Source organism: Tenrec ecaudatus (assembly GCF_050624435.1).
Source record: "Tenrec ecaudatus isolate mTenEca1 chromosome 1 unlocalized genomic scaffold, mTenEca1.hap1 SUPER_1_unloc_13, whole genome shotgun sequence".
Taxonomy (NCBI): Eukaryota; Metazoa; Chordata; class Mammalia; order Afrosoricida; family Tenrecidae; genus Tenrec; species Tenrec ecaudatus.
The window spans coordinates 2,432,089-2,504,177 of record NW_027457553.1 but is presented as its reverse complement, the minus strand read 5'-3'; the positions used below and the strand labels follow the sequence as shown (position 1 = coordinate 2,504,177).

The window sequence follows — 72,089 nt, the reverse complement described above, 5'->3', positions numbered from 1 at the left end:
TCTCCAAATCTGATGTTCACATGCAGCTCACCCTACAACTAACCTTGCTCCTCATCGTCACCCTTCTCCAAAACCTAACAACTCTATCCCTCACAAACCGTAAGCCTAATGCTAACTCGCAACCTCACACACTTTCAAACCCTCACACAACTATTAACCCTACCCATACCTAAACGGTCAAGTTTATCGTAAGACTAAATGAGAAAACAGGTTCGTTCACCCTTAAGCACTAAACCCTACCGTTACCTTCAACCTCACACTCACCCTACATTGCAACCTTAACATAACGTGAATCCTAACCACAGCCGTAACTCTCTCCTGAACGCTAACCCTATCCCTAAACGTGTCCCAATGCCTACAGCTATGTGCCCGTCTAAAGTTAACCCTAAAACTAAATCTTCTGTTTCGCAGTTTGGCAGCAGTTTCAAGAATTACACGGGAAAAGTTTTTTGTGCAAGAAAGAAAGTGCAGGCGGCATGCGTGAACTGAATATCATGCGGCACGATCTCTTTGCCATCAGATGCTAAAAGGGCCACGAGTGGGCGTTATAAAGAAACAGAAGTTTATTTCCCCCGTGCTCATCAACCTCTGTGGGGTCTCCGTTGCAGACGCCTGACATTAAGACGATTGTCCGGAGACACATCAACCTACACTAGGTGGTCTTAGTGAGCCACGGGGACATGCCGCAAACACAGAATTCCAAAGAAGGCTGAACGTCCAGTATTGAATGGTAATTGTCCAGAAACGAAGCGGCACCCAAATCAGACAGGGAAACTTAAGCTGCCATTAGACAATGAGAATGTGAGACTCTCGTACGGCCACAATTCACGGTTTCCTTAGATCCATGAAATTCGGTGTTGAATGTGAAGTCAGAATTGTGAAACCTCTGGAGGCTCTGTTCCGCAGACCCGGGTGTAGCTCCCAGAGGCACAATGGTGCTCCTCTGGAATTTGACGTAAAACGGTTTCATTGGAATAAGGACCCTGGATCAAGCCCGGTAGAAGTTGGGAAAACGAAATTGCTGCATACGCCCGGCGTGCTGACAAGCACACACCTGTGCCAGTCCATGGCGTATTCAGCACAGGAATCTGCATCGATGGAGCCCAGACAAATGAAAGCTCAGGGAGGCAGCACCCGTGTAGGAAAGTATTTGTAATTCGAAGGGAAGGCCAATAATGAGAAAATACCTACCTGTGACAAATAGTTTTCATCATCCGCAGAATTTCACGGAGCAATGTTGTTGGTGAGAGAAAAGGAAGCAGCTGAGGGAGGCACGCTCCACAGAATTATCTAGGCCTGGAGCACGGGTGCCCTCAGGCACAAGGCGTTTCAGGCCTCGACATTGTAAGGAAAGTTCATTGAAGTACCTGAGTGAAGTTTTCTCCGGAGTCCCACATCTAGGTTCCTGAAGTTGACTCGGGTTTCTGATCTTCCTGGGTTATGAAGGGCCACCATTCACCGTTATCCTTACACTCATGCGTCTCCTCCATCGACGTAAAAGGAACTGGGAGACACGCACCTGCTGGCAGCATCATTCAGCAGAGTTTTCTCCACACAAAAGAGAGCTTTGTGGTGAAATGTCTTCCATGGAAAAACGTTTTCTAGCGAATTAGGATCTTCCCATCGCAATGACAATCTGAGAGAATTGACACCGAGGTTCTTGCTGCTGTACTTACAAGCATCTTCATGAGGCCCCACAGTGGTAAAGCACGGGATCACAGGCGCTTGGCCCCTTTCCCCAGACCTGTGAAAATCAAACAGGCGCTATTGACCTTCGAGAAATGACGTTGCTGGAAGCGTCAGTGTACAGAGGCATGAGAACCTCTAAGGAGCCACTTGCGTGTGAAAACAGAATGCAGGCTTAACTTCATGGCCGGGTTCCTGATTTTCCGGAATTCTCAGACACAAAGCACACTGCTGCGTGGGGCACACTGGACTTGAGAAAGTCGCGGGACTCACGGTTTTCCCAGAGACCCAGGATTCTCAAAGAGCGAGCATAAGTTTGACGGAAAACCACACTGCAGGAGGCGCCGTTGTGCTTGGAAACCTGCACCTAGCAAGATTTCCCCAAAACCATGACTCTCAGAAACATTGTGATCGTGAAGGACAGCCAGGGAGAGCAGATGTACTTCCAATAGTCCAAACGTAAATGAAACCTCAAATCTAATTCCTAACCTAAAATCAACCCGAATCCTAAGCCTAAAACTAACCCTAGGTCTAACTAAACCTAAGCAGAGGTCTACCCCTAAGCCGAGGTCTAACTCTGTATACTCCGAACGCTAAACTAAGGCTCACCCTAAACCAAGCCCTAACCTTAACCGTATGTCTAACCTAAGCCCACCCCTTATCCTATCTCCAAATCTGATGTTCACATGCAGCTCACCCTACAACTAACCTTGCTCCTCACTGTCACCCTTCTCCAAAACCTAACAACTCTATCCCTCACAAACCGTAAGGCTAATGCTAACTCGTAACCTCGCACACTTTCAAACCCTCGCACAAATATTAACCCTACCCATACCTAAACAGTCAAGTTTATCATAAGACTAAATGAGAAAACAGGTTCGTTCACCCTTAAGCACTAAACCCTACCGTTACCTTCAACCTCACACTCACCCTACATTGCAACCTTAACATAACGTGAATCCTAACCCCAGCCGTAACTCTCTCCTGAACGCTAACCCTATCCCTAAACGTGTCCCAATGCCTACAGCTATGTGCCCGTCTAAAGTTAACCCTAAAACTAAATCTTCTGTGCCGCAGTTTGGCACCCTTTTGAAGAATTACACGGGAAAAGTTTTTTCTGCAAGAAAGAAACTGCAGGCGGCATGCGTGAACTGAATATCATGCGGCACGAGCTCTTTGCCATCAGATGCTAAAAGGGCCACGAGTGGGCGTTATAAAGAAACAGAAGTTTATTTCCCCCGTCCACATCAACCTCTGTGGGGTCTCCGTTGCAGACGCCTGACATTATGACGATTGTCCGGAGATACATCAACCTCCACTAGGTGGTCTTAGTGAGCCACGGGGACATGCCGCAAACAGAGAATTCCAAAGAAGACTGAACGTCCAGTATTGAATGGTAATTGCCCAGAAACGAAGCAGCACCCAGATCAGACTGGGAAACTTAAGCTGCCATTAGACGATGAGAATGTGAGTCTCTCGTACGGCCACAATTTACGATTTCCTTAGATCCATGAAATTCCGTGTTGAATGTGAAGTCAGAATTGTGAAACCTCTGGAGGCTCTGTTCCGCAGACCCGGGTGTAGCTCTCAAAGGCACAATGGTGCTCCTCTGGAATTTGACGTAAAACGTTTTCATTGGAATAAGGACCCTGGATCAAGCCCAGTAGAAGTTGGGAAAACGAAATTGCTGCATACATCCGGCGTGCTGACAAGCACACACCTGTGCCAGTCCATGGCGTATTCAGCACAGGAATCTGCATCGATGTAGCCCAGACAAATGAAAGCTCTGGGAGGCAGCACCCGTGTAGGAAAGTATTTGTACTTCGAAGGGAAGGCCAATAATGAGAAAATACCTACCCGTGACAAATAGTTTTCATCATCCGCAGAATTTCAGGAGCAATGTTGTTGGTGAGAGAAAAGGAAGCAGCTGAGGGAGGCATGCTCCACAGAATTATCTAGGCCTGGAGCACAGGTGCCCTCAGGCACAAGGCGTTTCAGGCCTCAACATTGTAAGGAAAGTTCATTTAAGTACCTGAGTGAAGTTTTCTCCGGAGTCCCACATCTACGTTCCTGAAGTTGACTCGGGTTTCTGATCTTCCTGGGTTATGAAGGGCCACCATTCACCGTTATCCTTACACTCACGCGTCTCCTCCATCGACGTAAAAGGAACTGGGAGACACGCACCTGCTGGCAGCATCATTCAGCAGAGTTTTCTCCACACAAAAGAGAGCTTTGTGGTGAAATGTCTTCCATGGAAAAACGTTTTCTAGCGAATTAGGATCTTCCCTTCGCAATGACAATCTGAGAGAATTGACACCGAGGTTCTTGCCCCTGTACTTACAAGCATCTTCATGAGGCCGCACAGTGGTAAAGCACGGGATCCCAGGCGCTTTGCCACTTTCCCCAGGCCTGTGAAAATCAAACAGGCGCTATTGACCTGCTAGAAATGACGTTGCTGGAAGCGTCAGTGTACAGAGGTATGAGAACCTCTAAGGAGCCACTTGCATGTGAAAACAGAATGCAGGCTGAACTTCATGGCCGGGTTCCTGGTTCTCCGGAATTCTCAGACACAAAGCACACTGCTGCGTGGGGCACACTGGAACTGAGAAAGTCGCGGGACTCACGGTTTTCCCAGAGACCCAGGATTCTCAAAGAGCGAGCATAAGTGTGACGGAAAACCACACTGCAGGAGGCGCCGTTGTGCTTTGAAACCTGCAACTAGCAAGATTTCCCCTAAACCATGACTCTCAGAAACATTGTAATCCTGATGGTCAGCCATGGAGAGCAGATGTACTTCCAATAGTCCAAACGTGAATGAAACCTCAAATCTAAATCCTATCCTAAAATCCACCCGAATCCTAAGCCTAAACCTAACCCTAGTTCTAACTAAACGTAAGCAGAGGTCTACCCCTAAGCCGAGGTCTAACTCTGTATACTCCGAACCCTAAACTTAACCCTAACCTAAGGCTTACCCTAAACCAAGCCCTTACCTTAACCGTATGTCTAACCTAAGCCCACACCTTATCCTATCCCCAAATCTGATGTTCACATGCAGCTCACCCTACAACTAACCTTGCTCCTCACCGTCTCCCTTCTCCAAAACCTAACAACTCTATCCCTCACAAACCGTAAGCCTAATGCTAACTCGTAACCTCGCACACTTTCAAACCCTCACACAAATATTAACCCTACCCATACCTAAACAGTCAAGTTTATCATAAGACTAAATGAGAAAACAGGTTCGTTCACCCTTAAACACTAAACCCTACCGTTACCTTCAACCTCACACTCACCCTACATTGCAACCTTAACATAACGTGAATCCTAACCCCAGCCGTAACACTCTCTGAACGCTAACCCTATCCGAAAACGTGACCCAATGCCTACAGCTATGTGTCCGTCTAAAGTTAACCCTAAAACTAAATCTTCTGTGCCGCAGTTTGGCAGCAGTTTCAAGAATTACACGGGAAAAGTTTTTTGCAAGAAAGAAACTGCAGGCGGCATGCGTTAACTGAAAATCATGCGGCACGAGCTCTTTGCAATCAGATGCTAAAAGGGCCACGAGTGGGCGTTATAAAGAAACAGAAGTTTATTTCCCCAGTGCTCATCAACCTCTGTGGGGTCTCTGTTGCAGACGCCTGACATTAAGATGATTGTCCGGAGACACATCAACCTTCACTAGGTGGTCTTAGTGAGCCACGGGGACATGCCGCAAACACAGAATTCCAAAGAAGGCTGAACGTCCAGTATTGAATGGTAATTGCCCAGAAACGAAGCAGCAGCCGGATCAGACTGGGAAACTTAAGCTGCCATTAGACAATGAGAATGTGAGACTCTCGTACGGCCACAATTCACGGTTTCCTTAGATCCATGAAATTCCGTGTTGAATGTGAAGTCAGAATTGTGAAACCTCTGGAGGCTCTATTCCGCAGACCCGGGTGTAGCTCCCAGAGGCACAATGGTGCTCCTCTGGAATTTGACATAAAACGTTTTCATTGGAATAAGGACCCTGGATCAAGCCCAGTAGAAGTTGGGAAAACGAAATTGCTGCATACGCCCGGCGTGCTGACAAGAACACACCTGTGCCAGTCCATGGCATATTCAGCACAGGAATCTGCATCGATGGAGCCCAGACAAATGAAAGCTCAGGGAGGCAGCACCCGTGTAGGAAAGTATTTGTACTTCGAAGGGAAGGCCAATAATGAGAAAATACCTACCTGTGACAAATAGTTTTCATCATCCGCAGAATTTCACGGAGCAATGTTGTTGGTGAGAGAAAAGGAAGCAGCTGAGGGAGGCACGCTCCACAGAATTATCTAGGCCTGGAGCACGGGTGCCCTCAGGCACAAGGCGTTTCAGGCCTCAACATTGTAAGGAAAGTTCATTGAAGTACCTGAGTGAAGTTTTCTCCGGAGTCCCACATCTACGTTCCTGAAGTTGACTCGGGTTTCTGATCTTCCTGGGTTATGAAGGGCCACCATTCACCGTTACCCTTACACTCACGCGTCTCCTCCATCGACGTAAAAGGAACTGGGAGACGCGCACATGCTGGCAGCATCATTCAGCAGAGTTTTCTCCACACAAAAGAGAGCTTTGTGGTGAAATGTCTTCCATGGAAAAACGTTTTCTAGCGAATCAGTATCTTCCCATCGCAATGACAATCTGAGAGAATTGACACCGAGGTTCTTGCCGCTGTACTTACAAGCATATTCATGAGGCCGCACAGTGGTAAAGCACGGGATCCCAGGCGCTTCGCCCCTTTCCCCATACCTGTGAAAATCAAACAGGCGCTATTGACCTTCGAGAAATGACGTTGCTGGAAGCGTCAGTGTACAGAGGCATGAGAACCTCTAAGGAGCCACTTGCTTGTGAAAACAGAATGCAGGCTGAACTTCATGGCTGGTTCCTGATTTTCCGGAATTCTCAGACACAAAGCACACTGCTGCTTGGGGCACACTGGAACTGAGAAAGTCGCGGGACTCACGGTTTTCCCAGAGACCCAGGATTCTCAAAGAGCGAGCATAAGTTTGACGGAAAGCACACTGCAGGAGGCGCCGTGGTGTTTGAAACCTGCAACTAGCAAGATTTCCCCTAAACCATGACTCTCAGAAACATTGTGATCGTGAAGGACAGCCAGGGAGAGCAGATGTACTTCCAATAGTCCAAACGTAAATGAAACCTCAAATCAAAATCCTAACCTAAAATCCACACGAATCCTAAGCCTAAACCCAACTCTAGGTCTAACTAAACGTAAGCAGAGGTCTACCCCTAAGCCGAGGTCTAACTCTGTATACTCCGAACACTAAACATAACCCTAACCTAAGGCTCACCCTAAACCAAGCCCTAACCTTAACCGTATGTCTAACCTAAGCCCACCCCTTATCATATCCCCAAATCTGATGTTCACATGCAGCTCACCCTACAACTAACCTTGCTCCTCACCGTCTCCCTTCTCCAAAACCTAACAACTCTATCCCTCACAAACCGTAAGCCTAATGCTAACTTGTAACCTCGCACACTTTCAAACCCTCACACAAATATTAACCCTACCCATACCTAAACAGTCAAGTTTATCATAAGACTAAATGAGAAAACAGGTTCGTTCACCCTTAATCACTAAACCCTACCGTTACCTTCAACCTCACACTCACCCTACATTGCAACCTTAACATAACGTGAATCCTAACCCCAGCCGTAACTCTCTCTGAACGCTAACCGTATCCGAAAACGTGACCCAATGCCTACAGCTATGTGTCCGTCTAAAGTTAACCCTAAAACTCAATCTTCTGTGCCGCAGTTTGGCAGCAATTTCAAGAATTACACGGGAAAAGTTTTTTCTGCAAGAAAGAAACTGCAGGCGGCATGCGTGAACTGAATATCATGCGGCACGAGCTCTTTGCCATCAGATGCTTAAAGGGCCACGAGTGGGCGTTATAAAGAAACAGAAGTTTATTTCCCCAGTGCTCATCAACCTCTGTGGGGTCTCTGTTGCATACGCCTGACATTACGACGATTGTCCGGAGACACATCAACCTCCACTAGGTGGTCTTAGTGAGCCAAGGGGACATGCCGCAAACACAGAACTCCAAAGAAGGCTGAACATCCAGTATTGAATGGTAATTTCCCAGAAACGAAGCAGCAGCCAGATCAGACTGGGAAACTTAAGCTGCCATTAGACAATGAGAATGTGAGACTCTCGTACGGCCACAATTCACGGTTTCCTTAGATCCATGAAATTCCGTGTTGAATGTGAAGTCAGCATTGTGAAACCTCTGGAGGCTCTGTTCCGCAGACCCGGGTGTAGCTCCCAGAGGCACAATGGTGCTACTCTGGAATTTGACATAAAACGTTTTCATTGGTATAAGGAACCTGGATCAAGCCCAGTAGAAGTTGGGAAAACGAAATTGCTGCATATGCCCTGCGTGCTGACAAGCACACACCTGTGCCAGTCCATGGCGTATTCAGCACAGGAATTTGCATCGATGGAGCCCAGACAAAAAAGCTCAGGGAGGCAGCACCCGTGTAGGAAAGTATTTGTACTTCGAAGGGAAGGCCAATAATGAGAAAATACCTACCCGTGACAAATAGTTTTCATCATCCGCAGAATTTCACGGAGCAATGTTGTTGGTGAGAGAAAAGGAAGCAGCTGAGGGAGGCACGCTCCACAGAATTATCTAGGACTGGAGCACGGGTGCCCTCAGGTATTAGGAGTTTCAGGCCTCAACATTGTAAGGAAAGTTCATTTAAGTACCTGAGTGAAGTTTTCTCCGGAGTCCCACATCTACGTTCCTGAAGTTGACTCGGGTTTCTGATCTTCCTGGGTTATGAAGGGCCACCATTTACCTTTATCCTTACACTCACGCGTCTCCTCCATCGACGTAAAAGGAACTGAGAGACACGCACCTGCTGCCAGCATCATTCAGCAGAGTTTTCTCCACACAAAAGAGAGCTTTGTGGTGAAATGTCTTCCATGGAAAAACGTTTTCTAGCGAATTAGGATCTTCCCATCGCAATGACAATCTGAGAGAATTGACACCGAGGTTCTTGCCGCTGTACTTACAAGCATCTTCATGAGGCCGCACAATGGTAAAGCACGGGATCCCAGGCGCTTCGCCCCTTTCCCCATACCTGTGAAATTCAAACAGGCGCTATTGACCTGTGAGAAATGACGTTGTTGGAAGCGTCAGTGTACAGAGGCATGAGAACCTCTAAGGAGCCACTTGCGTGTGAAAACAGAATGCAGGCTTAACTTCATGGCCGGGTTCCTGATTTTCCGGAATTCTCAGACACAAAGCACACTGCTGCGTGGGGCACACTGGAACTGAGAAAGTCGCGGGATTCACGGTTTTCCCAGAGACCCAGGATTCTCAAAGAGCGAGCATAAGTTTGACGGAAAGCACACTACAGGAGGCGCCGTGGTGTTTGAAACCTGCAACTAGCAAGATTTCCCCTAAACCATGACTCTCAGAAACATTGTGATCGTGAAGGACAGCCAGGGAGAGCAGATGTACTTCCAATAGTCCAAACGTAAATGAAACCTCAAATCTAAATCCTAACCTAAAATCCACCCGAATCCTAAGCCTAAACCTAACCCTAGGTCTAACTAAACGTAAGCAGAGGTCTACCCCTAAGCCGAGGTCTAACTCTGTATACTCCGAACCCTAAACTTAACCCTAACTTAAGGCTCAACCTAAACCAAGCCCTAACCTTAACCGTATGTCTAACCTAACCCCACCCCTTATCCTATCCGCACATCTGATGTTCACATGCAGCTCACCCTACAACTAACCTTGCTCCTCACCGTCACCCTTCTCCAAAACCTAACAACTCTATCCCTCACAAACCGTAAGCCTAATGCTAACTCGTAACCTCGCACACTTTCAAACCCTCACACAAATATTAACCCTACCCATACCTAAACAGTCAAGTTTATCATAAGACTAAATGAGAAAACAGGTTCCTTCACCCTTAATCACTAAACCCTACCGTTACCTTCAACCTCACACTCACCCTACATTGCAACCTTAACATAACGTGAATCCTAACCCCAGCCGTAACTCTCTCTGAACGCTAACCCTATCCCTAAACGTGTCCCAATGCCTACAGCTATGTGCCCATCTAAAGTTAACCCTAAAACTAAATCTTCTGTGCCGCAGTTTGGCAGCAATTTCAAGAATTACACGGAAAAAGTTTTTTCTGCAAGAAAGAAACTGCAGGCGGCATGCGTGAACTGAATATCATGCGGCACGAGCTCTTTGCCATCAGATGCTAAAAGGGCCACGAGTGGGCGTTATAAAGAAACAGAAGTTTATTTCCCCCGTGCACATCAACCTCTGTGGGGTCTCTGTTGCATACGCCTGAAATTAAGACGATTGTCCGGAGACTCATCAACCTCCACTAGGTGGTCTTAGTGAGCCACGGAGACATGCCGCAAACACAGACCTCCAAAGAAGGCTGAACGTCCAGTATTGAATGGTAATTGCCCATAAACGAAGCAGCACCCAGATCAGACTGGGAAACTTAAGCTGCCATTAGACAATGAGAATGTGAGACTCTCGTACGGCCACAATTCACGGTTTCCTTAGATCCATGAACTTCCGTGTTGAATGTGAAGTCAGCATTGTGAAACCTCTGGAGGCTCTGTTCCGCAGACCCGGGTGTAGCTCCCAGAGGCACAATGGTGCTCCTCTGGAATTTGACATAAAACGTTTTCATTGGTATAAGGACCCTGGATCAAGCCCAGTAGAAGTTGGGAAAACGAAATTGCTGCATATGCCCTGCGTGCTGACAAGCACACACCTGTGCCAGTCCATGGCGTATTCAGCACAGGAATCTGCATCGATGGAGCCCAGACAAATGAAAGCTCAGGGAGGCAGCACCCGTGTAGGAAAGTATTTGTACTTCGAAGGGAAGGCCAATAATGAGAAAATACCTACCCGTGACAAATAGTTTTCATCATCCGCAGAATTTCACGGAGCAATGTTGTTGGTGAGAGAAAAGGAAGCAGCTGAGGGAGGCACGCTCCACAGAATTATCTAGGCCTGGAGCATGGGTGCCCTCAGGCACTAGGCGTTTCAGGCCTCAACATTGTAAGGAAAGATCATTTAAGTACCTGAGTGAAGTTTTCTCCGGAGTCCCACATCTACGTTCCTGAAGTTGACTCGGGTTTCTGATCTTCCTGGGTTATGAAGGGCCACCATTCACCGTTACCCTTACACTCACGCGTCTCCTCCATCGACGTAAGAGGAACTGGGAGACACGCACCTGCTGGCAGCATCATTCAGCAGAGTTTTCTCCACACAAAGAGAGCTTTGTGGTGAAATGTCTTCCATGGAAAACCTTTTTCTAGCATATTAGGATCTTCCCATCGCAATGACAATCTGAGAGAATTGACACCGAGGTTCTTGCCGCTGTTCTTACAAGCATCTTGATGAGGCCGCACAGTGGTATAGTACGGGATCCCAGGGGCTTCGCCCCTTTCCCCATACCTGTGAAAATCAAACAGGCGCTATTGACCTGTGAGAAATGACGTTGCTGGAAGCGTCAGTGTACAGAGGCATGAGAACCTCTAAGGAGCCACTTGCGTGTGAAAACAGAATGCAGGCTGAACTTCATGGCCGGGTTCCTGATTTTCCGGAATTCTCAGACACAAAGCACACTGCTGCGTGGGGCACACTGGAACTGAGAAAGTCATGGGACTCACGGTTTTCCCAGAGACCCAGGATTCTCAAAGAGCGAGCATAAGTTTGACGGAAAGCACACTGCAGGAGGCGCCGTGGTGTTTGAAACCTGCAACTAGCAAGATTTCCCCTAAACCATGACTCTCAGAAACATTGTGATCGTGAAGGACAGCCAGGGAGAGCAGATGTACTTCCAATAGTCCAAACGTAAATGAAACCTCAAATCTAAATTCTAACCTAAAATCCACCCGAATCCTAAGCCTAAACCTAACCCTAGGTCTAACTAAACGTAAGCAGAGGTCTACCCCTAAGCCGAGGTCTAACTCTGTATACTCCGAACCTAAACTTAACCCTAACCTAAGGCTCACCCTAAACCAAGCCCTTACCTTAACCGTATGTCTAACCTAAGCCCACCCCTTATCCTATCCCCAAATCTGATGTTCACATGCAGCTCACCCTACAACTAACCTTGCTCCTCACCGTCACCCTTCTCCAAAACCTAACAACTCTATCCCTCACAAACCGTAAGCCTAATGCTAACTCGTAACCTCGCACACTTTCAAACCCTCACACAAATATTAACCCTACCCATACCTAAACAGTCAAGTTTATCATAAGACTAAATGAGAAAACAGGTTCCTTCACCCTTAATCACTAAACCCTACCGTTACCTTCAACCTCACACTCACCCTACATTGCAACCTTAACATAACGTGAATCCTAACCCCAGCCGTAACTCTCTCTGAACGCTAACCCTATCCCTAAACGTGTCCCAATGCCTACAGCTATGTGCCCGTCTAAAGTTAACCCTAAAACTAAATCTTCTGTGCCGCAGTTTGGCAGCAGTCTCAAGAATTACACGGGAAAAGTTTTTTCTGCAAGAAAGAAACTGCAGGCGGCATGCGTGAACTGAATATCATGCGGCACGAGCTCTTTGCCATCAGATGCTAAAAGGGCCACGAGTGGGCGTTATAAAGAAACAGAAGTTTATTTCCCCCGTGCACATCAACCTCTGTGGGGTCTCTGTTGCAGACGCCTGACATTAAGACGATTGTCCGGAGACACATCAACCTCCACTAGGTGGCCTTAGTGAGCCACGGAGACATGCCGCAAACACAGACCTCCAAAGAAGGCTGAACGTCCAGTATTGAATGGTAATTGCCCATAAACGAAGCAGCACCCAGATCAGACTGGGAAACTTAAGCTGCCATTAGACAATGAGAATGTGAGACTCTCGTACGGCCACAATTCACGGTTTCCTTAGATCCATGAACTTCCGTGTTGAATGTGAAGTCAGCATTGTGAAACCTCTGGAGGCTCTGTTCCGCAGACCCGGGTGTAGCTCCCAGAGGCACAATGGTGCTCCTCTGGAATTTGACATAAAACGTTTTCATTGGTATAAGGACCCTGGATCAAGCCCAGTAGAAGTTGGGAAAAAGAAATTGCTGCATATGCCCTGCGTGCTGACAAGCACACACCTGTGCCAGTCCATGGCGTATTCAGCACAGGTATCTGCATCGATGGAGCCCAGACAAATGAAAGCTCAGGGAGGCAGCACCCGTGTAGGAAAGTATTTGTACTTCGAAGAGAAGGCCAATAATGAGAAAATACCTACCGGTGACAAATAGTTTTCATCATCCGCAGAATTTCACGGAGCAATGTTGTTGGTGAGAGAAAAGGAAGCAGCTGAGGGAGGCACGCTCCACAGAATTATCTAGGCCTGGAGCACGGGTGCCCTCAGGCACTAGGCGTTTCAGGCCTCAACATTGTAAGGAAAGTTCATTTAAGTACCTGAGTGAAGTTTTCTCCGGAGTCACACATCTACGTTCCTGAAGTTGACTCGGGTTTCTGATCTTCCTGGGTTATGAAGGGCCACCATTCACCGTTACCCTTACACTCACGTGTCTCCTCCATCGACGTAAAAGGAACTGGGAGACACGCACCTGCTGGCAGCATCATTCAGCAGAGTTTTCTCCACACAAAAGAGAGCTTTGTGGTGAAATGTCTTCCATGGAAAAACTTTTTCTAGCGCATTAGGATCTTCCCATCGCAATGACAATCTGAGAGAATTGACACCGAGGTTCTTGCCGCTGTACTTACAAGCATCTTCATGAGGCCGCACAGTGGTAAAGTACGGGATCCCAGGCGCTTCGCCCCTTTCCCCATACCTGTGAAAATAAAACAGGCGCTATTGACCTGTGAGAAATGACGTTGCTGGAAGCGTCAGTGTACAGAGGCATGAGAACCTCTAAGGAGCCACTTGCGTGTGAAAACAGAATGCAGGCTGAACTTCATGGCCGGGTTCCTGATTTTCCGGAATTCTCAGACACAAAGCACACTGCTGCGTGGGGCACACTGGAACTGAGAAAGTCGCGGGACTCACGGTTTTCCCAGAGACCCGGGATTCTCAAAGAGCGAGCATAAGTTTGACGGAAAGCACACTGCAGGAGGCGCCGTGGTGTTTGAAACCTGCAACTAGCAAGATTTCCCCTAAACCATGACTCTCAGAAACATTGTGATCGTGAAGGACAGCCAGGGAGAGCAGATGTACTTCCAATAGTCCAAACGTAAATGAAACCTCAAATCTAAATTCTAACCTAAAATCCACCCGAATCCTAAGCCTAAACCTAACCCTAGGTCTAACTAAACGTAAGCAGAGGTCTACCCCTAAGCCGAGGTCTAACTCTGTATACTCCGAACCTAAACTTAACCCTAACCTAAGGCTCACCCTAAACCAAGCCCTAACCTTAACCGTATGTCTAACCTAAGCCCACCCCTTATCCTATCCCCAAATCTGATGTTCACATGCAGCTCACCCTACAACTAACCTTGCTCCTCACCGTCACCCTTCTCCAAAACCTAACAACTCTATCCCTCACAAACCGTAAGCCTAATGCTAACTCGTAACCTCGCACACTTTCAAACCCTCACACAAATATTAACCCTACCCATACCTAAACAGTCAAGTTTATCATAAGACTAAATGAGAAAACAGGTTCCTTCACCCTTAATCACTAAACCCTACCGTTACCTTCAACCTCACACTCACCCTACATTGCAACCTTAACATAACGTGAATCCTAACCCCAGCCGTAACTCTCTCTGAACGCTAACCCTATCCCTAAACGTGTCCCAATGCCTACAGCTATGTTCCCGTCTAAAGTTAACCCTAAAACTAAATCTTCTGTGCCGCAGTTTGGCAGGAATTTCAAGAATTACACGGAAAAAGTTTTTTTCTGCAAGAAAGAAATTGCAGGCGGCATGCGTGAACTGAATATCATGCGGCACGAGCTCTTTGCCATCAGATGCTAAAAGGGCCACGAGTGGGCGTTATAAAGAAACAGAAGTTTATTTCCCCCGTGCACATCAACCTCTGTGGGGTCTCTGTTGCAGACGCCTGACATTAAGACGATTGTCCGGAGACTCATCAACCTCCACTAGGTGGTCTTAGTGAGCCACGGAGACATGCCGCAAACACAGACCTCCAAAGAAGGCTGAACGTCCAGTATTGAATGGTAATTGCCAATAAACGAAGCAGCAGCCGGATCAGACTGGGAAACTTAAGCTGCCATTAGACAATGAGAATGTGAGACTCTCGTACGGCCACAATTCACGGTTTCCTTAGATCCATGAAATTCCGTGTTGAATGTGAAGTCAGCATTGTGAAACCTCTGGAGGCTCTGTTCCGCAGACCCGGGTGTAGCTCCCAGAGGCACAATGGTGCTCCTCTGGAATTTGACATAAAACGTTTTCATTGGTATAAGGACCCTGGATCAAGCCCAGTAGAAGTTGGGAAAACGAAATTGCTGCATATGCCCTGCGTGCTGACAAGCACACACCTGTGCCAGTCCATGGCGTATTCAGCACAGGAATCTGCATCGATAGAGCCCAGACAAATGAAAGCTCAGGGAGGCAGCACCCGTGTAGGAAAGTATTTGTACTTCGAAGGGAAGGCCAATAATGAGAAAATACCTACCCGTGACAAATAGTTTTCATCATCCGCAGAATTTCACGGAGCAATGTTGTTGGTGAGAGAAAAGGAAGCAGCTGAGGGAGGCACGCTCCACAGAATTATCTAGGCCTGGAGCACGGGTGCCCTCAGGCACTAGGCGTTTCAGGCCTCAACATTGTAAGGAAAGTTCATTTAATTACCTGAGTGAAGTTTTCTCCGGAGTCCCACATCTACGTTCCTGAAGTTGACTCGGGTTTCTGATCTTCCTGGGTTATGAAGGGCCACCATTCACCGTTACCCTTACACTCACGCGTCTCCTCCATCGACGTAAGAGGAACTGGGAGACACGCACCTGCTGGCAGCATCATTCAGCAGAGTTTTCTCCACACAAAAGAGAGCTTTGTGGTGAAATGTCTTCCATGGAAAAACTTTTTCTAGCGCATTAGGATCTTCCCATCGCAATGACAATCTGAGAGAATTGACACCGAGGTTCTTGCCGCTGTACTTACAAGCATCTTCATGAGGCCGCACAGTGGTAAAGTACGGGATCCCAGGCGCTTCGCCCCTTTCCCCATACCTGTGAAAATCAAACAGGCGCTATTGACCTGTGAGAAATGACGTTGCTGGAAGCGTCAGTGTACAGAGGCATGAGAACCTCTAAGGAGCCACTTGCGTGTGAAAACAGAATGCAGGCTGAACTTCATGGCCGGGTTCCTGATTTTCCGGAATTCTCAGACACAAAGCACACTGCTGCGTGGGGCACACTGGAACTGAGAAAGTCGCGGGACTCACGGTTTTCCCAGAGACCCAGGATTCTCAAAGAGCGAGCATAAGTTTGACGGAAAGCACACTGCAGGAGGCGCCGTGGTGTTTGAAACCTGCAACTAGCAAGATTTCCCCTAAACCATGACTCTCAGAAACATTGTGATCGTGAAGGACAGCCAGGGAGAGCAGATGAACTTCCAATAGTCCAAACGTAAATGAAACCTCAAATCTAAATTCTAACCTAAAATCCACCCGAATCCTAAGCCTAAACCTAACCCTAGGTCTAACTAAACGTAAGCAGAGGTCTACCCCTAAGCCGAGGTCTAACTCTGTATACTCCGAACCCTAAACTTAACCCTAACCTAAGGCTCACCCTAAACCAAGCCCTTACCTTAACCGTATGTCTAACCTAAGCCCACCCCTTATCGTATCCCCAAATCTGATGTTCACATGCAGCTCACCCTACAACTAACCTTGCTCCTCACCGTCACCCTTCTCCAAAACCTAACAACTCTATCCCTCACAAACCGTAAGCCTAATGCTAACTCGTAACCTCGCACACTTTCAAACCCTCACACAAATATTAACCCTACCCATACCTAAACAGTCAAGTTTATCATAAGACTAAATGAGAAAACAGGTTCCTTCACCCTTAATCACTAAACCCTACCGTTACCTTCAACCTCACACTCACCCTACATTGCAACCTTAACATAACGTGAATCCTAACCCCAGCCATAACTCTCTCTGAACGCTAACCCTATCCCTAAACGTATCCCAATGCCTACAGCTATGTGCCCGTCTAAAGTTAACCCTAAAACTAAATCTTCTGTGCCGCAGTTTGGCAGCAGTTTCAAGAATTACACGGGAAAAGTTTTTTCTGCAAGAAAGAAATGCAGGCGGCATGCGTGAACTGAATATCATGCGGCACGAGCTCTTTGCCATCAGATGCTAAAAGGGCCACGAGTGGGCGTTATAAAGAAACAGAAGTTTATTTCCCCCGTGCACATCAACCTCTGTGGGGTCTCTGTTGCAGACGCCTGACATTAAGACGATTGTCCGGAGACACATCAACCTCCACTAGGTGGTCTTAGTGAGCCACGGAAACATGCCGCAAACACAGACCTCCAAAGAAGGCTGAACGTCCAGTATTGAATGGTAATTGCCCATAAACGAAGCAGCACCCAGATCAGACTGGGAAACTTAAGCTGCCATTAGACAATGAGAATGTGAGACTCTCGTACGGCCACAATTCACGGTTTCCTTAGATCCATGAACTTCCGTGTTGAATGTGAAGTCAGCATTGTGAAACCTCTGGAGGCTCTGTTCCGCAGACCCGGGTGTAGCTCCCAGAGGCACAATGGTGCTCCTCTGGAATTTGACATAAAACGTTTTCATTGGTATAAGGACCCTGGATCAAGCCCAGTAGAAGTTGGGAAAACGAAATTGCTGCATATGCCCTGCGTGCTGACAAGCACACACCTGTGCCAGTCCATGGCGTATTCAGCACAGGAATCTGCATCGATGGAGCCCAGACAAATGAAAGCTCAGGGAGGCAGCACCCGTGTAGGAAAGTATTTGTACTTCAAAGGGAAGGCCAATAATGAGAAAATACCTACCGGTGACTAATAGTTTTCATCATCCGCAGAATTTCACGGAGCAATGTTGTTGGTGAGAGAAAAGGAAGCAGCTGAGGGAGGCACGCTCCACAGAATTATCTAGGCCTGGAGCACGGGTGCCCTCAGGCACTAGGCGTTTCAGGCCTCGACATTGTAAGGAAAGTTCATTTAAGTACCTGAGTGAAGTTTTCTCCTGAGTCCCACATCTACGTTCCTGAAGTTGACTCGGGTTTCTGATCTTCCTGGGTTATGAAGGGCCACCATTCACCGTTACCCTTACACTCACGCGTCTCCTCCATCGATGTAAAAGGAACTGGGAGACACGCACCTGCTGGCAGCATCATTCAGCAGAATTTCTCCACACAAAAGAGAGCTTTGTGGTGAAATGTCTTCCATGGAAAAAAGTTTTCTAGCGAATTAGGATCTTCCCATCGCAATGACAATCTGAGAGAATTGACACCGAGGTTCTTGCCGCTGTACTTACAAGCATCTTCATGAGGCCGCACAGTGGTAAAGCACGGGATCCCAGGCGCTTCGCCCCTTTCCCCATACCTGTGAAAATAAAACAGGCGCTATTGACCTGTGAGAAATGACGTTGCTGGAAGCGTCAGTGTACAGAGGCATGAGAACCTCTAAGGAGCCACTTGCGTGTGAAAACAGAATGCAGGCTGAACTTCATGGCCGGGTTCCTGATTTTCCGGAATTCTCAGACACAAAGCACACTGCTGCGTGGGGCACACTGGAACTGAGAAAGTCTCGGGATTCACGGTTTTCCCAGAGACCCAGGATTCTCAAAGAGCGAGCATAAGTTTGACGGAAAGCACACTGCAGGAGGCGCCGTTGTGCTTTGAAACCTGCAACTAGCAAGATTTCCCCTAAACCATGACTCTCAGAAACACTGTGATCGTGAAGGACAGCCAGGGAGAACAGATGTACTTCCAAGAGTCCAAACGTAAATGAAACCTCAAATCTAAATCCTAACCTAAAATCCACCCGAATCCTAAGCCTAAACCTAACCCTAGGTCTAACTAAACCTAAGCAGAGGTCTACCCCTAAGCCGAGGTCTAACTCTGTATACTCCGAACCCTAAACTTAACCCTAACTTAAGGCTCACCCTAAACCAAGCCCTAACCTTAACCATATGTCTAACCTAAGCCCACCCCTTATCCTATCCCCAAATCTGATATTCACATGCAGCTCACCCTACAACTAACCTTGCTCCTCACCGTCACCCTTCTCCAAAACCTAACAACTCTATCCCTCACAAACCGTAAGCCTAATGCTAACTCGTAACCTCGCACACTTTCAAACCCTCACACAAATATTAACCCTACCCATACCTAAACAGTCAAGTTTATCATAAGACTAAATGAGAAAACAGGTTCGTTCACCCTTAATCACTAAACCCTACCGCTACCTTCAACCTCACACTCACCCTACATTGCAACCTTAACATAACGTGAATCCTAACCCCAGCCGTAACTCTCTCTGAACGCTAACCCTATCCCTAAACGTGTCCCAATGCCTACAGCTATGTGCCCGTCTAATGTTAACCCTAAAACTAAATCTTCTGTGCCGCAGTTTGCCAGCAGTTTCAAGAATTACACGGGAAAATTTTTTTCTGCAAGAAAGAAACTGCAGGCGGCATGCGTGAACTGAATATCATGCGGCACGAGCTCTTTGCCATCAGATGCTAAAAGGGCCACGAGTGGGCGTTATAAAGAAACAGAAGTTTATTTCCCCCGTGCACATCAACCTCTGTGGGGTCTCTGTTGCAGACGCCTGACATTAAGACGATTGTCCGGAGACACATAAACCTCCACTAGGTGGTCTTAGTGAGCCACGGAAACATGCCGCAAACACAGACCTCCAAAGAAGGCTGAACGTCCAGTACTGAATGGTAATTGCCCAGAAACGAAGCAGCACACAGATCAGACTGGGAAACTTAAGCTACCATTAAACAATGAGAATGTGAGACTCTCGTACGGCCACAATTCACGGTTTCCTTAGATCCATGAAATTCCGTGTTGAATGTGAAGTCAGCATTGTGAAACCTCTGGAGGCTCTGTTCCGCAGACCCGGGTGTAGCTCCCAGAGGCACAATGGTGCTCCTCTGGAATTTGACATAAAACGTTTTCATTGGTATAAGGACCCTGGATCAAGCCCAGTAGAAGTTGGGAAAACGAAATTGCTGCATATGCCCTGCGTGCTGACAAGCACACACCTGTGCCAGTCCATGGCGTATTCAGCACAGGAATCTGCATCGATGGAGCCCAGACAAATGAAAGCTCAGGGAGGCAGCACCCGTGTAGGAAAGTATTTGTACTTCGAAGGGAAGGCCAATAATGAGAAAATACCTACCGGTGACAAATAGTTTTCATCATCCGCAGAATTTCACGGAGCAATGTTGTTGGTGAGAGAAAAGGAAGCAGCTGAGGGAGGCACGCTCCACAGAATTATCTAGGCATGGATCACGGGTGCCCTCAGGTACTAGGCTTTTCAGGCCTCAACATTGTAAGGAAAGCTCATTTAAGCACCTGAGTGAAGTTTTCTCCAGAGTCCAACATCTACGTTCCTGAAGTTGACTCGGGTTTCTGATCTTCCTGGGTTATGAAGGGCCACCATTCACCGTTACCCTTACACTCACGCGTCTCCTACATCGACGTAAAAGGAACTGGGAGACACGCACCTGCTGGCAGCATCATTCAGCAGAGTTTTCTCCACACAAAAGAGAGCTTTGTGGTGAAATGTCTTCCATGGAAAAAAGATTTCTAGCGAATTAGGATCTTCCCACCGCAATGACAATCTGAGAGAATTGACACCGAGGTTCTTGCCGCTGTACTTACAAGCATCTTCATGAGGCCACACAGTGGTAAAGCACGGGATCCCAGGCGTTTCGCCCCTTTCCCCATACCTGTGAAAATCAAACAGGCGCTATTGACCTGCGAGAAATGACGTTGCTGGAAGCGTCAGTGTACAGAGGCATGAGAACCTCTAAGGAGCCACTTGCGTGTGAAAACAGAATGCAGGCTGAACTTCATGGCCAGGTTCCTGATTTTCCGGAATTCTCAGACACAAAGCACACTGCTGCGTGGGGCACACTGGAACTGAGAAAGTCGCGGGATTCACGGTTTTCCCAGAGACCCAGGATTCTCAAAGAGCGAGCATAAGTTTGATGAAAAGCACACTGCAGGAGGCGCCGTTGTGCTTTGAAACCTGCAACTAGCAAGATTTCCCCTAAACCATGACTCTCAGAAACATTGTGATCATGAAGGACAGTCAGGGAGAGCAGATATACTTCCAATAGTCCAAACGTAAATGAAACCTCAAATCTAAATCCTAACCTAAAATCCACCCGAACCCTAAGCCTAAACCTAACCCTAGGTCTAACTAAACGTAAGCAGAGGTCTACCCCTAAGCCGAGGTCTAACTCTGTATACTCCGAAACCTAAACTTAAACCTAACCTAAGGCTCACCCTAAACCAAGCCCTAACCTTAACCGTATGTCTAACCTAAGCCCACCCCTTATCCTATCCCCAAATCTGATGTTCACATGCAGCTCACCCTACAACTAACCTTGCTCCTCACCGTCACCCTTCTCCAAAACCTAACAACTCTATCCCTCACAAACCGTAAGCCTAATGCTTACTCGTAACCTCGCACACTTTCAAACCCTCACACAAATATTAACCCTACCCATACCTAAACAGTCAAGTTTATCATAAGACTAAATGAGAAAACAGGTTCGTTCACCCTTAATCACTAAACCCTACCGCTACCTTCAACCTCACACTCACCCTACATTGCAACCTTAACATAACGTGAATCCTAACCCCAGCCGTAACTCTCTCTGAATGCTAACCCTATCCCTAAACGTGTCCCAATGCCTACAGCTATGTGCCCGTCTAAAGTTAACCCTAAAACTAAATCTTCTGTGCCGCAGTTTGGCAGCAGTTTCAAGAATTACACGGGAAAAGTTTTTTCTGCAAGAAAGAAACTGCAGGCGGCATGCGTGAACTGAATATCATGCGGCACGAGCTCTTTGCCATCAGATGCTAAAAGGGCCACGAGTGGGCGTTATAAAGAAACAAAAGTTTATTTCCCCCGTGCACATCAACCTCTGTGGGGTCTCTGTTGCAGACGCCTGACATTAAGACGATTGTCCGGAGACACATAAACCTCCACTAGGTGGTCTTAGTGATCCACGGAGACATGCCGCAAACACAGAATTCCAAAGAAGGCTGAACGTCCAGTATTGAATGGTAATTGCCCAGAAACGAAGCAGCACCCAGATCAGACTGGGAAACTTAAGCTGCCATTAGACAATGAGAATGTGAGACTCTTGTACGGCCACAATTCACGGTTTCCTTAGATCCATGAAATTCCGTGTTGAATGTGAAGTCAGCATTGTGAAACTTCTGGAGGCTCTGTTCCGCAGACCCGGGTGTAGCTCCCAGAGGCACAATGGTGCTCCTCTGGAATTTGACATAAAACGTTTTCATTGGTATAAGGACCCTGGATCAAGCCCAGTAGAAGTTGGGAAAACGAAATTGCTGCATATGCCCTGCGTGCTGACAAGAACACACCTGTGCCAGTCCATGGCGTATTCAGCACAGGAATCTGCATCGATGGAGCCCAGACAAATGAAAGCTCAGGGAGGCAGCACCCGTGTAGGAAAGTATTTGTACTTCGAAGGGAAGGCCAATAATGAGAAAATACCTACCCGTGATAAATAGTTTTCATCATCCGCAGAATTTCACGGAGCAATGTTGTTGGTGAGAGAAAAGGAAGCAGCTGAGGGAGGCACGCTCCACAGAATTATCTAGGCCTGGAGCACGGGTGCCCTCAGGCACTAGGCGTTTCAGACCTCAACATTGTAAGGAAAGTTCATTTAAGTACCTGAGTGAAGTTTTCTCCGGAGTCCCACATCTACGTTCCTGAAGTTGACTCGGGTTTCTGATCTTCCTGGGTTATGAAGGGCCACCATTCACCGTTATCCTTACACTCACGCGTCTCCTCCATCGACGTAAAAGGAACTGGGAGACACGCACTTGCTGGCAGCATCATTCAGCAGAGTTTTCTCCACACAAAAGAGAGCTTTGTGGTGAAATGTCTTCCATGGAAAAACGTTTTCTAGCGAATTAGGATCTTCCCATCGCAATAACAATCTGAGAGAATTGACACCGAGGTTCTTGCCGCTGTACTTACAAGCATCTTAATGAGGCCACACAGTGGTAAAGCACGGGATCCCAGGCGCTTCGCCTCTTTCCCCATACCTGTGAAAATCAAACAGGCGCTATTGACCTGCGAGAAATGACGTTGCTGGAAGCGTCAGTGTACAGAGGCATGAGAACCTCTAAGGAGCCACTTGCGTGTGAAAACAGAATGCAGGCTGAACTTCATGGCCGGGTTCCTGATTTTCCGGAATTCTCAGACACAAAGCACACTGCTGCGTGGGGCACACTGGAACTGAGAAAGTCGCGGGACTCACGGTTTTCCCAGAGACCCAGGATTCTCAAAGAGCGAGCATAAGTTTGACGGAAAGCACACTGCAGGAGGCGCCGTTGTGCTTTGAAACCTGCAACTAGCAAGATTTCCCCTAAACCATGACTCTCAGAAACATTGTGATCGTGAAGGACAGCCAGGGAGAGCAGATGTACTTCCAATAGTCCAAACGTAAATGAAACCTCAAATCTAAATCCTAACCTAAAATCCACCCGAATCCTAAGCCTAAACCTAACCCTAGGTCTAACTAAACCTAAGCAGAGGTCTACCCCTAAGCCGAGGTCTAACTCTGTATACTCCGAACCCTAAACTTAACCCTAACCTAAGGCTCACCCTAAACCAAGCCCTAACCTTAGCCGTATGTCTAACCTAAGCCCACCCCTTTTCCTATCCCCAAATCTGATGTTCACATGCAGCTCACCGTACAAATAACCTTGCTCCTCACCGTCACCCTTCTCCAAAACCTAACAACTCTATCCCTCACTAACCGTAAGCCTAATGCTAACTCGTAACCTCGCACACTTTCAAACCCTCACACAAATATTAACCCTACCCATACCTAAACAGTCAAGTTTATCATAAGACTAAATGAGAAAACAGGTTCGTTCACCCTTAATCACTAAACCCTACCGTTATCTTCAACCTCGCACTCACCCTACATTGCAACCTTAACATAACGTGAATCCTAACCCCAGCCGTAACTGTCTCTGAACGCTAACCCTATCCCTAAACGTGTCCCAATGCCTACAGCTATGTGCCCGTCTAAAGTTAACCCTAAAACTAAATCTTCTGTGCCGCAGTTTGGCAGCAGTTTCAAGAATTACACGGGAAAATTTTTTTCTGCAAGAAAGAAAGTGCAGGCGGCATGCGTGAACTGAATATCATGCGGCACGAGCTCTTTGCCATCAGATGCTAAAAGGGCCACGAGTGGGCATTATAAAGAAACAGAAGTTTATTTCCCCCGTGCACATCAACCTCTGTGGTGTCTCTGTTGCAGACGCCTGACATTAAGACGATTGTCCGGAGACACATAAACCTCCAGTAGGTGGTCTTAGTGAGCCACGGAGACATGCCGCAAACACAGAATTCCAAAGAAGGCTGAACGTCCAGTGTTGAATGGTAATTGCCCAGAAACGAAGCAGCACCCAGATCAGACTGGGAAACTTAAGCTGCCATTAGACAATGAGAATGTGAGACCCTCGTACGGCCACAATTCACGGTTTCCTTAGATCCATGAAATTACGTGTTGAATGTGAAGTCAGCATTGTGAAACCTCTGGAGGCTCTGGTCCGCAGACCGGGGTGTAGCTCCCAGAGGCACAATGGTGCTCCTCTGGAATTTGACATAAAACGCTTTCATTGGTATAAGGACCCTGGATCAAGCCCGGTAGAAGTTGGGAAAACGAAATTGCTGCATATGCCCGGCGTGCTGACAAGCACACACCTGTGCCAGTCCATGGCGTATTCAGCACAGGAATCTGCATCGATGGAGCCCAGACAAATGAAAGCTCAGGGAGGCAGCACCCGTGTAGGAAAGTATTTGTACTTCGAAGGGAAGGCCAATAATGAGAAAATACCTACCCGTGACAAATAGTTTTCATCATCCGCAGAATTTCACGGAGCAATGTTGTTGGTGAGAGAAAAGGAAGCAGCTGAGGGAGGCACGCTCCACAGAATTATCTAGGCCTGGAGCACGGGTGCCCTCAGGCACTAGGCGTTTCAGGCCTCGACATTGTAAGGAAAGTTCATTTAAGTACCTGAGTGAAGTTTTCTCCGGAGTCCCACATCTACGTTCCTGAAGTTGACTCGGGTTTCTGATCTTCCTGGGTTATGAAGGGCCACCATTCACCGTTATCCTTACACTCACGCGTCTCCTCCATCGACGTAAAAGGAACTGGGAGACACGCACCTGCTGGCAGCATCATTCAGCAGAGTTTTCTCCACACAAAAGCGAGCTTTGTGGTGAAATGTCTTCCATGGAAAAACGTTTTCTAGCGAATTAGGATCTTCCCATCGCAATGACAATCTGAGAGAATTGACACCGAGGTTCTTGCCGCTGTACTTACAAGCATCTTCATGAGGCCGCACAGTGGTAAAGCACGGGATCCCAGGCGCTTCGCCCCTTTCCCCAGACTTGTGAAAATCAAACAGGCGCTATTGACCTGCGAAAAATGACGTTGCTGGAAGCGTCAGTGTACAGAGGCATGAGAACCTCTAAGGAGCCACTTGCGTGTGAAAACAGAATGCAGGCTGAACTTCATGGCCGGGTTCCTGAATTTCCGGAATTCTCAGACACAAAGCACACTACTGCGTGGGGCACACTGGAACTGAGAAAGTCGCGGGACTCACGGTTTTCCCAGAGACCCAGGATTCTCAAAGAGCGAGCATAAGTTTGAAGGAAAGCACACTGCAGGAGGCGCCGTTGTGCACCTAAAATCCACCCGAATCCTAAGCCTCAACCTAACCCTAGGTCTAACTAAACGTAAGCAGAGGTCTACTCCTAAGCCGAGGTCTAACTCTGTATACTACGAACCCTAAACTTAACCCTAACCTAAGGCTCACCCTAAACCAAGCCCTAACCTTAACCGTATGTCTAACCTAAGCCCACCCCTTATCCTATCCCCAAATCTGATGTTCACATGCAGCTAACCCTACACCTAACCTTGCTCCTCACCGTCACCCTTCTCCAAAAGCTAACACCTCTATCCCTCACAAACCGTAAGCCTAATGCTAACTCGTAACCTCGCACACTTTCAAACCCTCACACAAATATTAACACTACCCATACCTAAACAGTCAAGTTTATCATAAGACTAAATGAGAAAACAGGTTCGCTCACCCTTAATCACTAAACCCTACCGTTACCTTCAACCTCACACTCACCCTACATTGCAACCTTAACATAACGTGAATCCTAACCCCAGCCGTAACTCTCTCTGAACGCTAACCCTATCCCTAAACGTGTCCCAATGCCTACAGCTATGTGCCCGTCTAAAGTTAACCCTAAAACTAAATTTTCTGTGCCGCAGTTTGGCAGCAGTTTCAAGAATTACACGGGAAATTTTTTTCTGCAAGGAAGAAATTGCAGGCGGCATGCGTGAACTGAATATCATGCGGCACGAGCTCTTTGCCATCAGATGCTAAAAGGGCCACGAGTAGGCGTTATATAGAAACAGAAGTTTATTTCCCCCGTGCTGCCTTTCTGCTCTGCCAAGATTTCTGTCTTGCTCAAGGACCGTGGTTCTCAACCTTCCTATAATGCCACAGGCCTTATATACCACTCCTCATGTAGTGGATACAATCCCAGTCATAAATTTATCTTCATTGCTACTTCATAACTGTAATGAAGCTACTGCTATGAATTGGGCCACCCCTGTGCAAGGGTAGTTCATCACCCTAATGGAGTCCTGACCCACAGGTTGAGAATCTCTGCTCCAAACTATGAAGAATGCCTCTTAACGTATATTTCAGCACATTGTTAGAAGCAAAAGTCCTGTTGTTGTTGTATTTAGGTGCCTTCAAGTGGGTTTTGGCTCATAGCAACTCTAGGCTAAATATAACGAAACGCTCCCCCATCCTGTGCATTCCTCACAGTGGTTCTTTGCTTGCGCTGGTTGTTTCAGCCACTGAGCTAATCCAACTTGGAGGGGCTGCCTCTCTTTTGCTGCCCTTCTACTCTACCAACATTTGTGTCTTCCTCTCGAACAGTGGTTCTCAATCTTCCTAATTCCACGACCCTTTCATGCAGTTCCCAATATAGTGGTGGACCCCCAGTCATACAAAATTTTCGCTGATATTTCATTACTGTAATTTTGCTAATCTTATGAATCAGGCAACCCTTGTGAAAGGGTCATTCAACCCACTCACTCCCCAAAAGGGTTCGTGATTCATAGGTTGAGAACCCTGCTCTAAACTAAGAGGAGTTTCTCTTAAGATCTACATCAGCATATTGTTAGAAGCTCAAGTCCTTTTTTGTTTTGCTGTTAGTTGCCATCGAGTGGGTTTTGACTCTCAGCAACTCTACGCACAATATAATGAAACGCTGCCCCATCCTGTGCCGTCCTCATAGTGGTTTGTTGATGGCACTCATTGTTGCAGCCACTGAGCTATTCCATCTTGTAGGGTCTGCCCTTCTGCAGTACCACGTTTTGTGTATTCCTCTTGGGCAGTGTTTCTGAACCTTCTTAATGGCATGGCTCCTTTATACAATTCTTAATGTTGTGGTGATCCTCCAACAGTAATTTTTTTTCATTGTTACTCCATTACTGTGATTTTTCTACTGTTATGAATTGGGCAACACCTGTGAGAGTCTCGTCTGAAACCCCATAGGGGTCGCGACCCACAAGTTAAGATCCACTGCTCTAAATTTAGAGCAGTTTCTCTTAAGATCTAGTTCAGCATATTGTTAGAAGTACACGTCCTGTAGTTATTGTCGTTAAGTTCCGTCGAGTGGGTTTTGACTCTTAGCAACTCTATGCACAATATAATGAAACGCTGCCTTGTCCTGTGTCACCCTCACCGTGCTTCTGTGCTTGGCCTCAGTGTTGCAGCCACTGTGCTAATCCAACTTGTTGGAGACTGCCGCTCTCTTCCTTCCCATTTGTACCAAATTTGTGTCTTGCCTAGTGAAGTGGTTCTTAACCTTCCTAATGCCACTACCCTTTCATATCGATTCTCATTTAGTGGGGACCCACAACCATAAAATTATTTTCATTGGTACTTTGTCACTGTAATTGTACTACAGTTATGAATTGGGCCACCCCTGTGAAAGGGTCATTCTACCCTCCCAAGGGGCGCGACCCACAGGTTGAGAACTGCTGCTCTAAAGTTAAAGGACTTTCTCTTAAGTCCTACTTCACCATATTGTTAGAAGCACAAGTCCTGTAGTTATTTTTGTTGAGTGCTGTTGAGTGGGTTTCTGGTCACAAGAACTCTATGCACAATATAATGAAATGCTGCCCAGTCCAATGCCATGCTCAGAGTTGTTCATTTGCTTGTGCTCATTGTTGCAGCCACTGGGCTAATCAATCTTGTAGGGGTTGCCTCTCCTTTGCTGCCCTTCTACTCTACCAAGAATTCTGTCTTCCTCTAGGGAAGTGGTCCTCAACCTTCCTAATGCCATGACTCTTTCATACCATTCCTCATGTAGTGGTGACTGCCAAATCATGAAATTATTTTCATTGCTACATCGTAACTCTAATTTTTCCAATTTATGAACGGCCCACTGCCGTGAAAGGGTAATTCGTCCAACAAAAGGGGTCACAACCCTCAGTTTGAGGACCGCTGCGCTAAACTAATAGGAGGTTCTCTTCAGGTCTACTTAGGTACATTGTTAGAAAAAGAAGTCCTATTTTTTTCTTGTGGGTTTTGACTCATAGCAACTCTATGTCAATATAATGAAACACTGTCCCATCTTGTGCCATCCTTGCAGTGTTTCTTTGGCTTGTGTTTATTGTTGCAGCCACTGTGCTATCCCATCTATATTGTGGCTGAATCTATTTTGTTGCCCTTCAACTGTATCAAGAATTGAGTCTTCCTCTTGGACAGTGGTTTTCAACATTCTTACTCACGACCCTTTCATATAGTTCCTCATGTAGTCGTGACCAACCAACCATAAAATTATTTTTCTTGCTACATCATAGCTGTAATTTTGCTACTGCTATAATTCAGGCCACCCCATGAAAGGGCAGTTTGACCCCCTAAGTAGACATGACCCACAGGTCGAGAGCCGCTGCTCTAAACAAAGGGGAGATTCTCTTAAGGCCTTATTCAGAATATTGTTAGAATCACAAGTCCTGTTGTTATTGTTGTTGGGTGCAGTCGAGTGGGTTTGGCTCATAGCCACTCTCTGCACAATATAATGAAACTCTGGGGGTCTTAAAGGCTTGAAGATAAACAGGCTGAAATCTAGCTCAGAAGCAACAAAGCCCACAGAGAAGAAGCACACAAGCCTAAATGAACACGAAGTGTTGAAGGGATCAGGTAGCAGATACCAAAGAACAAAAACCAATACTGTGTGATCACCTTCCCCACATGAACGCTGAAGATGAATGTGTGCATAAGTAAGTGTGGTGAAAAAGGCTGATAGTACCCGTCTATCAAGCGATATAGCGTGCCGGGTCTTAAAGGCTTGAAAGTAAACAAGCAGGCCCAGAAGCAACAAAGCCCACATGGAAGCATCACACCAACATGTGTGATCATGAAGGACTGAGGGGACCAGTTTTCAAGCAACAAAGGTGGGAGGAGGGATTACATCATCGTGAATGAGGGGAGTGCATGACGGGGGACCAATGCCCACCTGTAGACAACTGGACATCCCTTGCGGAGGGGTAGTGGGAAGGAGATGAGTCACTCAGGGTTCAGTGTAGCAATAATGAAACCCACAACCTTCCTCTAGTTATTAAACACTTCCTCCCCCCACCTCTCATGATCCCAATTCTACCTTGCAAACCTGGTTAGACCAGAAGATACACAGCGCTACAGATGGGAACTAGAAACACAGGGAATCCAGGACAGATGAACCCCCCAGGACCAGCGGTGAGAGTGGCGATACTGGGAGGGAAGTGGGTGTAGAAATGGGTAACCGATCACAAGGATCTACATATAACTTCCCCCCTGGGAGATGGGCAACAGAAAATTGGGTGAAAGGAGACGCCGCACAGTGTAAGATAAGAGAAAATAATAATTTATAAATTATTAAGGGTTCATGAAGGAAAAGGAGCAGGGTGAGAGGGGGAGAGGGGAAAGGGGAAATGAGCTGATTCCAGGAATCCAAGCAGAAAGCAAATTTTGAGAATGATGAAGGCAATGAATGTATAAGTGTGCTTTACACAATTGGGGTATGTATGGATTGTGATGAGTTGTATGAGCCCCAATAATATGATTTTTAAAAAGAAAAAGAAAGAAATATCTATAAATGAATGAAGGCAACATATGTACAAAATGCCTGATGCAATCAATATGGATTGCAACAAAAGTTGTAAGAGTCTCCAATAAAAGATTTTTAATAAAAATGTATATATAATAAATATTTTCCTAATTTATATAAATGACTAATAAGAATAAAATTAAGCAGCCTGGGTTTTTTATAGGAAAAAATAATGATAAAAGAACAAATGAGAGATTCAGCAGGAAGCAATGGATAGGAAAATATTATAAGGAAAGTTTTCTCTTATATGGAATGTACATTCTCTTACATGACAACAATCAGAATATGACATAAGAACCTCAGACTAAATACTAGAATAAAATAGAGGAAAACATTCCCAACCCTTCAATAAAATGCTTTATGCTTTCGATGATTTTCACAAAAGGTCAAATTCTTTAACAAAATATTTTGTTCATTCAAAATTTTAATTATGCATAAATTTATGTCTACTTGCATTACATCTCATAAAAAGCCAAATGAATTGTTTTTGCTCTATCTAAAACTAAATAGAAGATAGTGAAGGTGAAAAAATAGCTTTCGTGAATGTTGCTTTGAAATACAAATGGCATTGTCCTAAGAAATTAAAATGATTTAATTTTTAAAAATCATTTTATTAGGGGCACATACAACTCTTATCACAATCCATACATACATCAGTTGTGTAAAGCACATCCGTACATTCATTGCCCTCATCATTCTCAAAACATTTGCTTTCCACTTAAAGCCCTGGCATCATGTCCTCATTTTTCTCCGCCCTCCCTGGTCCCCCCTCACTCATGAACCCTTGATAATTTTTCAGATCTTACATATTTTGTCTCCCTTCACCCACGTTTCTGTTGTCCATCCTCCAGGGAGGAAGTTATACGTAGATCCTTGTAACTGAGGTCTCAGAGCAGCTGGGTGTGATGCAGTGGTAGCTCTGGAAGCAGCTGCAGACACTACGGGAGTTGGCAGCCCAACAGTGAGGGTCACTGCATCCGTGGGTACCAGAAAACTGGCTGGGTTTGCTTATTCCCCTAGATGCTACCCCTGCCTTGAAGAGAACCATGACAGAGGCCTGTAGACATGTGTCAGGAAAAAATGAGTCCTTCACTGTTTCCTCTTCCCACAAACTTTTGAGGAGAGCCTGCAGGGCAGGGGCTCGGCTCCCTGGCTCCAGTCACCTACCCTTCCCCACAGCCACACCCTCGCCAGCCCCAACTCCCCATGCCCTGGGTTTGCTTCTTGAATCCAGAGGAGCAGCCTGGGCAAAGACCATGAAGAACCTTGTCCTTCAGGCAGCCCCTTTGATTGGGTCCCTTGACCTCCACAGTGTGGACACATGCACACTACCTTTTGGGGGACTCAGGCTGTCACCACAGGGGCCAGGATCTGAAGAGGATGCTGGCACTGCAGGGCTTCCTGAGGGAAGCCGAGGACTTGCAGAGCTGGCTGAGCAGCCAGCAGCAGGTGGCCAGAGGAGAGAGGACTATGAGCACACTCTAGTGAGGAAGGGGCTAGGGACAAGGAAGGAGCCCTGGAGCCGAATGAAGACGGGTAGTGGAGGGGGGCTGCATGCACAAGGGGCTAATGGGGAACATCAGTCTGGACTGAGGACAGCTGTGGCTTCCTATTCCCCTCTCTGCGTAGAGGGGCAAGTTCTGTGCCTGTTCAGTCCTGCCCTGCCCAGTCACTCACTGAGGTGTCTCACAGCCCACCAGCCAGTGCCCCCTGTGACCCCTCTCCTCTCTTCTCAGCTCCTCTTAACCAAGTATGCAATGTTTTGGCACCAAGTGAAGATGGGTGGCCACCAGGGGGCAGCCTGCCCCACTAGCGAAGAGCCTGCTGGAGTGGTGGCCCACCACTGCCCCAGGGCCCAGCAGTGGTGACAGGATCTACAGTGAGTACCAGCAGCCTGGAGCAGGGGTGAGTTTGGGAGGAGGTGCTGGGCATGGGATGAAGAAGCTTCCAGGGAGACCCTTGCTGTGCTGCGGCTCTGCCCAACCACTGTCTCTGGAGAGGGCCCGAGTTCAGGGAACCCAGGGCAGCCCCTACTGTCTGCGGCCTGTGGAGGAGGCAAAGCTGGGTCGGTGGATCAGGGAGCCTGGTCACAAAGCCCACTTTGCAGGGTCACTTTCCCAAGCCACGGGCTCCCTGCACCTGCAGGGGTGTTCTGGGAAGAGTTGAGCTGGGCTGAGGATGCCCTGCACAGCCCCAGGCTGACCCAGGTCACAGTACAAGCTACTGCATTTCCAGCCCAGATGGAGCTTAGGCGAGATCCCAATTTGCCCATGATCCAACCCAGAGGCTGGCCCGGAGTCTCAGGGGCCCCGCATTTGATGCATGCAAGAACCATGGAGGGGTGCAGCTTCTACCTTTGAAGGGTGTGCAGTCTCCTCCAAACACACAGCATGCCTGGGTGGCACACAACGTGGCTACCTGCCGTGTGCCGGGCTTTAGAATGACCCCACCTGCTGACTCATGCGGATCCTCCAGAGGGTTTGCAAGTCAGTAAATCTTTCCAGGAGTAGGGAACCTCTTATTTCTCCTGAGGAGCAGTTAGTGGGACTGAACCAGGCAATAGCCCAACACTTCCCAAGCAGGCCTCCTGGAGCATCGTTAGAGCAAGGGGTAAACTGCTAGTGATAATGGGCTCCTGGGAGGAGAGTTTGCAGAAAGGCCTAAAGCGCCGAGCAAGATCTCAGGACTGTGGCCCTCTGGGAGCTTAGGACAAGTTCTAAACCCAGCCAGGAACCTGAAGGGCTGAGCAGACAGAAGCTTAGGGGGAGGAATGAGCATGCTGGGATAACTCCTGACCCCCGCCTGGGGGCAGGGCTGCCTGGTTGGAGCTGTGGGAGCTGACTCAGGCCAGACCCCACCTGCTCTGAGACGCTGAGGCCACCCTCAAAGTTCACAGCCAACTGTCTCACGTCCTCGTCCGTATCCAGGTGTGTGCCTGGGGGAGGGGGTGGCTTCTGCAAGTGCTGCCACCCCAGGCCCAGAGTCCCACACTCAAAGCCCGGGCCCTTGGCCACCATGCTGTGTCAGAAGAAAGCTACAAGCCTCCTAGATGCTGTGTCCCACTGGGTGGAGGCCCCCCTGAGGAGACATGAATCGCACCAATGAATCACACAATCTGCCTCTGACACCTTTAGGCCTACTCACCCCCCACTATCATCACCCAGGTGCCGCTTTCCACTCTGGACTAGAGTGCATAGGTATTAGCAAGAGATAAAACTCACGACACATGGAACCCAGGAACAGGTATGGGAATAGAGATACCAAAAGGATAGGGGGAAGGGAGGTAGAGGATGGGAGGAAGGGGAACCGATATCAATGAATGACATATAACCACACACCCCTCGCAGGGAGAGGAGCAACAGAAACCTGAGGATAAAAGAGACAATGGTCGATGTGAGATATGAAAATAATAACAATCTATAATCTATCAAGGAACCATGATTGGGGGAGGAGGAAAAAAAGAGGAGCTGATCCCAAGGGCTCAATAGAAAGTAAATGTCTCGAAAAGAATGATGGCATGTTCCAAATCTGTGGGGACACAACCGATACTCTCCCCTGGGTGGGTTAGTACCAGAGAATGTACAGCGGTGCAGTGGGAATCTGGAGGCACAGGGAATCTAGCACAGACGAACCCTTCAACACCAGCGGTGGGAGTGGCGACACCAGGAGGGAAGGGCATGTAGAAAGGGAGAACCGATCTCGGAGATCTATGTGTAACCTCCTCTCTGGGAGATTGTCAAGGGGGAGGCGGGTGAGGGGAGACGCCGGGGAGTGTAAGATAAGATATAATAATTATTTATAAACTATCAAGGGACCAGGGGTGGGATCGGGGAGGGAGGGGGATGGGGGGGAAAGGGAAACCAAGCTAATTCCAGGAACCCAAGTGGAAGGTGAATTATGAGAGTGACGAGTGCAACGAATGTATAAGGGTGCTTTGCTCATTTGATGTATGTACAGATTGTGATAAGAGCCTTATGAGCCCCAATAAAAAGATTAAAAAAAAAAGAAAATGATTAGGGCAAAGAATGTACGGATGTGCTTTATACAATTGATGTATGTATATGTATATGTATGGATTGTGATAAGAGTTGTATGAGCCCCTAATAAAATGTAAAAATAAATAAATAAATTTAAAAAAAGAAAAGAATGATGGCAATATACGTATGACTATGTCAGATACAATTGGTGTATGGATTGTAACAAGAGTTATAAGAGTCCCCAATAAAATAAATAAATTTAAATTTAAATTTAAAAAAAACCACCACTGTCTCCTCCTGCCCCTTCATCTGCTCCCGTGTGCTCTGATCAAATATGTCCATCTCCCAGAGCTGCAGAGTCAATGTCGTCCTTTGGAACAAATTCTTTTCGGGGGAGGGGCAGGAATCCTCTTAATCTATGGTGCTGGGGCCAGCCTCCCAGACCTCTCCAGAGTGGAGCACAGCCTGGCCCACCAGGCCGTGATGATGATGTTCCTGAGTAGAGCAGCCAGTCCACAGAGAGAACAAAATGGCTGGCCCCACTATGAGACATGATGCCCCTCAGTGACTAAGGGCGATACAGGGGACAGCACCAGAGACACAGTGTGGGAATTGCACCTGACCTGATCCCACCACACCGAGGCAAATCACTGGGGGGGGTGCAGTGGAACAGCAAGTGAATGGAGTGACAAGGTCCCCAGGGAATGCTGATAGTGGACTTTGGGGCCAGGGCGTGGTGCCCCAACAGACTGGACTGGAAAACGCTCCTAAGGGCCAGCAAACGATTCCTGAACTAACTACAAGCTTTTCTCTTGTGAACTGTTTTGTTCTGTTCTTTGTCAGTGGTTTGTTTTTGTTGTTTTGTTGTCTGGTTGTATACTGTTGCTTTGTGTTCCTCTGTCTAGTTTTCGTGCATGTTAGTGACTCCACAGGTCTGTCTGAATAGGACAGGCTGGATGAACTATCTGGAGGAAAAACAACGGGACCGACAGTTCTGGGGGGACTTGGGGTCGGGGGTTAGGGGGGGTAAGGAAGTGGTGTTAACAAACCCAGGGACAAGGGGAAAACATGGGACCCCAAATGGTAGAGAAGGGGGAGTGGCAGGCCTGGTGGGAAATGATCAAGGGTAAGGTTGCTTAGAGAAGAGGTATACTCTAGCCCAGGTGGCGATGAAGCATGGTAGTAGGGCAGGAGGAAAGTCAAGGGAGATGGAGGAAAGAGCTAGGAGTCAAAGGGCATTCATGGAGGTCTAGACAAAGACATGTACATGCAAATATATATAGGAGGATGGGGAAATAGATCTATATGTCTATATTTATAGGTCAAGTATTAAGGTGGCGGAAGGACCTTGGGCCTCTACTCAAACACTCCCTCAATGCATGAATACCTTCTTTTATTAAATTGGAACTCTATGATGCTCACTCTCCCGACACGGCGGCTGGAGCCAAAGTGGGTGAACAAGTAAATGTGGTGAAGAAAGCTGATGGTGCCCGGCTATCAAAAGAGATAGTGACTGGGGTCTTAAAGGCTTGAAGATAAACAAGCGGCCATCTAGCTCAGAAGAAACAAAGTCCACATGGAAGAACACACCAGCCTGTGTGATCGAGTGGTCCCAAAGGGATCAGTTACCAGGCATCAAAGAACAAAAAATCATATCATTGACTGCACACCTCCATGATAGTATCGCTGAAGACAAATGGGTGCATAAGCAAATGTGGTGAAGAAAGCTGATGGTGCCCGGCTATCAAAAGAGATAGTGTCTGGGGTCTTAAAGGCTTGAAGGTGAACAAGCGGCCATCTAGCTCAGAAGCAAATAAGCCCACATGGAAGAAGCACACCGGCCAGTGCGATCACGAGGTGCTCAAGGGACCAGGTATAAGGCATCATGCAAAAAAAAAAAAAGATATAAGTGTGTGTATGTATGTGTATATATGTGTATATGTATATATGTATGTGTATATATGTATATATATCATATTAAATGAAGGAGGAAGTGCAGAGTGAGACCCAAGGCCCAAGTGTCAACCAATGGAGATCCCCTCATAGAGGGGTTTAGGAGAGGAGATGGGTTAATTAGGGTGTGAGGTAGTATCGATGAAGAACACAGCTTTCCCCCAGATCCTGGACGTTTCCTCCCCCCAACTACCATGATCCGAATTCTACCTTGCAGGGCTGGATAGGACAGAGGCTGTACACTGGTGCATATGAGGGTTGGAGGTACAGGGAATCCAGGGTGGATGATACCTTCAGGACCAAGGGTGTGAGAGACGATGCTGGGAGAGTGTGGGATGAGTGGGTTGGAAAGGGAGAACTGATTACAAGGATCCACATGTGACTTCTTCCCTGGGAGAGGGACAGCAGAGAAGGGGAGAAGGGAGACTCCGGATAGGGCAAGATATGACAAAATAACGATGTATAAATTACCAAGGGCATATGAGGGAGGGGGGAATGGGGAGGGAAGGGGAAAAAAAAGAGGACCTGATGCAAGGGGCTTAAGTGGAGAGCAAATGCCTTGAGAATGATTGGGGCAGGGAATGTATGGATGTGCTTTATACAATTTATGTATGTATATGTATGGATTGTGGTAAGAGTTGTATGAGTCCCTAATAAATTGTAAAAGAAGAAAAGAGAAAAAAAAAACCACCAAAAACCTCCATCTGCACAGTGAGGCAGTGAAGGGACAAGAGTCCCGAGTCCCTCGGCTCTCACACAAGGCCACCAAAGGCTACCTCTAAGTGGGGGTCTGGCAAAGTTGTGGATGGGTGGGCAAAGCTATCAAGTGGCCCATGAGGGACTTCATTGGCCCTGCAGAACTGGGTGGGAAGGAGGGGTGGCTGGCAGAGCTGAGGCCGAGTAGACACTTGGTAAGGCTGTGGGATTGAGCGGCAGAGACATGGAGGTTTGGACATGAGTGGTGGTGGACTCAGGCCGGCTGTGACGCTGCCTCGGTACCAGGTCCCCTCACCCCGTGCTCTCCCGTGCTCTCCCAGGCTCCAGGTGCAAGACTATGCCTCCTGGGCAGCCAGTGTGCAGTGAGATTTGCAGGTGGTGGAGGAGCCCCAAGACCCCGGCAGTGGAGCCCAAAGCTTCAGTGTCCACCAAGAGCTGCGGGCCAAGCTGGAGGCCCAGAAGGAGCTGCAGCAGAGCGCCACCCAGCGGGGACAGCAGGTGCTCCAGGCTACAGGGCCGTCCGCCGTGGAGGTCGGCTCCCCTTTCTGGCCCTCCCCCAGCCCACTGGACCCCCGCACCCTGGCCCCACAGGGCCAAGCACCTTTCTTTTCTATTTTTTTAATCATTTTATTGGGGGCTCGTGCAATTCTTATCACAATTCATACATACATGCATTGTGTCAAGAACATATGTACAGGCTCTTCCTCTAACTGTAGCGGCCTGAGGTGACCTGCTAAAATGGTTCGCTACTCATTTGACCCAGAAAACCCTACAAAATCCTGCAAATACAGAGGGTCGAATCTCCGGGTCCACTTCAAAAACACCCGTGAAACTGCCCAGGCATGCACATCTGGAAAGCCACCAAATACTTGAAAGACGTCACTCTGCAGAAGCAGTGTGTGCCTTTCCGATGGGACAATGATGGTGTTGGTAGATGTGCCCAGGCCAAACAGTGGGGTGGGACCCAGAGTTGGTAGCCCAAAAAGAGTGCTGAATTTTTGGTTCACATGCTTAAAAATGCAGAAAGTCATGCTGAACTTAAGGGTTTAGGTGTGGATTCTCAGGTCATCGAGCACATCCAGGTGAACAAAGCCCCCAAGATGCACCACCGGACTTACAGAGCTCTTGGCTAGATTAATCCACACAGGAGCTCCCCCTGCCACATTGAAATGATCCTGACTGAGAAGGAACAAATCGTTCCCAAGCCAGAAGAGGAGGTTGCACTGAAGAAAAAGATTTCCCAGAAGAAACTGAAGAAGCAAAAACTCATGGCTTGGGAATAAATTAAGCTTAAATAATAAAAGGGTTTTTTTTTTTAAAAGAACATATGTACATTTGTTGCCATCATCATTCTCAAAACATTTGCCTTCTACTTGAGCCCTTAATATCTGCTGTTCATTTTCCCCCTCTCTCCGCACACCCCCTACTTCACGAAACCTTCATCATTCATAAATTAATATTATTTTATCATATGTTGCACTGTCCAAAGTCTCCCCCTTCCTTCTTCTCTGCTGTCCCTCCCCCAGGGAGGAGGCTATTTGTAGATTCTTGTAATCAATTTCCCCTTTCCACCCCACATTCTCTCCACCCTCCAGGCATCGCCACTCTCACCACTGGTCCTGAAGGAGTCATCTGTCCTGCGTTCCCTGTGTTTCCAGTTCCTATCTGTACCTATGTACACCCTCTTATCTAGCCAGATTTGTAAGGTAGAATTGGGATCATGAGAGTGGGGGGAGGAAGCATTTTAGAACTAGAGGAAAGTGATATGTTTCATCGTTGCTACACTGCACCCTGACTGGCTCATCTCCTCCCCACAACCCTTCAGTAAAGGGTTTCCGGTTGGCTACCAATGGGCTTTGAGTTTCCACTCTGCACTCACCCACATTTTCAATGATATGATTTTTTGTTCTTTGATTCTTGATACCTCATGATCCCTTCGACAGCTCGTGGTCACACAGGCTGGTGTGTTTCTTCCATGTGGGCTTTGTTGCTTCTGAACTAGGTGGCCACTTGTTTATCTTTGAGCCTTAAAGATCCCAGATGCTATATCTTTTGACAGCCAGGCACCATCAGCTTTCTTCACCACATTTGCTTACGCACACGTTTGTCTTCACTGATCGTATCAGGAAGGTGGGCACCCACTGATACGATTTTTAGTTCTTTGATGTCTGATAACTGGTCCCTTCTACACCTCGTGGTCAGCCAGGCTGGTGTTCTTCTTCCATGTGGGCTTTGATACTTCTCAGCTAGATGGCCGCTTATTTATCTTCAAGCCTTTAACACCCCAGACGCTATGTCTTTTGATAGCCGGGCACCGTCAACTTCCTTCACCACATTTGCTTATGCACACATTTTTCTTCAGCAATCGTGTCGGGAAGGTGTGAATCCTGCAATGCCAATTTAATAGAACAACGTGCTCTTGCATTGAGTTAGTGCTTGAGTGGAGGCCCAATGTCCATCTGCTGCCTTAATACTAAACCTATAAATATATGCACATAGATCTGTTTCCCTGCACTCATATAAATATATTTACATATGTACATTCCAGTCTTTGGACCTCTATAAATACCCTTTGTCACCTAGTTCTCTCCTCTATTTCCTTTTATTTTCTCTTGTCCCACTATCATGCTCAGCCTTCATTTGGGTTTCAGTAATTTCTCTCGGTTACCTTGCCCTTGCTGAATCCCTACCAGACCACTCACACCCTCCTTGCTACTGATTTTGGATAACTTATTGCTCCCCTGTCCCTGGTTTGGTCAGCACTACCCTTTTGCCCCCTTCCCTCCCACTCCCCTATTCCCCCGGAACTATTGGTCCCCTTGTTTTCTCCTCCAAACTATTCATGCAGTCTATCGTACCTAGATAGGTCTGTAGAGATAATAATATGCACCAAAAATCAAGTTATTGCAAGATAGGCAATGAGTGAGAACACAGCAATGACAACAAAAAGGAAACCAATTACCCATAGAAGAATAAAATAATTTTGGAAGGGAAATGCTTTGAAAATGATGAGGGCAAAGAATGTACAGATGTGCTTTATACAACTGATGTAAGTATGGATTGTGATAAGAGTTGTATGAGTCCCTAATAAAATGCTTTTTTACGAATAAAAGAAAAGAAAAAATTTTAAAGAAAGAAAAACCTATACATAGATGAAGGTCTGATTTTTAATCTCTAGGCGTGTCCTTCAATCAGGTCCAATGGGGTACCATGCTTTGGCCCCAGAGTCTGTCCTTTGTACTACCTCAGGGGCTCCCTGCTCTGCTCCCACGGTTGCTCTGCCACACACTTTTAGTGGTTTGCCTCAGTGCCATAGGATCAGTCTGGGCCAGTTCTAACCCTGAGTCTCCAGTGTTGTCCCCCTTAGGGCCCTGGGCCATCAATGGACGGTGTGTCTCGTGGTGGGATAAGCCACATTGTCCACTCTGTCCATTGGCTGTTCAGAGCCGGGATATCGTCCTCCAGGCCTGATGGGCCAGGATGTGCTCCACTCTCTCTTCCTCCCCCTTCTTTGCTCCCATTTGCTCTGATCAAACATGCCCCTCTCTCCTAGATGCAGCTTCAGTGCTGTCCTCTGAAGTAAATTCTTCTGGGGGCAGGGGCAGTTGTCCACATAGCTGGTATGGGAGCCCAGCCCTCAGGCCCCTCCACTGGCTCCCCACTCCGTGCGGGCACACTGCATTCATCTGGCACTGGCTTTATATCTGGTCCCTCTTTCCCAGTGGAAACACAAACAATACCCTCCCCTTGGGTGGGACAGTCAGGCACCTTTTCTCTGGAGCTTCCCTCAGCACCACCTTCGGTTGTGTCCATGCCCATGCCCAGGTCCAGGAAAGGCTATGCGCCATGCAGGATGCTTGGGAGCAGGTCTTTCAGGCCTGGGAATGGAAGCAAGGTAGACTGCAAGCCATGCACCACAAGCAGCTCTTCCTCAGACAGTGTGGCATCTGGACAAGATCCTGCAGGCCCAAGAGACAGCTCCCCTCACCACACACAGACACACTGACCCCAGGACCTCCAATCCTCCTGTAGTACCACCCCAAGCCCCTTGCTTCCTGGATCACTGGCTGCTCTTCTGATACGGACTAGATAGTGTGTCTTCCCAAGTGGCCAAGGGTACACCTGAGCCTCAGGTCACTCAGGGCCATCTCCTCCCCACACCTGGCCCCGGCCAGCCAAGCCCTACGCGGTTTGGTTGGAATTTGATGGGGCTCCTCCCCACCTCGTCAGAAGTTGGGATGTTCCTAACGGCCCCCAGGTTGGAGTGCTCTTCTTCCTCAGGTTCCTTCCCCTCCTGCTCAGCACCCACCTCCCCACCCCCAGCCGCAGGCCCCTTGATGCACCCCCAGAGAGCCCAGGCTGTAAACCAAGTTTCTGGCAGATGTTGCTGTCTAGGGTTCCCTTTGAACCACCATCTGTGCCCCTGATCCCCCCCCCCACCTCTGTGTCACCTCCATGGCTGCCCCAGGTCTTCCAGGAAGCCAGTGCCCTGGAGGGCTCTGTGGAAGAGGTGGAGCGGCTGATCCAGAAGCATGGCACCTTCCAGAGGTTCTGAGCACACAGGAAAGGGAGGTCATGGCCAGGACGGTCATGGGCGTGACCCTGATTACGCCGGGGTATCCAGACTGTTGGGGGCACACGGGTGAGGTGTGTATGCACACCGAACCTGTTCTGGTGGGTGAGGGATTACCAAGGAGCCAGGGGCTCCAATCCAGGGCTGGTGACCAAGCCGAGATGCCCAAGCACCCAGAAGCGCATGGGGATGGGTTAGGCCACACTCTGGGGACCACAGAGGGCATTTGGATCTGCCCATATCACCTGGCCCCTGCTTCCTTCTGCCCAGGAGCCTGGCCAACCCTCTACTGCAGAGCTGTTAGTGAGGGTTAGAGACTTATAGTGAGGGCTATGGGCTGTGAGCCAGCCCCAGCAGGGGTACACTCGGTACTCAGGGCTGGGTCCACCTCCCACTTCCCACCTCCCACTACGCAGGCGGCTGCGCTGAGAGAGCAGGCCAGGGTGCTGCCAGGCCCCTGGGTTCAGGGCCTGCTGGGCATGATATGAGAGCGGCCGGCTTGAGTGGAAGCCTTGGGATAAGGTCAGCGACACAGCTTCACACCTCTCTGATTACTGCCGGCTGTTTCAGGGCTGCTAGCCAGGTCAGAGGGCACCCCACCTGAACCCCATTTTACTTTTACAAGTGACCTTCAGCCCCACTAGGGGCCAAGGGGCGGCCTGCGGTGGAATGGGATGTGGAGAGTTTAATGGCTTTTCCAGGGGCAAAGCTAGGACTGGAGCCCAGGGCCCTTGATTCTCAGACCCGTGTGGACACCTGTCATCCTGATGGGCAGAGTAGACAGGGCCCCAGGGGTGGGTGAGGGGCACCCTCCACATGAGAACCCACCTATGGACCCTGCCCAGCCACTTCCTAGATCTGAAGACTGATGGGCCTGGGCCTTGTCATCTTGGGTGAAAGAAAAATTATTGTGCTGTCCCTGAGCTTGGTCAGCATTTCACTCCTTGGCACAGCCCGAGGGGGAGACGGGGTCACCGCTTGGGGCCAAGGCAGTATGAACATCAGGGCACTCATGTCCCCACCATCACACAGGATGGCGACTGGATCCAGATGTGGGGCCAGCAGCTGGAATAGCCTGTCCCTCTTGGGGAACACAAAGAGAAGCTGATGCGGTTTCAGAAACACCTGGCCTATGAGACAGAGACCTCATGGAAGGGAGACAGGAAGGGAATTAACAGGAAGGCCTGGGACCCCTGCTAGGTACTGGTTTTCCATCCAGCAGCCTTGTCCCCAACACCCGCAGTGGCAATGTGCAGACACTAATCAGACTCTGTCACCTGCCCAAGGCCAAGGCCAAGACCAGCCAGGAAGAAAGGATCAAAGAGAATCCTGGGCAGAAGGTCAGAGGCTAAGCCTGTAATGTGCCCGTCCTCCACAGTGTGACCTTGTTATAGTCCTAGACATTGCGAAGGCTCTGGAGAGCATGGAGAGGCTGCTGCACAGACACGAGGCCTTGGAGCAGGAGATGGGCCTCCTCCAAGTTCAGGGACAGGTATGCCACTGGGTCTAGCATTGGAGCCAGGCCAGGGGACCTCTTCTGTGGGACCCTGCAGAGGAAGAGCTGAGCCAGTATACTCCCATGCCAGTGTCCTCTTGAGCACAACCTGATTCCCTTCCTCAGCCTCCGGACATCCCCCATATCCCGGAGCAGAAGGCAGCCCTCCTCTGCCAGAGAAGCCTGGGGTCAGCCCGCAGCCTCGGCCACAGGTGCCAACAGTTTATGGACAGCTGACAACAGCTCCAGAGCAGAGCCCAGAAGTGGTATGGACACCCTTTGGGTCCATTTCTTCACTCCTGCCCCCCTTCAGCAATCAAGTCCCATGCATCTCTTTGACTCCTTGTTTTAGGGTACAAAAGAGACCTTCAGGACAAACAATGTAAAGAAAACATCGATCAAGTCTTAAAAGAGACCACGACCACACAATGACCCAGACACATCATCCGTGAAACAAATCCAGGGAGACTCATATGTGTGTAAGAAAGAGGTCTACTGGCGATATCTAAAACAGAAGGAAATAGAGTTACCATATGACCCAACAATCCCCGCACCCTTACTGGGCAAGAAACAAACCAAGATCAGACATCTGTGCTCCAATGTTCATTGTGGCACAATTCACAATTGCAAGGAATTGGAAACAACCCAAATTTCCATCACCTGACAATTGGATTAAAAAGCTGGAGTACCTCTACCAGCGGGGATCAATGATGTAATGTCACACCGGAAGTTCTCGGCGCCCCAGCATGGGTCTCTGGGCTTCCTGCCTCGGAAGCGCAGCAGCCGGCATGGCAGTAAGGTGAAGAGCTTCCCCAAGGATGAATGCCTCCAAGCCGGTCCACCTGACGGCCTTCCTTGGCTACAAGGCCGGCATGACCCACATTGTGCGCGAGGTCGACAGGCCAGGCTCCAAGGTGAACAAGAAGGAAGTGGTGGAGGCCGTGACCATCATGGAGACCCCTCCCATGTTGGTGGTGGGCATCGTGGGCTATGTGGAGACACCTCGCAGCCTCCGGACCTTCAAGACGGTCTTTGCGGAACACATCAGTGATGACGAGTGCAAGCGACGGTTCTACAAGAACTGGCACAAGTCGAAGAAGAAGGCTTTCACCAAGGACTGCAAGAAGTGGCAGGATGACGAGGGTAAGAAGCAGCTCGAGAAAGACTTTAGCAGCATGAAGAAGTCCTGCCCGGTCATGCGCGCCATCGCCCACACCCAGACGCGCCTGCTCCACCTGACGGAGATGCAGGTGAACGGGGGCTCGCTCCGTGGCTGAGAAGCTGGACTGGGCCCGAGAGAAGCTGGTGCCAGTGAACCAGGTGTTCGGGCAGGATGAAATGATCGACGTCACGGGGGTGACCAAGGGCAAAGGCTACAAAGGGGTCACCAGTCGTTGGCACACCAAGAAGCTGCCCCGAAAGACCCACCGAGGGTTGCACAAGGTGGCTTGTATCGGGGCCTGGCATCCCGCCCGTGTGGCCTTCTCGATGGCCCGCGCTGTGCAGAAAGGCTACCACCACTGCATAGAGATCAAAAAGAAGATCTATAAGATTGGCCAGGGCTACCTCGTCAAGGATGACAAGCTTATCAAACAACGCCTCCACCGACTTTGATCTCTCTGACAAGAGCATCAACCCCCTGGGCGACTTTGTCCACTACGGGGAAGTGATCAATGACTTTGTCATGCTCAAGGGCTGCATGGTGGGCACCAAGAAGCGAGTGCTCACTCTGCACAAGTCTCTGCTGGTGCAGACCAAGCGCCGTGCCCTGGAGAAGATCGACCTCAAGTTCATCGACACCACTTCCAAGTTGGGCCATGGCCGTTTCCAGACCGTGGAAGAGAAAAAAGCTTTCATGGGACCACTCAAGAAAGACCGGATTGCCAAGGAGGAAGGCGCATAACAGATGGTACAGCTGGTGGGATCAGAATAAAGACTTCTTTTTCAGTGGGGGGAAAAAAACTGTGGTACATACATACAATGGAGTACTACGCATCGCTAAAAAGTAGTGATGAACGTATGAAGCACATCACTGCATTGGAAGAACTGGAGGAAAGCATGCTAAGCGAAGTAAACCAAGCACAAAAGGACAAGTACACATTGAGTCCACGGAGGTAAGCTTTAAAAACAATGCAAAAGGGATATAGGGGAAAAGCTACTGTATGAACATTCCTGGGGTGAGGACCAGGTAATATGGCAGGGACCAGACCAAATTCAGGGATACACATGGTAGACAGATAAAAAGAGGCGAGGAAAGGAAAAGTAATAATAATAATAAATAAATGGGTAGCGGGGTCACAGGGCACTAACCCGCCCAAGGGTGCCACCGTGAACCCGTATATCTCCGATCTGCCTGCCTCTGTGCCTTTGTCTGTGCTCACCCTTTCTCTACTTGACTCGGTCCTACACCTGTTCTTTTGTGTCTGGCTTATGTCATTACCAGCAGCCCTCCTGGCGTAGTGGTTACAAATTGGACTGTGATCTGCAAGACCGGCAGTTCAAGTCCACCAGCTGCGCCTTGTGAGAAAGATGAAGCTTTCTATGTCTGTAAAAGAGTTACCATCCCCGGAACCCATGGGGGCAGTTCCACTCTGCCCTTTAGGGTCACCATGAGACAGAGTTGACTGGATGGCAGTGAGTTGGGAATTTTATTTATTTCATTCCCTGCATGTCTTTCCAAGGTTCATTTGTGACCTGACATTTATCCCCCTATTTTAATGAAAGGACACCACTCCGTTCTAGAACTCGAACTCACTGACTTGGTCCATCCGTCTGTCCACGGACTCAAAGGCGGCTTCCACCTTTGGCTTTCGTAACTATAATGCAGTGATGTGCATAATTGAAAAGAAAGTGTTTTTACATGATGTTTTTAGGGGACACAGTGAGACCAGAGCATTTGTCCCTGCCAGTGAAGGGACTGGAGGTCAATCCTTTTTTTTTCCTTCTTTTTTAAGTGTCTCTATTCCCATCTACAAAAGATGGACCCCACTCAGGACTGTATATGGTTTCTCTCCTTGAAACAAAATAATCCATTGTTCTGCCCATTACATAGAGGGGGGCACGAAGCTTACAAGCTAGTGCCCAGAACCTACAGCCACAAGGCTGGTGGCTGGAGGAGGTCTGTGTGCCCACTGTGGCTGCAGGAGGGACAGAGGGGCCTGCAGGGGGCGCCCTGGGCCTCAGAGACCTTCCAGGCGAGGCTACAGGAACTGCAGCAGCTCTGGGGCAAGCTGAGGGCCAACTGTAGGAGGAAAGAGGCCACGCTCCAGGAGGCCTGCAAGGTAGGACTGTGCACGCCCTGGGACAGGTTGGATGGGACCCAAGGTTGCCCAGTGCCCACTGCTCACCCCACGTCCTGCCCCAGGCCCTGCTTACGGGGGAGCATCTGGGAGATGGAGAGCTGGCTGCATCCTGTGGAGGGGGAGCTGCGAGTCCCTGGCAGTGGATAGGACCGTCCTGGGGTGGATGAGCTCCTTGGGGCTCAGGCAGACGTGGAGGCAGCAGTGGCTGAGCATGCTCAAAGGGCACGGAGCCTGCTGGCCCGGGCCTGGGCCTTCATTCCTGAAGGCCTCAGCCTCAACGTGGAGGATCCTGCCCGGCTGCTGCTTCAGAAGTAGATCTGCCTGTGCCCCCTCCTGCTTCCCTGCAGGAATCCCACCCCTGTCCCCAGCACACCCACTCCCAGCGCTCCTGTGACCAGCATGAGGAGCTCACCTTAAGACTGTCAACCCTGCACCACCACCACACCCTGACCCCCCTCACCCCCACGCCTCACCCCCACCCCCCGCACTGACAGCAAGCTAGAGAGCCTGCGGGAGCCCTGAGGCCCGGAGCCTCCTTTCCCAGTTCTTTAGGGACACTGCTGAGGAACTGGCCTGGGTGCAGGAAAAACTGGCCCTGGCCACAGCCCAGGACAACGGCCAGAGTCTGAGCGAGGTGCAGCACCTGCAGCAGCAGCACCAGGTCCCAGCCCACCCGAAGATCAGAGGGGAGGGTGTCTGCCCCAGCAGGGAGCAAGCACAGGGCCCTGAGTGACCACTGGAGACTACGAGAAGACACAATGTGGGGCCCAAGGAGGAGCTTCTGCCTCAGCAGGCTTTGGGACATCCTGGGCTCTTTGCTGACCATGGAGACAGGGTCCATGTCTATGGGGCCCCATAAGGCTTCAAGGGAGTCTCCCAAGGAATAGCCTGTTCACATAGAAGCCCTGGAGACCTTGCGTACTCCACAGAACTTGGAGCAAGAGCTGCACAGCCGGTCCTGGCCAGGATGGTGGAGGACACAGGGCACAAGCTGCAGGCCGGCACTTTGTCACCCAAGAGGTGGCAGCTGAGGTGCAGCAGCTGGAGAGCGCCATGCGCTGCCTGTGCGCAGAGGCATAGCAAAGGAGGCTGAGGCTACAGCAGGCTCAGGAGGCCCAGCAGCTGCAGATAGATAGAGGTGAGGGGCACGATAAGTGGGGGTCTGCCCGGTGTCCAGGGCTCAAGGGGACTCCTATGGGGGACCCAGACTCTCGATGTGCCTAGCAACTCCTCTAAGCGCTCTCTTGTTCCAAGGCCTCTCTTCCACACGTGTCCAGAGATGAGACCCACTGGGTCCTTTAGCTTTGCTTTCCTACTGAGGCAGAATGGACGCAATGGCAGTGGGTGTGGGGGTGTCTTCTAAGCCGGTGGCTCTTCTCAGTCGGTTATTGCATTCGAATGTCCTGGAACTTTGAAAAGATATGGACATGCAGCCTCCAATCCAGACAAAATCTGGATCTACAGGGGTGGGGCCTAGGCAGAAGCACCTTTTAAAGCTCTCCTGCCAACCCCGCGGGGAGGAGGCAGCACACCCAGGTCAAGTGGGGAAACAGATAAGCCACTCTGGACAACCGTCTGGCCGGAACCACCGTGTTCTTGTGACACGGGAGAACTTCGTGGGAAAGGGAAAAAAAAAGGCCACAGGGCTGCAGGGGACCTCGGGGAAGGAGCTGTCTTGCTTCCTGAGAACCAAGACTGCCTTCAGAGTAAACTGTGGGAAATAAAAAAGAAACAGGGGGCGGGCTTCTAAAGAGCAGCCAGGTGGGCCGGTGCACTCCTTCTCAAGGCTGCAAACCCAGGCTGGAGGCCATGGCCCGCCCGGCTGTCACACCAGCTCCTGGAGGCAGAATCCTGGCTGGCAGAGCAGGGCTGTGCCCTGGACGGCATGAACACGGGCCTCGTGCACCCTGATGCCATGGTTGGAGGCCACCCAGAGTGAGCTGAAAGGGTTCTGCGGGCACCTGGAGGATTTGCAGAACTCAGACAGGTTGGCAGGGGGTGGGAAACCTAGGGAGCAGGGGGTGGGCAGCCAGAGAGGAGAGGGCAGCAATCCCCTGTGACTTTCCTGATGCAGCCCCACAGTGCTGTCCAGCTGTGGGCGGTGAGGGAGGTCCACACAGTACGACTATGGGCAGCGGAGGCCCAGGGGTAGTGCCAACTGGAGGGAGAAGCCCTGCTCCTCCACGCCTGGCTGTACAGCAAGGTGGCCACTGCCGACTCCCAGGACTGTGGGCAGGACCTTGAGGGTGTGGAAGTGAGTCGTGCCGGGAAAGTGGATGGAGGAACGGAGGGTAGGGTAGATGCTGGGTGGGCTGAGGGGGCAGGAGATGCCCTGCGGAGTTCTAGAACCAGGGCTGAGGGATGTGGGAGATGTTGGGGCCAGCTGGCCCTTTCGTGAGTTTTAGGAGCTGCCTGAACCCTATCCACATTGACCCTCTCCAGCCCCACCTTTGCAGATGCTGGAACAGAAGTTCAAGGTCTTCCGGGAGAAAGGGCAGAGTGTGGGGCTGCCAGGGTGCAGGCTCTGAGGGAGCTGGCAGGTGCCCTGGAACTCGACTCCCCCAGCTCCATGGCCCAGAGTCAAGTCCACAGGAGCTGGGTTGAGGCCACATGGGTGAGGCTGGACAAGGCAATGAAAGCCCGCACAGAGGTGGGTGCCTAGAGGGACAGGCCAGCGACAGCCAAGGGGCTCGTGACACAGGGGCCTACCCCAGATGTGTGTGCGTGTGTGTGTGTGCTCATGTGTAGGGGTGGGCATGTGGGTGTGTGCATGCGTACTTCTGTGTGTATTCTCGTGTGTGCATGTGTGTATGAAGGGGCATGGCTGACTCCAGCTCCCAGCATCAATCAGCCTTCCCCGTCCAGCCACGCTCCTTCCTGCCCCCAGTTTGGAGTCCTTCAGCGCAGGTCACCCCTTGTGGCAGGAGCACGAAGTGGACTCTCCCAATGCTCCCTGAGCACGGGCCGCAGTTTCGTTGGGGGCACAGGCCCTGCTGGTCTTCTTGCTGACCGCCACTCTTAGAACTCCCTGCCTCCCCTCCCCACACCCTCCATTCTCGGGATCTGGTGTCTCAGTGCACTGAGCACCTTACAGGTCCTGCAACCGAAATCCTGGGGCTGGGTGGCCCCAGGGCCAGCCCTCTCCTCACTGACTGTTGGAGGTGCTACAGGCAGACCCCCTGACAGGCAGTCCACTCGCTCCCTGAGCCGCCGTCCTCATGTGCTCAGGGCTCCCCATATTTTTGCCTTCCACCCAACATGCGTGTCAAGACCCTTTCCTCCCTCGGGCCCTGCCTGTGGCCCCCGGGCCTCATCAAGAACCTGCTGTGATCAGAGGAAACCATCTTCTAACCACCAAAGGGCCAGAAGGCGCGAATGTACAGCGATGATAATAGGTAAAGGTCACGGTAAAGTCACAGAGGACAGGAAAGACAGGGGCGAGAGAATACAATACAGAGTCAGACATGTTTTATTAGGCATTCTCACTTCAGCTCCTCTTGATGGAACACGTGGAACTGGGAGAAGTGGAACCTTTGCTATCTTGGGACGTGTATAGGGAGCCTGGAGACACACCTCTTCAGTAGTGACATGGGTCACAAGGTGGGTGGTATCTCAGCAAGGTGAGGAAAGCTAATACCTGCATTGGGGGAAGCTACAAAGGGGGCTGGGTGTCACGGTGGGAAGAGAGGGCCAAAGGATCATATCTGCTTCTACACTGAGATACAATCAGCCATGTGCTCACGTTAAGGCAGCCTAGCTGTTAACGGAGAATCCGTGGGAATGATTTTTAAAGTAGGATAATGTACTTGGACTTTACCTCTAACTTACCAAAGTAGAGGCTTTCCTACCGTGGAACACCAGCTTTCCAGATTCTCACTGTTATAAGTTAGGGAATAGAGTCTTCGTCCTATTTCCCTCCGTGTTAACGCCCCACAAATCCCCAAGCCAAAGTCTTTGCTCAAAAGGAGGTGGCCCTGTTCTCAGGGAGAAAGTTGCTGGCCCTCCTTCCCGCTGTGCCCTCGACTTCCACAAGGCGGCGCTCGAGCTGTGGGGCCACATACAGAAGGTGGTCCTGGTGGAGGGTGCTGTCCTTGGCCACGACCTGGCGTCTGTGGAGGTCATGCAGCGCCAGCACCGCCTCTTGCAGGGAGGGCCCCAGTCCCTCCCCCCCCTCCGCGTGAACCCCTCTTTGTAGGCAATGGATGGATGAGGAGCCCTCGCCCCCAGCTGACCTCAGGCAGTACTGCAGCCTGCCCCTGCCCCCTCTGCGATGGGGGGTGACGAGCCTGGGCTTGACCTAGGCTGGGGTACAGCCAGGATGGCCTGCAGAGTCCTGGGTGGAGAAGCATTCAGCCTGCTCTTTGCCAGCTGCAGAGGGAGCTGGTGGCTGTGGACGAGGTGGTGGTTCAGATGGGGATGGAGGCCATTCAGGTACACCCTGCGGTCCAGGAGGGCCTGGCCGGGCAGCTGGCTGAGGTGCAGGAGGCCTGGGCCACCTGGACATGAAGGCCTGGGAGCAGGACCAGCAGCTGGAGTGGGCAGCCCATGGCCATGCCTTCCTCAGGCACTGCCAGGAACTGCTGTATGTGCCACCCCACCTGGATGGGGGCTCACTCTGTTCCATGCGGGTGGGAGCACCCAGCTCTTCCCTGCCTCCTCCCTGTTCTGCCCTCCTGGCCCTAAGACCTGTTCCCATGCCCTGTCCCCCACCCAGCACTCGGGCTCAAGAGAAGCAGGCGCTAGTCTATATCCTCAGAAGGGCCAGCTGGGGCCAAGGAGACACTGGGGCAGGAGCTCTGCCTGAGAGCCCAGGCAGTGCGGCCGGCGGGGTAGCAGCTGCTGGACACCAGCCACGTCATAGCCCCAGAGATGTGCGCGCTGAGGGCTAGGGCCAGGGTGGTGCGTGGCCAGAGCCCCCTTTCCTGCTTCTCCCTGCTCCACGGTAACCCAGTCCTGCCCCACACAGGCGACACCCTGCGCCCCTCCCAACAGCCCTCTGCCCCCCAGGTCACAGCGTCTCCGGGAGCTGAACAGGCAGCTGCAGGAGCTCCGGACGACCTGGGCCCTTCACCAGGAGCACTGCCTGGTGAGCCAGGACCAGGGGGAGCTTCGGGGAATGCTGGGTCAGGCTGAGGTCTGGCTGGCCTTCTGAGAGGACCTCCTGCTAGACCCTGACTGTGGGGTGAGCAGGGATCCACCCCTTAGAGGGCCACATGCCTGGCACCAGGACTTGGAAAGGCAGCTGGCGGCCCAGGAGGAGAAGCTCACCCAGCTCCAGATGTAGGTGAGGGTGTGGAGGGCGCGACTGAGGAGGGGTCGAGGGGCCTCAACCTGCGGTGGAGTCCCCAGAGCATTGATCCACCGTGAGGGGCACCCCTTCGAGGAAACAGCCGCAGGGTCCTGTCCTCCGTGGGCAGTCTGGCTCTGTGGGGTCCATCACAGCTTCTTCTGCCCAACTGCTCCCTCCCCTCCTCCTCCTGGTTTCCCCCTCTGAGAGCTGCCCCCAGAGCAAGCCCTGTGGGACACAGAGGGTCACTATGGGTGGAAACCAATCAATAATCTCATGGGTGCAGAGCACACTCTGAGGAACACAGGGGAGGTGACACTAGCTACAGAGAATCTGAGTGGAGCGAGGGTTTGTAATCCTTGTGTAGGCTGGGGGCGGGGCTGATAGGAGGGTTTGATACCACAGTATCCTGTGGGACTGAAAGTGAGGACCTGAGGGTGGATGGGCAGAGGGAGTGCCCCATCCTCTGAGGCAGGAAGGTGGTCAGCTAGGGTGAGCACGGAGGAAGATGAGCAGGGGCTCTGCAGTCACACAAATATCACCTAAGAATCTCACTTTAGTATAAAATGTTTGTCTCCATTGCAAAGCCACCTCTAGCAACTAGGATCCCCTCTCTCCCCATCTGGAGCAGACAAGTGAAGAAAATCAAGAACTGAAGCAAAGCAGTCCACAGGACTAACGGACCACCAACACCACAGCCCTCCATCCTTGTCCTGGAGACCAGGAGAGTTAGATGGTGCCCAGCCACCGCCTCAAACTGCTCTGGTTGAGCTCAAACTGGCAACTTGTGCACAGCTTGAAAGCCAATGGAAGTCAACTTCATGAAGAGAGGGCATTACAAGTTTGACAGGGACTGCTGGAGCCCCGAGACCAGGGCCCTTCAAATCCAAAACAGAGCCCAGGTCCGGGAATCACCCCTGCCCAAGCAACAGTCGAGCTGATAAAGTGAACGCATGGCACCTGTGAGGCACTTGCTTCCCAGAGCAAAGGGGAGCATTTGCCCTCAAATTTCAGGAGGGAGGGATGGGCCAGGGAGGAGGCAAGAAGAGTGCTGTGTTATATTATTAGGGCTGTAAACAAAATGTGTATAAATTGTTAAACTGCTCTGCATGTTTCCACTTAAAACAAAAACCCTCTATATTAAAATTCATATATATATATGTGCATTATATGTGTGTATATATATATTAGTCAAACCCAAGGTCAGAAAAAGGCATGCCCCGGGCTGCTGCTCGTGGCAAGGTCAGTGGTCTGAAACCCATCAGAAAGACGCGGCTCGGCTGTCTGCTCCCATAGTGACAGCCTCAGAGAGCCGCAGGGGCCATCGTGTGCTGTCCTACAGGGCCTCGATGATAGAAATCGACTCGATGGCAATGATTTGAGTGCTTTGAAGGTCAGAAACTGTAGATAGTGATCTATAAACGTCCTTCTCTCCTGTAAGGTGTCTGTAACACAATCAAAGGAAAACAATCGGTCTGCTCTCCAGATCTTCAATGGGACCATTTCCAGGGAGCCTGGCCACACACTGCCAGGCTGTGCCTTCTCAGATCCGCTGGCACTGCTAAGAAGGTTGTGGGCCCTGCAGGGGTGGGGGACTCTCCAGCCTGCTCCCCAGCAATAGAGGCACTAGGCCAAGACTGGAAGAGCCCCGGCGGGGGGAGAGTGGGGAGGTTGAGGCAGTCACTGTGCCCGGCTTCTGATACTCTTCATGTGGCTGCTATGGTCACCCTTGACCTCAGGGAAGGCCAAGGGTCACCAGGGCAGAAAACACTTCCTTTTTACGGTGAGGGCCATATCGGGTCTCAACTCCACTGCTAATTAGTTGTGGTCTCTAGCAAGTAACCCAGCCTCTCGGTGCACCCAGTTTCCCCAGTGCTATCTGGAGTCCCCAGAAGGGCCAGGTACAGCCAGGCTGCTTGCAGCTGGGCCAGAACCAGCAGCTGCCCTCACCGTGCCCTGAAGCCAGAAGCCCAGAACTCAAAGGCTGAGCTTTGCTTAAGGTCGTCCGACAGGGCCTCTCAGCTTAAGTAAGCGGTCCCAAGCTCCAGGCTGCACAAGTTGCTCCCTGGAACACGTGGCCCGGGCCCCCAATGTGGGCACACAGAAAGCCATTTCACCTCTCAGGACAGTGGTGGTGTGACTGGATGTGGACACGCCCGCATCACCCGCTCGGGGCTCCTGGAGCAGGGTCCCCATCTGCTCTGCACCTCCCGCACCAGACGCCCACTGCCATGGGACTAAGAGAAGCCTCACCCCCACCCGCCAGGGCAACCCATGGTCCCCGGGCAGCTTCTGGACCATGTCACTCCCTTCCCCAGACTTGACGGCTGTCCCACCCACGGGCTCAGCCCTCTGTACCCATGCCTGTCCATGTGTGCATGTGTGTGTGCGGGCGCACCTGTGATAGATGTTCACGTGTTTTTGGTAGATGCATGTCCATCGATGTGGTGTGTGTTCATCCAGATGTGTTTATGGTATACGTGCCTGTGGTATGTCCATCTATGTGTGTGTGTCTGTGTGGTGTGCGTCCATGGGCACACACACATCTGCAGACCCGTTCGATCCTTCAGCTTCCTGCTGCTGGCTGGTCTGCGGAGAAGAGCAGGCCCTCTCGGAATGCCTTGCCTACTGGAGCAGCACGGGGTTAGGGCAGCCTCTCTTGGCATAGTCCCAGCAAGCTTGCCTGGACTTGGCCTCCTTCAACTGTGCCCTTTGGCCTGCCTTCTCCTCTTCCCTCTCCAAACCAACCTCGGCTCATGGGCAGCCTGCTGCTCCCCGTCCCTTGCTGTCACAGTCCCCTGCAGCTCTCCCAAGGCACAGGCCCCGTCGCCCTCCAAGGGGAGAAGAGAATCTAGTCAGGGGTCAGAAGGTGGAGGCAGAGAAGGCAGGGCAGGGCAAGGCTCTCTCTCTCTCTCTCTCTCTCTCTCTCTCTCTCTCCCTCTCTCTCACATGTGCAAGCAGGAGCCCCTGTTCCCCCCTACTCCCACCCCCCAGAATGTGCAGCACCCCTGAGCCCACCACCCTCCACCAGTGGAGACATCCTGGGGCACCATCTCCGCTGTAATTGCCCACCTCCACTCACTCTCCCATGGGGTCCAGTTCATGAATGGGATGGATGGCTGGGGTGAAGCCTCATCCTGGACACAGGGGTACTGAGCAGTCACTCCTGCCCTGACTCTCACTCTGTGCCCAACTTGGGAGTCACTCAGCCATGCATTGGAGGGAAGGGGAGTGTCATGGGTATCCACGTGGTTACCAATGCTGGAGGAACATGGGGTATTGTCAGGGAGGTGGTGGTGGGGCAGGTGTGACCCAGAGACCCAACATTCATTCACTGGGCCTCGCTGCTCCTCCACAGGGGTGGGTGGGGCCAGAAGTGACCCTGGGGCTGTAGGTGAGTGGGTGGGCCCAGAAGTGACCCTGGGGCTGTAGGTGAGGACGTGCTCCATCCAGGTCACCACATGGAACCAGCCACAGACTGCCCATGCAGGCTCGCCACAGTCTAGCCAGGCCACCACGCAGCACCCTGGGAACGGGCAGCTCCTGGTAAGAGGCAGCCCTTCCGAAGTCACAACTTCCTAGGCTCTTCCTCAAGGTGCTCTGACCCCCACCCGGCAAAGAGGGCAGCTACTGGCTGGGAGGGTGGGGCAGGGGTGCCCGAAGCAGACACCTCCTACGGGGCTTCCTGCTGGGAAAGGGTGGCACAGCACCAAGAGGCTGGCAACTCTTTGCGGGGCCAGGGAGATGTGTCCTTGTCTTGTTTCCTAAACTGGTCTTTGATGGTGGTACCAAAGGTCTCCCCATTCGTAGCAGCAATGACATCCTCAGACCGTTGGTGGGACGAGTCCTGTAATGTGTGCAGCCCCCGAGTCCCTGCGTACAGCATTCAGAGCAGCAGGGCGGGGGAGCCTGGGACCCTCCCCCCAGTGCCAGCACTCTACACCGGGCCCAGCCACCCCGAACCCCAACCCCACCCCATTTACACCCCGGCTGCCACAGCACCTCTGCACCTCACCTCTCCCGGTGCTTGGAGAAGAGGCCCACTGTGGCCTGCTCCAGGGGCCCAGGGCCCAGGACCAGAGCAGCTGCTGAGCTGTGGCAAGCCTGCAGTCACAGCTTCGGTTCACAGTGCAGATGGCCCTCTGGGAGGTGCTGGCAGCTCCTGCCCCGTCTGTGGTACCAGGGCATACACCCAAGGCTAGGAAGGGTGCCGCTGGGGCCAACCAGGCCCTCCGAGGCCCCAGAACACTGGGGGATGGCTCTCTGAGGCTGAGGCATGGCCGGGCAGAGCTGCAGCGCTGTCCCTCCATGGCGTCAATCGGGGCGGGCTGTCAGCGCTGCCTCCTCCTCCGCACGGCCTCGCGCAGGGCAGCCAGCAGCGGCTCCTGGTTGTTGCAGATGTTGTAGTGGGCCAGGCCCAGAAGCTTGTCCAAGTCCTCCTGGCTATAGATCACTTTCGAGTAGTGGTAGGGGGAGTCAGACGGAGACAGGTTCACCCGGCCGGCCTCCTGCTCCTCGGGTGTCCTAGGGACCCCTGTGCAGAGAGCACATCGTGGGCATGGAGGGGCAGGGTGCTGGGGTGGAGGGCGGGTCTGCTGGGTCGGGGAGGCTGGGACACCAGGAACGGGGTGGCGGCAAGCTGGCTCACCAGGGGCTGAGTGGTCCCGGAAGGAGTCGTTGACCAGGGGGAAGTGCAGAATGACTGGGGCCTCAGGCCGGCCGGGGTCGGAGAACTTGTGGCACTCCCGAGGCTGGCGCTCCTCATCGAGGCTGGGAGAGATGGGCAGGAACGGGATGCCCTGCTCTTGGCACATGCGGCCCACCAGCTGCAGCTGCTGCAGGGGCACAGAGGGCAGGAGAGGGCTAGCCTTGGGCTCCCTTGGTCCTGGACACTGACGTCACATAGGACCAAGCATCAGTCGGAGTGGACAGCCGTGCCGCAGCCCCTCAGAGCTCCACCAAACGGACTGTAGCCATCGCTGAGGCCAGCCATGAAGGGCACACACCTCTCACTAAATTAACACAGAAACTAAACGCTGGGGTGTTGACGGCCTGCAACCAGCCGGGGTGCAGGTGCAGCCAACCAGATTCACCATCACATCCTCTCCCATTGCGGAGAAAGCCCCCTGAAGGAGCGTGAATGAAACCCCAGTTCTTTTCACAGGGAGCGCTGGTGGTGAAGCAGTTATGTGCTGGGCGAGGTTCTGCAGGGTCAGCACTGGGAAACCACCCGCTGCTCCATGGAGAGAGGGCCGAGCACCACGTTCCTGAACTTGTGCCTCCACGTTGGTAGCCACAGACTCTCCCTTAATAGCCATGCTGCCTTCAAGTGAGCACATGGCTGGTCTGATCTCCCTACAGAGGCAGACATCCTCTGGCTCTCTCTTCCTGCTGTCCCCCAGACCCCCTCTCAGCTTCCCCCAATGCAGCTGTTAGGCTTCCTCATTTGTGAGCTCAGCGTTACTGTCGATACCACCCACCTTGTGGCGTATGTAACTACTGAATATGCATGTCTTAAGGCTACCTGTAACTACCCCAAGATAATACAGATGCTCTCTCTTCCCCCACTTCCACGTGGTCCATCAAGAGGAGCTGAGGTGAGCATGCTATCATAAAACGTGCCTGACTCCTTTATTGTACTCTCGCTCCCCTATCTCTCCTAGCCTCTATGACTTTACTAGACCTTTACTATTTTATCGCCATACAATTGTGCCTACTGACCCATTGGTTGTTAGAGGCTGGTTTCCTGTGACAAACTGCTCCGTGGGCATTTTTACTCCCGTAAGCAGTTCGATCTCGGAAACACACCAAGGGGGACCCGGTGAGTCACCATGGACTCCATGGTGGGGATCCTGGTTTGGTTGTTTTGACATGGTGTGGTGGTTAGATATTATGTCCACTTGGACCTGCGTGAAAGTGCAGGGGTGGAGTCCCACCTGTCACTCAGGTGGAAGCCTGGTGATCCCTCCTGGGAAGGAAGGGGAGATGCTATGAGCCTCTTCCTCCTCGCTGGGATTCTGTCTCCAGGGACGGCCCCATGGGGCCACCAGCCTGGAGAGCCGCTGACTCGGCCGTGTTCACGCCAGCCTGGGCATTATCTGCCTGCAGCTACACAGAGGCTGAGGAAGGTTCTGACTAGCATGGTCTTGAATCACAATGGGCTGGGATGCCTTGCTGATCTAAAGCTCTTTTTTTCTACACAGAGGAGTGTTGCTGCTTTTGTTTCTCTGCACAGCTCAGCCCATAGCATGTGGGTCCCTGTCTCGTAGGGTTGGGAGGAAGCCAGCAAGGCACACACTGTGAAGCCGCCCTAGCATCCTCGGGTGCCACTCATCAGCTCCCCCACCTGAAAGGCGGCATTTAAGTTGTAGTCCAGCTACAGGATGAGGTCCACGTCCCAGGTGGGCTGCAGGAGGGGCGGGCAGCTGGTGTTGACAAAGTAGCCCACGTCCAGCAGGCACAGGCGGGGCTCCCCAGGGGTCAGCTGGTTAGGGAGTCCATCCAGTTTGGTGTCTAGAGAGGTGGGCGGGGTGGGAGGGCAGCCTTGAGCACGGGTGCTGAGGACACCACGCTTGCTCCCCTGGTCAGTGGCAGTCACTGGCTGCTCCTGGAAAAAGACTCCGCCCTCAGGCCCCACCCTCCTGGCCCCAGCCCTGAAGCAACCTCCAGCCCCAGCTGAAGGAGAAGGCAGGAAACTCTACTTCCCACATCCCGTGGGGCCACACATGGAAGGCCTGGAGCCAAGGGGTGGGGTGAGGGGCCCAGGAGGGGCCTGGAGCCAAGGCCCACAGCTCTGGGAAGACATCAGGGGGCTGGGCCCCGGTGGGAGAAGCTACCTTTCCAGGAGGAGAAGTGAGGGTGCTCGAAATAGTCTTTGTGGAACTGGAGACCACGCATAAAGTTGTGGGTGGCCTGGGCAAGCGGGCGCCACGTCAGAAGGCCAGAGAACAACTCCCTGATCCTCCCAGCCAGGCTGGGTGGCACTTCCATCTTCAGCACTGGGACCTGCTCCTTGTCTGCACAGCCAGGGAGTGGGGCGTGGGTGCTAGCCCAGTCTGAGGGCAGTGACCCCGGAGAGGGAAAGAGCTGAGACCAGTGCCCCCACAACCACACACACACAGAGCTGGGAGTCACATGCCCACCCCCAGCACCAGCCCCGGAGCCTGGGCACCTACCCAAGCTGGTCAGGGTCTGAGCCCAGCGATCCCAGAATGGACTGGGCTCCGAGGACCAGTATAAGCTGTCTTGGAGGCTGGCTGCATATAGGTTGGTCCAGATACCTGGGAGCGCAGACACAAGGGGACGAGAGTCCCCATTCCTGTCAAAGCCTGACCCTTCCCTGCTGCCCGCCTCAGTGATGGGGCTCCCCCAGAAACATCCTCCCCTCCCCCATTCTCTCTCCAAGACCCCCTCACCTTCCAGGAAGCAGATGCGGGACTCAGGCATCCTCTTCATCAGCCGCCCCATGAAGAACTCGGAGCCGAAGAGCTCGGAGGGGATGAAGGCACCTTACTTGGAGAAACCGAGCTCGTAGGGGGAGAAATCACACCACTCTGCGGTGGGAAGGGACCGCTGTTGGCCACCACCCTCCTGCCCACCCGAACCCACGCAGGGTAGCCACAAAGGACGGGGCGACTCCCCTCCAGTCCAAGTGACTCTTGAGTCATGGGTGTCTGGATTCACTCGGGTCCCGGACCAGAGTATAAGGAGAAGGGCATGAAAAACTGCCTCCCCACACCATCCCAACCACCCCTTCCCCGACTCCTGGCCGCCCGCGGCCTGAACCAGCTGCCTCAAAATGCCTCCAAATTCAAAGGTGGACAGGCCATGCCCCTTAGTGTTGAGGGCATAGTACATGGGGAGAGGTTTCTGGCCGTGCCTCAGAGCCTGTCGCTGCTCTGAGAGCTTGTGGACATCAGGCTGTAGGGAGATACCTCCGTATAAACCCATTACTTCCTGGTCTCTGGAGATCTCCCCTCGCCCTGCTACCCAGCAGGGCTGCCTCCAGGTCCAGGCCCGTCCCCGTGGTCCGCCCTTCTGTACCCCATCATGTCGCATGGCCTCATTGATGAGGTCCCAGAGGTTGGTGAAGCAGGCCGGGTGTCCCAGGCGAGCGCGCTCCTCCAGCTCCTGGTAGTACCATTGCAGCTGGCTGGGAGCCAACACGCCCAGCTTGTTCTTGGTCACCTGCGTCTTCAGCAGTACGGTGGCGCCCCTAGGTCCTTCTGTGACCACTCTGGATCCTTGTAGAGGTTTTCTAAGGTCCTAGGCAAAGCCAGAAGTTGGGGGCAGACAGGTTCCTCTAAGAGTCCCCCGAGACCTCACACCCCTTCGGACCTTCTCTCCCAGGGCAGCAGCCCACGGGTGCCTTCCAGCTCCATGGAGACAGCCGAAGCCCATGGGGCACCTTGGGCATATCGCACCTGCCACCTGCCTCCTCGCAGACCTTCCAATCTAGTCAGGGAGGCCAAGGGGGAATTGGAGAAGCCTTACCACAGGCACCCCTGCCTCTGCCCACTCACCCCCAGATCCACACTCAGCCTGCTCACTAAGTGGAGCCCGAGGCCCCTGTGATGTAGAAGACGCAGTCCAAGAGGCCCAGCTCCCTGAGGCCGGTCAGCTGCCCATACAGGGAAGTCATTGCCCGGACCCCTCCACCAGTAGCCATGATTGCCACCACTGGGACCTGGAAGGGCAGAGTACAGCTGGGCTCAAGGGAGGCCCTGCGGGGACTTCCAGTTGGTGGAGGGGAGGTCAGGGTGCACCGGGCAGTAAAAACCACAGGAGGAGAACACAGCAAGTCAAGTGGCCACTCAGTCCCCTGCCCCTGGCCCCACCACCAAGTTAGCGTAGGTCAGAGTCTGGTGGGGACCCATGGAGCGGGTCTGAGTCAGAGCAGCTGAGGAGAGTCATGTCAGGATAACCTCCTTCAGCAGGGTGGGTCCTTTCGGGTTTTGAAAACTCCAGGGAGCGTACAGGCCACAGGCCTTATCTCCCCATCCCCAGCCTGGGGAGTACGGCGGTCACTTCTTAAAAGACACAGGCTCACCTCAAAACCCCCAAATCAGCGTCCCTCTCTCCTTGCAAGGAGCTCATTTCCTTAGGAGCCAGCCCAACCAGCAGAGAGGCCTGGCCAGATGTCCACCGAGTTGTCTGAGAGGCCCAGTCTTAAAATCAGCTCCAGGCCAAGGGCCAACGCCCAGAGAAGGGTAGCTACCCCTGGTGGGGCCCGTGTTTCTGACACTGCTCAACCGCATCGGGCCCAAGATAACATCAAGAAAGCTCCGGGAAGTACAAGGGGGGTAGGTGGGCAGACGAGAGGCAAACACAAGTCCGCCTTACAACCAACCCTGTTCGGGCAATGGAAGTGTGGAGGCCCACTCAGCTTAACACTCGGCCTGAGACCCCCACACTCCTGCCCAGCCCGACAGACCTCATCCTCCTGCAGGTCTCCCTCCAGCTGCAGGGCCTGCTGCAGGGCCTTGGCCACCACCTGCTTCCTTCTGCTCAGGCAGGCCTGCTCCTCAGCACACAGCTCGAAGCCCAGGCGCACGGCCAGCTCCCCTGGTCTGGGGGTGGGGTTGGGGGATGGACGGACAGTGAGGCAGTGCTCATCCTCGTCAGAAAAGAGGACACTGGGCCCATCTCCCTGCAAAATCCACGTCCATCTCTTCTCTCCCTTCAGCCTGCGTGCTGAATCATGGAGAGTAAGGGGGGGATGGTGGGCCCAGAGCCACACCAACACGCCCGGCATGACAGCAAGGCCAGCCGGCAGATGAGGGTGTCCCTGAGGCCAAAGGTGGCCCTGAGTCTCAGCTTCTCCCTCCCCTGCAACGCTGGACCAGGGCTACACTGGGGAGGGGGCACGGGGGCTAAGAAGGAACAAAGGCCTTTAAGTTGGGGCTGCTTATGCTCCTAGACACTGAGGGCCAGCAAAAGTTCTTGAAGGCCCAGCCACGTTGCTTCCACCCAAAAGGTCGCTTCCTTCTGGTCTTTGTGCTCCTCAAACCAGGCGTGTTACTCTCCTCACACCCCACCTCTCTTCCACCCAGTGAGGCCACACGCAGACTACAAGGCTGAGGAAGGACCCTCTCTGCTCTGAGCACTTTCCCAAGACTGGGAGCTCCCTGCTGCAGCCACCCGCTTGCTTCCGGTCCTCCAGGAAACCCAGCTGCACGTAGCGCCCTCCCTCCCCCGGCTGCTCTCCCCAGCCAAGCCTCTCACCTGTCTTCTTTTCTCAGCTCCACCTTCATCAGAGGCTCCTGCAAACCAGCAAAACACCACTCAGAAAGGCTGGCACCTCCACCCCAACTTCGGCCCTGGGATGCCCCAGTCATCTCCACAGGGATGCACCCCCACAGCCCAGCCCAGGGGCTTGGCCCAAGAGAAAAGGGAGAGAAGGAGTCACCCCCTGCCCCCACCCCCGCACTGGCCTGAGGCCCTGTCCCACTCCCACATGAGGTCTCTTCCTCTGAGTGAAGAGTACCTGGGACGTAGGGAAGATCAGCCTCACGAGCTGGTCTGATGGCAGGGCCCTGAGCGGCATCACAGTTGCTCCTGGGGGGCGTTCTGCAAGGGGACCAAAACTGTACACTTACCCGAGTCTCAGAGCAGCGGTACCACCTGCCCCTGTGGGCCTGAATTCCAGGGGGTCAGTGGGGGGGGCACCCTACCTGCAGGTGGATACTCAGCTCCTGCTCCCAGCAGGTGGGGAAGTGGAAACGGAAGGAGTCGCTGCCTACGGTGGCCTCCTGAGATCCCTCGTAGGACCCGGGGACCACAAGCTGAACTTTTCCCTTTGACTCTGGAGAAAGGAACCGAGGTAGGGGTGGGAGGGGGTTCCCTGCCCGTGAGGTGTCTCCCGCCCCTGTGGCTGGCAGAGGCTGGGAGGAGTTACCCCCAGCCCAGCCCCCTCGGAGCAGGGTCATGGGAAAAGACCAGGTCTTGGTAAGCCCGGGCAGTTTCACCCCCAGCCCCTAGCCTTCGGAGGCTAAAGGTGGCTGGCAGCTTCTTCCAGGATGGGCAGCTGAGGAAGGGGGAAGACATAGGCTGAGGGCCAGGGCTGTCCTGGTGACCTGGGAGACTCACCCTTCTGGTCCCCGGCCTCCTCCAGCCGCACATGCAAGCGGGAAAGCTCACGGGCCTGTGTTGGGAAGAGAAGATTCATATGCCGCCCCTCCCATGCAAGGATACCTCACCACTACCCTTTCCCCTGCATCCCGCGGTTCCTGCTCCTCAGTCCCATGTCCTCTGGAAATCATAGCCCCTCCCACTTTGCTCTTTCCTGGTCCAGACAGACTTGCAGCCAGGAGGGCAGGTGAGCAGATGGCCTGAGGGAGGGTGTGTCACTCACCACTACAATCCCAAAGCACTACTATGATCCCAAATCACTACTGTGATCCCAAATCACTACTATGATGCCAAATCACTACTATGATCACAAAGCACTACTATGATCACAAATCACTACTATGATCACAAATCACTACTCTGATCCCAAATCACTACTCTGATCACACAGCACTACTATGATCCCGAATCACTACCATGATCCCGAATTAGTACCATGATCCTAAGTCACCATTACCATCCCAAATCACCACTATGATACCGAATCACTACTATGATCCTGAATTAATCACTACAATGATCTGACTCACCATTAGGACACCGTTGCTGGTGAGCTGCTCCTCACAGTCTGTCCTGGGAAAAGCCATGAGCAGGGGTCAGGTTCTTGCCCCCAAGGAAGCCTAGGCAGTCCTTCCAACCACAGAAAGTCCCCGGAGAAGGACACCAGCCCTGAGCGCATGAGGCTCTCTCCTTCCAGAAGGGACAGATTTGACCCAGAGCCCCTCTCCCTACCTCGCAACCCCCAACTCCCCTGACCCCCGCAACCCCCAACTCACACACTCCGCAGGCAGAATTCGAAGTCAAACCGCTCCCCACCCTGAAAAAGCAAGTTATAAAGGTAAGACGTGTGCATGTATGTGGGCATGCATGTGAGTGGTTGTGTGCACATGTGAGTGTGTGTGCATGTGTATCCACATGGCTGTGAATGTGTGAGTGTGACAGTGGTTGAGTGCATGTGCTTGCGTGTGAGTGTACCTGTGTATGTGTGTGAGGCTGCGTGTGGGTGTGAATGTGAGTGTGTGTGTCAGTGTGGGTATGTGCAGATTCCAACCCAGATGCCAGCCAGGGGTGCCAATGTGGGGAGGGCTGCTGTCCATAATGTGGCCCCGAGGAGGGGGCCGCTCCTCGGGAAGCAGGTCCTGGTTGACAAGGGCCTCGGGTACCAGGGAAACCTGACCTCATGGTCTGTAAACAAGTTCTTTGAAGAGGGGCATTTAAGCAGCATCCCGTTGGTGGTACCGAGGGTGGCCACCCATGTGGAGTCTTGCCTGCAGGCTCAGCAAGAAGCTCTGGCGCCAGAACTCCCCAGGCAGCAGAGTGCCCACGTCAAACAGCACTGACAGCACGGGGTCGTCGCTGGTCAGCAGGTCCTGGTCAAAGACTTTCAGCTCCACCATGTTCTGGAAGAGGAGCAGCGGGACAGGGCCATGGGGTGGGGGGTGGGGTGGGGGTGGCGCTGGGGGTACGCAGGGCTGGGCTGAGGCAGGCCCACCTTGATCTGCCTGTGCACCCGGAAGTGGAAGCTCTGGTTCCAGACAGGGTTTCTGCAGTTGTTGACCGTGCGCGTCTGGAGCCGGTGATTGCAGGCCGTGGACAGCCACAGGGTCACATAGAAGTCAGGGTGGGTCACTTGGAGGAGAAGAAATGAGGGCCCATTCTCCCCCAAGCCATGCAGAGTTCACCACCAGAGGGATCCCTGGGGACGCACCAAGCCCCACCCTCCATCACCAGCCCTTGCCCATCACTCTTTGCAGCCCCTCCTCCCAGGACCTCGCAGGCCCAGCCCTCCTGCCACCTCCCACCGTCCCTGCCCTGCTCCAATTGCAACCTCAGTTCCCTTCTCCTCTCTCGGTCAACTCACCCACGTCCCTGGCAGGCAGGCTGTGGGCCTGCAGCACACGAATGGTGAGCAGGCAGGTCCCGGGCAACTTGGCCTGCAGAGCAGCGGGGAGGGGACAAGCTTGCTGTGGGATGACATGACCAAAGGCCGCAGGCGATGGAAGGGAGGTTGGGGCACCTGTGAGGGCTCACCCTGCACCAACAGGGCCAAGGCCACCCAGAACCCCGAGTCTAGAAGAGACAGGGCACGTCCATAGGAACTTACACAATGCCCATGACAGGTCTGTCCCAAGGGCTATCCATACATTAACTCAGCCGACTACTACGCTGCCTCACGAGGAGGCGGAGGCATGGAGAGGTGACCCAGCAACTGGCCGGAGACCCAGAGGCAGGATCGCTGTGCTCTCCGCTTCCCTCTCCTGGAACCAGCAGGCTCCCATCTTGCCACCTGTCTGCCCCAGCCCATGCCCTCGCTTACAAAGCTCTGGGTGGGCATACAGAAGGGCATGGAGGGAGCGGCCTGCTAGGACTAAGCTCCTGCTTGCTCACTCGCTACTCCCTGTGCATCCCACCCCTGGTCAGGAGGCAGTTCTGGAAGCCACCTCTGTGCTGGGGCAGGTGGGAGGTTACCAGGCCAGGCAGCCCATGGGCGCCAAGCCCTGCGCCCTCCAGGTTCTCCGAGGGCAGAGAAACAAAGGACCCCAGGACTCCATCCCAAACCACCCCGGGCTCTGGGCTGAAGCCCTGCCAGGTGCGCTGGGGCCAGGGAGCGTGTGTCAGCACACCCTTTCACTGGCCTCCCAGCTGCGGTTGGAAGTCCCAGCTGCATGCGCCCAGGGGTTCCTGGCAGAGGAAGAACCCGGGAAAGTCACCCATCTCATCAGTCTCAGGCCCCGACACCCCAGGCAACTGACTCAGAGGGAGCAGGGGAGCAGCCAGGAGCCTCTCCCTGCCTATAAGCTCTGTGGATCCCCAGCCCTGCCATGCCCCTACCCAAAGCTGGCAAACACGCCCCCTACACCTGAAGACCACCGCGGCCACAGCCCTCCAGAGAAAGCATTAGCCAGGACTCAGGTGGGCAGCAAGGGTCAGAGTGGGCTCCAGTGCCACGCCAGTCTTACCAGAGCCATGAGGCTGGGGGTCCCAGGCAGGGTGAGCAAAGGCAGCAGTAGCCACTGGGCCGAGGACTGTGGGGTTTTAAGCCAAAATCCAAGTATGTCCCAACTGGCCTCCCTAACCCCTCCCACCTGCATCTTCCGCTCCGCCCAAGCCCCACACCCTGCCCAAGAAATGAGGCACCTCAGCCTATACAGGAGCTACTGACACCCTCCCATGGGCTCAAGATCCCCCACCCCTGCTGGGTTCCTGGAAAACCCACTGCCCCCAGCAGACACCACCTGGGCCTGCCCAGCCGGGTCCTGCTTCCAGGACAGCTCACCAACCACCCGTGTGAGCAGGACAGGAAGGCATGGCTTGGAGGGGCCACAGGTCTGGGCAGCCGCCAGAGGTACGGCAAGGGCAGAGTCCCCACCAATAAGGCTTGTAGCAACATCCAGGTACCAGTAGGACAGGAATGCCCAGTCTCCACTGAAGCAGACCCGGAGGAGGGGTGTATCCAGAGCCTATCATCACAGCAGGGGAGTGGCTTTTACTAAAAACAGCTCTTCAAAGCCAGGGCCTGGGCCACCTGGGTCCCCAGAGATGGCCAGGACTGGAGCTCCAGGTGGGCACCCAGCGGAAGGGGGCTCATCTCCCCTTTTGTGGGGGCAGCATGAGAAAGCCAGTTCCTTCTGCAGAGGAGCAGCCCAGTGGTGCGGGTGGGGCAGGTTCTGTCCCCTGGTCCCTGTGCTGGTTAGGAGACACAGGCTCGTCCCCAGGCCACCAACCCCATCGCGAAGCAAACCAGAGTCCCAGTCAACGAGCCCTGGCAGAGAGTTAAAACAGGGTTGGCCTGCCGGCCAGACCGGAGTACAAGCTGTGGTCCCTGGACAGACAGGGAGCTAGCTCCTCTCTCTGACGTTTCCATCTGAACCCTCCCCGCCCTCCTGGAGACACAGAAAGCCACAAGGGGCAGGTACCACATGGAGCCTCCCCGGCTTTATTGAGCATGTCCTTCGAGCGAGCGAGCGGGCCCTTACAGAAACCCTCTCCAGGCCCCAGGGCAGCCAGAAAGGTAGGGACCATCATTATATCCACTTCACAGCTTTACAGAGGAGGGAGGACGCCGCAGCTGGCCTCCACCCACGGGGCTGCTTCACCTGCGTGGCAGCTTTCTGGGAACCCTGACCTAGACACCTGCCTGGCACTTCCTGGTCCTCCTCCTATCACCCACGATAGTCTCCAGGGTCGGTCCCAACCCAAACGGGGTTCTGGGTCAGACAGATTGCAGGGTGTCTCTGTGGGGGCCCATCTGGGGAGGAGCCAGAGTGCCCCCTGAGCTGTGGGGGGGCACGTTCCCTGGGGGCTCCACTAGTCCAGGCCTGAGGCCTTGGTGAGGGTGTCGAGCAGTTGGAAGTAACTATACTTGAGGTCATACTCCATGTCGTACCAGAAGTTCACTGTGGGGAGAGCAATCACAGGAGTGGGTGGCCCAGCTCTGACCCAGAGCCTCCCCAGTCCACCCGCTGGCCGAGGCCAGCAGCTCCTCACCAGCAATGCAGCCCTGGGACTGCTGCACGTGGTGGAACCACAAGGCCGGCAGGTAGAGCATCTCGCCGGCCTGCATGGTGCAGTGGAGGGCCTGGGCCCCACGGTACTGTGGGTACCGGGACAGATCTGGTGTCAAGGGATCCAGTGGAAGCCAGGGCACCTGGGGATGGAGCAGGACCGGGGAACTCGGCCTTTGGCCTTGCCAACGGTAAGGGCCAAAGGTCCCCCTCCATCCGCCCTGGGAAGCCAGCCCCAGACGGCGGGACCTTACGGAGGAAGGGGCCACCTTCCCAGGACCTTTGGGGCCCACTTGCTCCTCAGAGATGGATGAGCTCGCCCCTCCCTGAGACCCAGGGCCAAGATGGACACCTTCTCCATGGCCTCTTCATCCACCACCTCAAAGGTGCCCGCCTCAGTGAGTCGGTAGGTTGTTGGGGTGTACAGCTCTGATGCCAGAGAAAAAGGGGTAGCTCAGCAAAGAGTGCCCCAGCCCCTCACACTCCTCCCAGCCTCTCCGGTTGGCTGCCTGGCCCCAGGGACACAGGTAGGGAAGCCTCAGTACCCTTCCTCTGGTTTGGGGCCCATGCGTAAGGCAGGTCCCAGCCGTACCATAGGGGATGAAGGGTCGGTCGCTGGGCGGGTGTAACAGGAAATGTTTCTCTCCAGAGAGGACACAGTAGAGGTTTTCGTAGTGGTCCTTGTGCACTGCCAACACAAAGAAGGTCCTGGGCAGATTTGGCGGAGCAGGGCACATGAGAGGCAGAACCTGCCCACCCAGAGTCTTGCGCCTCAAGACAGCCAGGGGTGTAAAAACGAGAAAGTCCTGCGAATAAAGATTTCAACCTTCCATCCAAAGTGTCCCCTGATGTCTCCTTTACGCCCAGTACTAGTTCAACTTAGCCAGTAAAGGATCTCCATCCCTCTGCCATGAGCATAGTGCTCTTTTAAACTCCATCCGGGCTCAGACTGAAAACAGCCTCTTCAAAGAACAGCCAGGATCCTGGAGGACAATGAATTTATAAGGGAGGAGGGGGAATCCCATTATTTTCTACACAGTTTCTGAAGCCCCCTCATTTCCCTCAGGGAGAAGAACTCGGGAAGGGAGGGTGAGAACGTTTGAACCAACTAGAGGGACTGAATCAATGTCACTGAGCTGTCAGCGTAGAAGCTTGGTGTGTGCTTTTGCTCTGTGTATTCTCAACGACATAGTCAAACCAGACTCCAGGAGATGCCCAGGGGGGGCTGGGGTGGAGGGCATTCCAGATCCCAGCCACCAGGGACTTGGCACTCACCACACGCCCCATGCGGGTCATCTCTCCAAAGAGGTAAATATCCAAGCATAGGGTTCTCCCAAGTTCACCTCCGGGGCCAACGTGCCCTCTGAGAGATGTCTAGTGCGCCCCCACACCAAAGCCATCCCACCCACCACGCTGCAATGCCGCTCCTCCTCTGTTCGCAGAATTGTAGACCGACCCTCCAGGCCAGCCTCCCACCCTTGGCCCCATCCTGGCTCCTCCCTGTCCCTGCATCCCAGAGACACCTACAGGACGTCACTGCGGCCGCCTCCCCCATTCAGAAGTTCACCGCGTCTGGCATCTTCCCTGCAGGACAGAGGAGGAGAGTTAGGAGCGGTTGTCCCCTGCAGGTCGGGTCTGGGATAACACCCAACAGGATGTGGGCAGGGGTACTGCGTGCGAGCGAGGGGCATCCCAGGGAAAAGTGGCGAAGAGGCCATGGTTTGGAGGGCTTGGGGAGTGGGCCCAGCCCCCCACAGGCAAAAGTTAGAGCACTAATCCTTTGCAGTCGGTCAACAGTCAAGGCTTCCATGGCGGCAGGGCCTGACCCTGGCCATGGGGTGGTGGGTGTGGGCCAAGACAATCAATGTCACCGAGCTGTCAGTGTAGAAGCTTGGTGTGTGCTTCTGCTGTGTATTCTCAACGACTGCCCTCTGCCCCAGTCGCCCCCTCTCACCCAGAGCTTCGGAGGCCCAGGGAACGTGTGGCTCCAAGTCGGGCAGCAGCTGGGGCAGCTCGGTAAGCAGGTTAGAGCACTGCTTCTGCACGTAGAGCACGCCAGGGTGCCGGGCCCTGCCCTCCAGGATGTCCAACACACCTCACAGGGGCAGCAGGCGCTCGGCTGGCATCACGAAGTGGTCTCCGCGCACGGAATCAGCATAGCCATCTGGGGTCACCGCTACGCTCACCTCCGTGGCACCCACCGTGGCCCTAGGGGAAGGGACTCTAAGAGCATGCCCACATGCCACAAGACAGCTCGCCCATCACCCTAGCCCAGCCCAGGGCTGCACCCACCTCAGATAGGGGAGCGGCCACTTCTGCAGGGCATTGCGCACGATGCAGGGCCTGCTGGGGCAGACCCAGTCCCGGTAGAAGTGCAGTGGCATCGGGGCCTCATCCAGGTAGGGCACGATTGGAGGCACGCCAAGCTCTTAAGTGGGGTGGGTGGTAGATGTTGACATAAACAGCACCCAGCCACTTACGGATGAGATGCCCTCTCTGGGCAGGCCACAGGGTATCACTGGGCAGTGCTCACTGGGGAGGGACCAAGAGACTCTGGACCACCAGAAATAGAAGGGGATTTTCAAGGAGGAGGCTGCCGCACGCCTACTCCAGGAGGGGCCACACAGCCCAAGAGCAGGTGAGCAACATACTCTGGTGTCAACTTGTGGAGGGGTGGAGTCTAAGCTGTCATTCAGGTTGCAGCTTGATGACCTCATTTGGAGGTGCCCACGGAAATCAATAGCTCCCTTCCTGTGAGACATTCCTGCTGACAAGACACACTGAGCTACACTAGAGCCCTGGAGCCGCAGGGCTCACTTGGAGACCCCTGCTAGCGCTGGGATGCCTCCACCACCACTGGGTCCACAAGGCTTTCCACCCACTGGCCTGTGATCTTCCTGCATCAGCATCATTGCTTGTGTTTCATGAGTAGGAAGAGGGATTTATAGACTGGTATCGGACATATGGGCTAATATCAGACTTAAGGACTTGATCTGGACTGGGATGTTTTCATAATGTACAATTTTTCTTTGATATAAAGTTCTCTTTTAAAACACATATAAGTGTCTGTGAATTTGTTTCTCTGGTCAACTGGGGCTAACACAGCGCGACTCCTGCTTGGCCCAAACCCCAGTCCTCCCAGGGCCAGACCCTTGGTTAGCTTCCCTAGCTGCGGTGGCGGACCTCTAGCGAAGTATAGAAAAGCAGCCTCAGGCACCAGGCAGGGAGCTCCCCATGGCTGGGGGCAGCAAGATGAAGGAAGAATGCCTTCCAACTGCGAATATTCACTGAATATTTTGGAATGTGCTCAGCACTTGCCTTGGCCAGTGTGAATGGTTCCTTTCAAGATGCTGACAGCCTCATCGGGGAGACATGCCTATAACCTGAACGCCCTGGGTCTTCCATGATGGTACCGTGCTGTGTGCTGCCTGGGTGGCTTTCTCTTGCTGCCCTTCATCGCACCCTTCATAAACATCACTGACTCCCTGTTGTGCTCCTGGCTGGCTCCTCGTCTCACCGAGTCTACATACAAACACTCCCAACCTCCCTCGCCCTCACCTTCTCCCTCTCCCATGCCACCTCCTTTGGGGCCCCTCCACTCACAAGTCACCCCAAGAGCCTTCCTTCCCCCAGCTGGCTATCCTTCTTCTTTAGGAACTTGTGAACCACACCACCCACCGCCCACCCCCTCCCGGCCCCAGCCCACAACCATTTCTAGTAAACAAACAACAGTTGCCCTCGAGTCGATTCTGGTTCATGGTGACCCGGGATGTAAGAGTGGACCTTTGCTCCACAATTTGTGGCCCTGACTTTTCTGAAAAGGATTGTATTTCGTTGGGGGTCCTTTAGGAGTAGGCAAAGTGCACCGACCTTCCCATTAGTAAGACAAATGCTTAACCATGGACACCACCCCGGGGCTCTGAAAAACTCCTCGTTCCCTTCCTGCGTGCATGTCCACTTGACCACCTGCACCGTCAAGCACACTATCTACGGGCCCTGGTGGTGGTCGGTGCTTAAGCATGTGGCTGCTAACCAGGAGGGGGTTGATCTCAGTCCACTAGGTGCCCCTTGGGGGAGAGACATGGTGGCCAATCTGTTTCCTCAGACACAATACGGGGCAGTCCTACGACTCCAGTGACAGGTTTGCAAACAGTTTAATATACTATCTACTCAATTGATTTCCACTGGATAGCTGTCTCTGTCCCCGGCTAGAATGTGATCTCCATGAGGGTGGGGGTGTGGGTTACACCTTCCCAGGATGGAGCACAGTGCCCAGCACGCCCATGATCCCTAGTACACACTGGCTTAATGACTGGATGAAAGGCTTACAATATCTCCTGCCACAGTGAACTAACTGGTTCCCCTGGCTTAACTCCCCTCCTTCCAAAAGCATTTATCACCCCAGCTCCAGACAACCTCTTGAAAGGCAGCCTCATGTTGTCACTCTGAGCAAACCTCCTTTGATGACTTACCACTTAGAGAATAAAGTCTGCCTGGCCTTGGTAACGGGGCCCAACCCATTCTTCTCCTCTGATTAGCCTCTGCCTGGAGCCGGCCCCTTACCACACACCCTCCCTGCTCCCTGGCCCTGCAGCTCCCTCCATTCTTTCCCTTGGGTAGAGCGGAAGGTTCCCCCCTGTGCTTCAAGGCCACTGCCCTCCCCTGAACCACAAGGTCGCGCGCCTCCGGTGAAGTCATCCGATTATTCTCACGGTCAGTGGGAAAGTGGGGATGTCTTTAGCTAGATCAGAAATTTGAGCTGAATAGGAAAGTCCCAGGGGACCTGGGAAGGTGGAAAGGGAAGAGCTGATTGGTACTTGAAAGTCACTGGCAAAGAGGCAAGAAGGATCCTGCCTAGTAGATACAGGAACGCGGAGGGGTGACACGTGGCCAAGCTGTGCCAGCCCACTGTAACAGGCACCGCGGAAGATGACACAGTAAAACCCTGATATTCTCACAGAAATTCTTAACAGAAGTGGTAACTGCTATTTTTAGCCCCTTTATGTTTTCTACTCT

At 52.2% G+C, this 72,089-nt stretch overlaps 1 pseudogene; it reads right to left on the bottom strand.

Annotated features, from left to right (window-relative positions):
* Positions 1 to 55,769: 55,769 nt before the first annotated feature.
* LOC142435741 (cytosolic phospholipase A2 beta-like) lies at positions 55,770 to 71,358 on the bottom strand (annotated as a pseudogene).
* Positions 71,359 to 72,089: the final 731 nt, after the last annotated feature.